Source organism: Phodopus roborovskii, unplaced genomic scaffold (assembly GCF_943737965.1).
Source record: "Phodopus roborovskii unplaced genomic scaffold, PHOROB, whole genome shotgun sequence".
NCBI classification, from domain to species: Eukaryota; Metazoa; Chordata; class Mammalia; order Rodentia; family Cricetidae; genus Phodopus; species Phodopus roborovskii.
The window spans coordinates 7,094-79,182 of NW_026125486.1; the positions used below are offsets into that span (position 1 = coordinate 7,094).

The 72,089-nt window shown below is 42.4% G+C and overlaps 2 protein-coding genes and 2 pseudogenes across 2 annotated transcripts; 1 reads left to right on the forward strand and 3 right to left on the reverse strand.

Moving 5' to 3' along the window:
- Nucleotides 1-6,231, forward strand: part of LOC127215596 (platelet glycoprotein VI-like) — a 6,668-nt pseudogene extending 437 nt beyond the window's left edge.
- A 16,681-nt stretch (nucleotides 6,232-22,912) lies between these two features.
- Nucleotides 22,913-31,004, reverse strand: LOC127215594 (natural cytotoxicity triggering receptor 1-like). Its single transcript, XM_051175999.1, is given in 8 exon segments — nucleotides 22,913-23,248; nucleotides 23,368-23,466; nucleotides 26,242-26,292; nucleotides 26,493-26,771; nucleotides 30,351-30,508; nucleotides 30,510-30,633; nucleotides 30,829-30,864; nucleotides 30,942-31,004. Coding segments are annotated over 8 exon segments (1,032 nt in total). The 5' UTR covers nucleotides 30,976-31,004; the 3' UTR covers nucleotides 22,913-22,997.
- A 5,929-nt stretch (nucleotides 31,005-36,933) lies between these two features.
- Nucleotides 36,934-51,298, reverse strand: LOC127215593 (immunoglobulin alpha Fc receptor). The gene is made up of 5 exons (XM_051175998.1): nucleotides 51,197-51,298; nucleotides 50,396-50,428; nucleotides 44,687-44,968; nucleotides 39,744-40,031; nucleotides 36,934-37,335 (listed from the first exon to the last, which is right to left on the reverse strand). Exons 1-5 carry the CDS (start codon nucleotides 51,228-51,230, stop codon nucleotides 37,172-37,174), a joined length of 801 nt encoding a protein of 266 aa, XP_051031955.1. The 5' UTR covers nucleotides 51,231-51,298; the 3' UTR covers nucleotides 36,934-37,171.
- Nucleotides 51,299-56,045: 4,747 nt separating this feature from the next.
- LOC127215595 (killer cell immunoglobulin-like receptor 3DL1) overlaps nucleotides 56,046-72,089 on the reverse strand; it is a 25,838-nt pseudogene continuing 9,794 nt past the window's right edge.

Genomic DNA, 72,089 nt, shown 5'->3' on the forward strand with positions numbered 1-72,089 from the left:
TAGGAAAGCTGGGGCTTGTAGAGTCTGGAGGAGGGGATTCTTCCACCCTCATCACATCCTGTGCCTTTGTTCCAGGCATCTAGCTTCCCTGTGGCCACACAACTCAGGACCGGGCTATTGGGCCATGTCTCCAGCCCTACACCTCTTTTTGTCTTGGTGAGTCCTAAGGGTTGACCTGGGAAGTACTTTGAAACAGTCTCTGCGTGCAAAGGATCGAAAAATGTCTTGTCAGTCAGACAAGAATGGGAGTCTGTGAGGTTCCATTTGTTGGAAGAGAAACAGAGAAGAGATGATACAATTGGTTTCATTGTTTTTGGTTTGCTTTGCTTGGCCAGGGCGGACTTGAACAGGTGTTCTGGGGTTGGCCACACTCCGCCCTCTATACCAGGAACACCAGGGGCGGCTTTCTTTCCTCTCCTTCTCTCTCTCCACTTAAAACACTAATCATTTACTTATGTTTGTTCAGGTGTGTGTGTGTGTGTGTGTGTACATAGACACACGTGACTCTACACCATGGAGATCAGAGGGCATCTTATTTCTTGCACATGTTAGTCTTGGGAACCAAACCAAGGGAGTCAATTTTTGTGGCAAGCATTCTGACTTATGGAATCACTCACTGGCCCTCCTTTCCTCCCTCCTCTACATATCTTTCTTCATCTTGCCTTTTAAACATTTGCAACACCTTGTCTTCTTTCTTCCTTTGCGTCTCCCTCCTTCTCCTCCCTTCTTTCTCTTTCCCCTTTCCCTCTTCATCTCGCCCATTTCCCAGGTGGGTTTGATAGCATTTGGATGAGTTCTCAAACCTAGTCTGCCTGTATGTACTTTGATGGCAGAGCACATGAGAATCTTTGCCAAATGATCTCAGCGGAGCAGGTGTTCCTCTTGTCCCCTCTTCACTAGGCTGGTACTCTCGCCGTTGTTTCCTTATTTTATCAGAAGAATTCCATGGCCTAAAGAGGAAGAGCAGGCAGGGGACTGTTCACTACTGGGGATAAGAGGCATCCTCTGAATACAAGCAACCTGCCACTCACTCTTTAGCACACGCATGTAACACTTATTATAGGTTAGACATTAATTAGTCTGTGGCTCCTCCCCTCTTTGTTTTAAAACATTTATAACTCATTTACTGCCCCCATAGCTGAATGAGGCAGGGACCGTATTAGCCGCTATAGGTAAATTAATGAAAACCTGGAGGGTTAAGTACCTTAGCGCGTAGCAGGGATTCAAATAGAAACCAGGGAGTTTTGCCGCTATCTCTACAGCTATTTTTCCAGCATGGAAGAGTAATTGGATTGTTTGTTCTGTTTGTAAAAATAATTTTTATGTGTTACAAAATTTAAATATCATTCACGCGGCTCTGTTTCTGGGCTGTTCTCTACCCCACGGTGGGTCCTTTTCCTTCCCACTCATGCCACAATCTTACTCCGATTTAGTTTATCTAGAATCTCCACACTTTAAAAATGCTTATCTTCTTCCTTTTTTGTGGTGGGAGGAGGGACATGTATGGGTTTTTTCTCACTGTCATAAAAGGTAAATATACTTATAGTGGAGAGAAACGATGCTTTGATAATTGCCTGCGCATGGAACAACTAGCTCAAGCTAATTAACATGCATTTCATTTTTTGTTTATTTTTTGTTTTTTGCACCCAACCCAGTTTCCCTCCCTCTTCCTCCCCCAGTTCCCCCCCTCCCCCACCCACTCCTCCTCCCTGTTCCTCTTCAGATGTGGGTGGATGGCCATGGATATCAGCCAGCCATGGTATATCAAGTTCACAGTGAGAGTGGGCACCTCCCTCTCTCCTATTAAGGCTGGATAAGCAATCTGGTAGGGGAAAAAGGTCCCCAAAACAGGCTACAGAGTCAGAGAGAGAGAGAGAGAGCACCCCTGATCTCACTGTTAGGATTCTCACAAGAGGACCGCATATATTCTAATTTTTAAAATGGCGAGAACATTAAAAAGTTTCCAGAATAAAATATTATGTGTAGTCATCTCTCAGCACTAAAATACCTGTTACAGAGTTCGCCAAGGCCTCTTGGCTCTTCTCACCCTGCCATCTACCCTCCTCTTCAGCTTATTGCTCCCCCTCTGCAGCTTCGCATCCCTCTATAATCCTCTGTTTCATCCCCGCTCTCTTGGTGTTCTCTTGACTCCCCCTCTTCCATGCCCTCTCTCTTGGTCCACCTCTTTTACCCCCACTTTGCCCATGGCCCAGTTCATTTGGTCTACTACTTACCACTCCTGCTCCGGATGCTTCCATATGGCTTGGGCTTCACATCTACAATAAAAGCCTTCCTCTCAACCATAAGATATGTTGTTATTAACAACGAACAAGCCCACACAGAGGATGTGGCAGACAAACAAGACTTGACAGATTTAAGCCGCACAGAGTCCCACCCCTAGCCAAAAGGCTATTTACAATTGAAACACACCGACAAAGGGAAATCCAGTTTTTCTCCAGTGGAGTGTTACTGGGTATATCACACTCCATACACACTCCATACTCCAGGACAGGTCAATGCTCTTGAGTGGTTGGCCAACACCAAATAAACTTTTTTAATTTTTGTTTTGGCATTATTTTTGTCTAATTGCTTTTTGTTTGTTTGTTTTGACTTTTTTTTGGAAGAAAAGAAAGAACATGAAGTTGAGTAGATAGGGAGGTGAGGAGTATTTTGGAGGAGCTGGGGGAGGGCAAACATGATAAAAATATCCTGTATGAAAAGAATTATTCTAATAAAAAACAAACCATTTAAAATTTTTTTATAAAAAGTTACACCCCCCACTGAAATACTTAAAGACCCAAAGACTATTCAACTCAATGGTTAATTTCTCTCTCTCTCTCTCTCTCTCTCTCTCTCTCTCTCTCTCTGTGTGTGTGTGTTTGGGGGGTTGCAGCTTTTTATAAGTAGACATTCAGAGCAGAAGCTGTGGAACTTCACAGTATATTTTATACTTTCACTATCAAATCTATTTTTATGCTCTTGTCTTAGGTTAGGGTTTCATTGTTGTGAAGCGACACCATAACCATGGAAAGCCCTATAAATGAAAACATTTAATTGGGGCAGCCCACACTTCAGAGGTTTAACCCATTATCGTCACGGCTGGAAGCATAGTGGTGTGCAGGCAGACATGGTGCTGGAGAAGGAGCTACGAGTTCTACACTGGATCCTCAGGCAGTGGAGAGAGAATACCAAACTGGTTGTGGTTTGAGCATCTGAGATCCCACAGCCCACTACAGCGATGCACTTCCTCCAACAAGGCCACACCTACTCCAACAAGGCCACACATATGTTTATATATATGTATATATATATGTATATGTATGTTTACACATCAACATATATTACTGACTTAAGGTCACATACGAGGGAAGAGATGCAATTTTTTTTCTTGCTAAGATTGTATATGCCTTGCATTCTAAGTCATCCATTAAAAATCATTAGCGACGTTTAGTTCCTTGACGATATGGTACAGGCAGAATTTCTTTCGTCTTCCATGACATTCTTTCCACCCCCAAAGAAATTAGACACGTATTAAGTGTAGGCGGAAATTTCTGTCCTGCCCCATCCTGCAGTTGTTTAGTCCCAAGGAAACTCGAAGAGACTTACATTAATTATAAACTGTTTGGTCGATGGCTCAGGCTTCTTACTGGCTAGCTCTCTTTGGATTATTAACCCATTTCTATTAATCTATGCGTCTCCACTTGGTCTTGACTTATTGGTGATGTCTGGCTCTCCCTGACTCACCTACTACTACCTTTCTATGTCCTGTTTGGATTTGCTGCCTGGCTAAATCCTGCCTGTCTATTGGCCTACACAACTTTGCTCATCAACCAATAAGAGAAACGTATATTCATAGCACACAGAGGGACATCCCCCATCAATTAAGCAGGCCCACCTCCCCATGGTGGTATTCCCTATCATCCCACATGAGCACTGGCCTGTTTTCTGCATCCTGAAACTATGGCTTTGCCTTTTTTTGGACATTTCACATGACACCATGCAGTATTTCCTCAGCTTTCAAAAAAAAAAAAAAAAAAAAATGAGTTATTTGAGAATTTTGTGTGATATATTTAGGTCACATCCAGTTCCCCATAATCCACTACTTTTCACTTTTTTCACAACTTTGTGTGTGTGTGTGTGTGTGTGTGTGTTTAAATTTTAAACCTGTCAAGTAATTTGCGCTGCCCCTATATTCTTGGGTGTGATCTTCCACTGGATGATGGCCAAGTCACAGCAGGGGAACACCCTTAAAGAAATGAACTCTCTCCTCTAGTAGCTATCACAAACTAGTAGCTCCCTGTTGGGACTTCACACTCACCATCCCTCTCCGGGCTTGGATTTATTTGGTTTTGAGAGTTGGCCTTTTCCATTTGAATGATGTGCAGCAGTGTCTCCTGAAATAAGTAAAACAATTATGGTCTGGGTATGTAGGTCAGTTGAGTGACTTGCCTAGCATCGGTGAAGCCCTGGGTTCTGTCCCCAGTATCACATAAAACCAGGTGTGGTGATGTGTGTATGCGTGCAATCCCAACACTCACCAGGTGGAGGCGGTGGAATTGTAAATTCCAGGTCAACTCCGTTCCGGAGCAACTCTGAGGTCGGCCTGGGTTGCATAAATCAATGCAAATGAAGATAATTAAAACCAACACAAATGTAATATAATTGTTACGCAAACTAAGTGTGTGTGTAGGTGGTCGCTCAAGGGAGTCTCTAGCCTCTGGTTCTTTCCCCGGGGCTGTGTGTACTGCAAGTGATCCTAGCTCGGAGTGGTGAGTACATCTCTCTAGTATCCCCAAGCCTCCTGAGGGTTCAGCTAGGGAGAAATCGGAGGACGTGTCAGGACTCCCAAAGGGACCGGTTTTCATTGGAGCTAACCTAGGGGCTGTGATTCCCTCCCAAGGCCCATTCCCTAAGCCTTCACTCAGGGCTCAGCCCAGTTCCCTGGTGCCCTTGGAGCAGCCAGTCACTCTTCGGTGCCAGGGGCCTCCGGCCGGTGGATCTATATCGCCTGGAGAAACTCAATCCGAGGAGTATGAGATCAGATTTCCTCTTCATCCCGACCATGAAAACAAGTATGCTGGGCGCTGCCGCTGTTCCTATCAGATGGGGAGCCACTGGTCTCCTGCAGCGACCAGCTGGAGTTAATCGCCACAGGTAGCTTGGCGGCGGGGGGGGGGAGGATAGAGTGTTGTTGGTCTTGGCCGGGCTGCCTGGATTCCCTGGTGCTAGAGTTGGAATGGGACAGTGGTCTTGCTTACTAAATATAGGGTGATGTCTCCAGGGCAGTCACTAATCGAAAGGCAAATAACATTTTCATGCGATTCCCAAAATTTTTTTTTCTTGGAGAATTTCATGCTTGCAAACAACGAAATATAATCCTATCCACTGCCTGTCTCCAACCTCCAACTCTGCGCCATTTCTCCCTAACGCATCCCTTCCCAACTCATATTTTCCTCTTACAATAAAACTAAGTCTGCTCAGAGCTGCCCGTCTGTGCAACGGAATGGGACTATCTCTGGAAAAGAATTTCCTTCCTTAACACTGTCTTTTGCTAACAACTCTCCTCTCCAATATTAAACTGGCTTGATCTTGTATAGGTAAACCTATCTGCTGTGAGATCATGTTTGCAGAGCAGTGTCATGCTCTGAAGACGGCATTTTGTAAACCTTCCTCCATGCTTTTATTATTATTTTTTTCTGCTCCCCTTTTCCTCTCTGTTTCTTGAGCCTTGGTGGCTGCTAAGGAGGCTGTAGGCCCTGAGTTAGATGGTTGTGTTTCTAAGAGTCTTAAGTAAGCCCAGGAGATGACCTATGGATCCATCTCCCCAGTGTGGTTCCTGTCTTTAACACGGTTTTCTTTCTTTCCAGGTGTTTACGATAAACAGCCCCTCCCTCTCAGCTCATCCAAGTTCAGTGGTTCCTCCCGGTGGGGACGTGACCCTGAAGTGCCGGACCCGAAATGGTTTTGATCAATTTGTTCTATACAAAGAAGGGGATACCGAGTCTCATAGAAGCCTGAGAGGTGGTACCGAGCTGATACTGAGCCTTATAAGAATCCTGAGAGATGGTCCGGGCTGATTTCCCCATCTCCACAGTGGCTGCCACTCCCAGTGGGATCTACAGGTGTTACAGTTTTTCCAGCTCATCTCCGTACCTATGGTCAGCTCCAAGTGACTCCCTGGTGCTTGTGGTTACAGATAAGTGGGTCCCATACAACTTTGGAGGGGTATGAGTGTCCTACAGCCCTCCTGTAACAAATCACCGCAGACTCTTGCTGCCTCACTGTAACACAAACCTATTACCTATTACATTGTGAAGGTCTCAAGTCTGAGAGTCTCACCTTTATAAGACAAAGCTGTCAATTGTGCTATTCCCACATCGCTAAAGCGCCAGAGAAGCGCAGATTGAAAAAAAAATATTCGAGATTCCCAACTCACTCCAGTCACAAGGGTGGTCATGAATAAAAACAAGCAAACAAAATAACAAATACTTGATAATGTGAACAAAAGTGGACCATTATCAAGCTAGCCCTAAGGAATGTAAAAAAAAACGGTCCAACCACTATGGAAATCCAATATAGGCCTTTAGCAAACTAAAAAAATATATAACTCAGCTCTGTGTATCATAGAGACACTTGCTTCCCCATCACTTAATTGCAACAGTGTTTTCAACAGTGAAGATATATAATCCCAACCTACATGTCCATCAACAGAGGATCGATAAAAACTCAGAGTTCTTAAAAGGGAACGTTTTTTAAAGCCATAAAGTCAAATATTGCATCTCCTCTCATTTGTGGGTCATAGATTTTACTCTAGATACATAAACTCTCATATGGCACATAACAGCAAGCTGAAGCAAAACTATCTAGGGCAGCAGTTCTCAACCATTGGGTCATGATCCCTTTGGCGCCCTGAATGACCCTTTCACAAGGGTCACCTGAAACCATCATAAAACACAGACACTTGCACTGCAATTCATGGCAGTAGTGAAATTACAGTCATGAGGTAGCAGTGAAAATAACTTTATGGTTGGGGGTCGCCACAAAAAGAACCACAGCATCAGGAGCCACTAGTCTAGGGGAAGCAAGGGGACGAGTAGAAGGGATGAGACATTGGAGGGAAGAAGGCATGGAAGCTGTTCAAATATACATATTATCTGTACATTATATATATAAACACACATGTATACGAATATACACGTTTTTCAATATATATACACACACATACACACTACAAGGTCTTACATAATTTAGCTGATAAAATAAAAAAACCAACAAGACAACAACAAAAGTTACAAAGGCCCGTGGTATTTAAAAAAAACAAATGAAATAAAACAAAATGCATGTTGGCGACATTTTAGCAACAAAATATCTTTTTTTGTTTGTATATATATATATATATATATATATATATATATATATATTGGGCACGTTCTGGGTCTATCAGCTTTAAGTTGATTTGGACCAACAGGCCATTCTTCAGTGGCAAAGTCCTAGAGAGAGGACCAGATGATAGAGAGGATTGAAGATAGAGAAGATAGAAAGTCTGGGATTGGGAATCTGCGCATGCTGTAGCCTATGTTAAGCAAAGTCACTAAGAAGTACATCTTACATACTGTTTTCAGTTGAGCAAAATTAAAAGTCAGCAGAGATTTTTTTCATGCAATGAGAGGAAGTCAGCAGTGGCTAATCAAGTGGTGCTGCACAAAGGGAGCATGCTATCTCAGCAGTATTTAGAGTGACCACACAGTTCCCTGATACTGAAACCTTGACCCTTATGAGGGCCCTGTCCCACTAGTTCTGAGCAAGGTCCCTGGACTCAGGTCCCTTTGTCCTTTCATCAGGGCCTCCGAGAAAGCCCCAGACCCATACTCATTGTTGCCAGGCAACTAAGGTTGCCTGGAAAAAAAAACCTCAAGGAGGAAGGATTTGTTTTTGTTTACAGTTTCACAGGCTTGGATTCATGGTGGTCTGCTTCTGTGTTCCTGGGATCCAGTAAGGCAGAAGAACTTCAAGGAAGAAAACATGTAGATGAGCAGATCATTGAACATATGGCAGCCACGGGAGTGAATGATCAAAGGAAGGGACTCTCCAAAGGCAGGCCCTCATTGATGCACTTCCTACAATCCATACTGCACCCTCCATGCTCCTCCCACCACCCAATAGAATGTTCAGAATTTTAAATCCACAGTGGGTTAATCCACCGATACGGTCGGATGCTTTTTGGTGTAATAGTTTCTGGAAGTGTTCTCATAGACACACCTAAATTTATGTTTCTAGTTTCTTAGGCATCTCTTAATCCAGATAAGTTGACTGTCAAGAGGTATCACACACTTATTGTAAAAATAGAATAGTATAGGTACCTCGACAGTAAAAAGGCTTTTCCTCTTTGATTTTTCCAAGCCACAACTAATTATTAGATTTTATTCTTTAGCAGTGTTGTCTATGACTCTATGGAAACAACACAGCCTGAATGAAAATGATTAGTTCCAGAAAACGAGATATAAACATATCAAAGACTATGAGACAGATGCCATGTTTCTAGACATGACACGGAAGATGGACCCATGAAATCTCAATAATATGGTTGCCTAAAAACAAGACATGCATAATGGTAGCCCTGATTGACAATGACAGCTGTGTCCAAATCTCCATGAGGCCCCACCTCTTGATGAAGAGCTATAGGTGAATTTATGGCTGCTCAGAGAGGGAGAATTTGTCTTCCCTGGAGACGAAGCCACCTGAGATGCTATTCAGTACAAGGACAGCCTGAAATACATGTGCATATAGGCAACATTAAATGCATTCATGGTTATGTGTTACACACACACACACACAAACACACACATACACACAAATATGAAAAAGTGGTCATGAATTTGACGTGGAGTAGGGGTGAGTTGGAGAGGAAAAGTGTGGGGTGGTAGAAATGGTGTAAACAGAGAACTTATATATGAAATTTTCAAAAAATTATTTTGTGTTCATGAATTATTGGGTGTTGTTTGCATTTGCTTTGGTTTTACAGTACCTTATTTTTCTCCTTATTTTAAAATTTTATTTTTTTTCAATTCATGGTCTTATGTATCCCAGGCTGGTTTGAACTTCTTACATAGTGGAGGATAACCGTGAACTTCTGAGTTCTCGGACTCAGGCTTGAGCCACCACGCCTGGTTTTGTGGTGCTGGGGATGCGGCATGGGGCTTTGTGCACACCCAAAAGCTACCCCAACTGGGTTGCATCATCAGTCTTTATTTTTCAACTGTCAGTTTTGATATTTCCATAGAATAGAATATATTTTAAAGAATTGGTATAGATTATAAGTATGATTTAAAATGGTGACCTGAACGTCTCTCTGGTAGAGCACATACTCAGCATGCACAAGGTGCTCAGGTTCACTCCCAAGTACCAAAAACAATGAATGAGTGGGCCAGATGCATGAATAAATGAATTAAAGGAGAAAAGGACTATCATATTCCTGTTCTATTCTAACACTCAGAATACTGCATACTGTTTTCAATAGTTACCTCCCCTCCCATTGCTCACTGCCCCTCACCCGGGATTCCCTGGTGCATTTCCAACACTTGTCTCCACATATAATTCCTGGGGACAAGTGCCAGTCAAGTGACAAATGACAAGTGGGGGTGTAGTCCATGCAAGACAAAGGTAAGGAAGCAGCTTAGAATGTACCAGGAAACTTGCCAAACATGCTTTCCAACCTGTCAGAAATGGAAGCTTCTTCATACTCAGAATTCCCAGTTAACAGACTCACAGGGTACCAACTTCCCTTCTTTCCTGATTTCTCAGGACCCACTGCCACTCCCAGTCAGAGTTGCCAGCTCCCATAATAGGTGAGTTCAGTAGTTCCTGGTGACTGGGGAATGAAGCTCTACCATGAAGGTGCCCCTCAAATGTAGTCCCCCCATCCTCAAGAGGTATATACGCACAGGCTTTTAACAATATTTGACTTTATTTAATTAACACTTTTCATTTATTTTATATATCGACCACATTTTCCCTCCCTCCTCTCCCTCTTTCTCCTCCTCTACTCCCCTCCATGCCCTCTTCCTCTATCTTCATTCACAGAGGGCCAGGCCTCCCCCATTGGCAGACAAAGCATGGCACATCAAGTTAAAATAGACTGAGCTCCTCCCCCCTGAATAAAGGTTGGGCAAGATAATTCAGCCTGGGGAACAGGTGCCCAAAACTGGCTAATCGACAGAGACGGGCTGTGATCCTACTTCTAGGGAGCCTTACAAACAGACCAAACTACACAACTGTTATAGTCCCCCTTAAGAAAGGGAGGAGGGATTGTACAAGCCAGGGGGTCAAGGTCATGATGGAGGAACCTACAGAGACAGCTGACCTGAGCTCATGGGCTCTGGACCATCAGGGAGCCTGCATGGGGCCAACCTAGGCCTTCTGCATACTCACAGGCTTGATGGGTTCAGGAAACATTTTGGTAAAAATAATAGGCAGTCTTAGGCAAAGAACAATGGACTTAGAACAGAAGAAACCTCCTGAAGAAGAGGCTAATAGCTGGTTCTCTTATGATACCAATTTAAAACTGACATACAATTCACATACCATGTGTCCACTAAGATGGTTATAACTTATACAAACACCAACCAACCAACCAACCCAACCAACCAACCAACCAACCAACCAACCAACCAACCAACCAACCAACCAGTCAAGTGTTGGAAAGATTACTGGGGAGGGGGTTGTCAAATAAAACATATGACTTTAAAACTAGACTTGTAGTCTTTCAGAAGTTGAACAGAATTATCCCATGACTTACTAATTCTGAAATTCTTGGAGCTGGTACTAATAAAAATTGAAGGCTTAAAAGAAAATTGAAAACTTACTGTCTTAGTTACTTTTTTTCGTTGCCATGATAAGACACTATGACCAAGGTAACCTATAGAAGAAAGAGTTTACTCAGCCTTAAAGTTCCAGAGGGTGAGTCTGAGGCCATCATGGTAGGGAAGTATGGCACCAGAAGGCAGGCATGGCTCTGTAGCTGTAACCGAGCATTTGCATTTTGATCTACAAGCATGTGGCGCAGAGAGAGAGAGAGAGAGAGAGAGAGAGAGAGAGAGAGAGAGAGAGAGAGAGAGAGAGAGAGAGAGAGGTGACTGGTGTGGGCTTTTGGAAACCTCAAAGCCTACCCCCCGAGTTGATAAACCTCCTCTAATGAGGCCACACCAGCTAAACTTTCCCCAAAGTTTCATCAGCTGGGCAAAGACATTCAGATCGATGAGCCCATGGAAGGGGCACGTTCTCATTCAAGCCGCCACACTTAAGTTTCCACACAGCTCTGCCGCTTGGATGCTTGTGACAGCATTATTCCCCAGCCCCAAAGAGAAAACAACTTACCAGTTGAGAAATGGTTCAATTCTTTGAAGCCACTGGGCACTAAGTTTGGGGCTGCTTGAATTTGGTAATCTCAGCAGTTGGGCAATGTGTGACCGATGAAGGAACTTTAGAGAACTCCAGAAGGGTTCAGGAGGGTGGGAGGCCATTTGGGGATGAACTGCTTTTTATCCTGTGTCGTATAATAGAGTTTCTGTTTGTGACCCTTAGAACTCCTCCAGGGACCTTCCAACTTACTTTCAACCAAGATACCTACAACTGGTAAGTAGGCATTTAAGCTCAATAGAAAAGAGGCATGAGGGGTGACATCCCCAGCCCTATACTGTTCTTGCTTCTCCCCCTGCCCAGTACCCTCCCTCACTCCTTGCCCCGCCTCCTCCTGTGGGACCTCTTCCTTTCACAACTAGCCTTCGCCTGCTTTCAGTCAGGGGAGGTGTTGGGCGAAACATACTCCCGCCTGTCCACACCTTTATCCTCCCTCCTTCCCAACTTTCCCTTTGGTTGTATTTTTCCAGACAGGTTCTTGCTTGAAGCCCAGATTGGCCTCAGCCCCTGATCCCCAGCCTCATCTTCTTCACAGGCATGTGCCATCAAACTCAGATCCAGTCACTTTCTTGATGTATTTCATATTAAGTTGTAGGATCAAAAAAAAAAAAAAAAAAAAAAAAAAAAAAAAGTGATGAGGATGGGTTTCTGTTTCCTATCAGCAGAGTCTATAGACACTTTCTCCAGTCAGAATTTCATGTAGATCGGCTAGCCCCAGTCCTACTATACGGGAGCTGATGACCTTGGACTTCTGTTCTTGCTTCTTACTGGGATTAAGGCATGTGCCATCATACTCTGTTTATGTAGTGCTGGGCATCAAACTCAACACTGATACATGCGAGGCAAAGTGCTTAACTAGCCAAGCTATCTTTCTGACCCCATTTATGTTTTTATTTATTTTTTTTTGTGGCAGGGTCCCACTCATGTAATCCTAGCTGGATTCAAAGTTGCTATGTGGACCAGGGGTGGCCCCAGATTCACAAACGTCCATTGGCCTCTGCTTCTCAAGTGCTGGGATTAAAGATGGATACTACCACACCATACTCACATTTATAGTTCATATATACATTAGATATATGTACACACACACACAAGATGATTTTATACAATATTTCATTTTTATTTAAAATCTGTATATACAGTAGGTTTTATAAAATTAATTTTTATTTAAATTAAACACAATCTTATTTTACATATCAATCACACTTCTTTCTCCCTCCCGGTTCTCCCATTTCCCCCACATCCCACCACCCAGTCGTTCCTCGGGGAGGGTGAGACTTCCCATGGGGAATTATTAAAGTCTCACTCGGGTAGGTGTTGTTCATACTATTTCCCCCCCCTAGTTACTCCCAAATCACCAGATTAATCCTATAGGATGGCGTGGATTTTTTTTTCATTGTGACATTGTGTCAGTGCTTATAAATATCAAATGTTGTGTTTCACATTTGCATTTCCAGATTATCAAGGCTTAATCTGTACTATTGCATTATAATATCAATTCCAGATGATAGATGATAAAATCAACTCACAGCTGTTGAGAGACTTCCCAGAGGTCCTTTGTAACAAGTGACGTACAGGAAAGTCAGATCTGGGCAGCCTGTCTCTGTGGTTTGTGTCCTTGTTAAATGTCATGCGCTTCTGCCCCACAAGCAGATGAGAATGCACGCTTGTCTCCATTTGTTGACACTTGGCCCTTGTTTCATTCTTAGAGAAGGCTATGAACACCACTGCCTCTCTAGAGGGGGGGGTCAAGTCCTCCAATTGGTAAGTGGTCCTATTCTTTTCCTTTATACCCCATCTCTTCATTCAGAGCAGACTCTTTTCCCTGTACATGGAAGATATAGTTCTGTTATCTTGGGACCTGGTGCATAAAACATCAAGAGGACTAGAATGTTAGCATACAGAATTAAGAAGTGTTCAAGAAGATTAAATGGGAAGGTTGAAAATTTCCCAATAGTCAAATAAGGACATTTCCTCTCTCCACCACTCTCTTACAGTTATGTTCTCTCATAACCCAGCAATATAATAGGAATTGCTTGTATCCGAGGAGGGATTGTACTGGGATTCTAGGAAAGGATCTATGAGAGCATTGCTGGATAGAGAGTTGGGTTTACTCAGTTCTGACCCTTGGTGAGGATGGAAGGACCCTTTGGGAAGATGATGAATGTCTTATCTGATAATAAAATATCAACCAGGGCCTGGAAATGAGCCTTTTTAGCATTTGTTTTCAACTTTCTTCCTTTGTTTAGGTTTTTCCCACCAGCACTATGCCAGAGGGAATCTGGTTCGAATATGTCTTGGTGCCATGATTATAATATTCCTGGTGGGGCTTCTGGCAGAGGATTGGCATAGTCGGAAGAAACACCTGCCACAAAGGATCAGAGCTGTGCAAAGACCACTTCCACCCCTCCCACGGGCCTAGAAATAACATGGCTTGTAGGATAATGGTTGACCAGATGTCCATCACAATTAGAGCCCCAGACATGGATATACTCAATAATGGGGATTTTTTTATATAAAGAATGTGTTAGAGACTAATATGAGGGCTGAGCCAACAAGGTAGGATGGAGATCCGTATGCCTTCTTGATGTTTGATCAAGCAGTTGAGTCAGTGTCTACTTTGCTGAAAGAACTCCACATGAGATGGAAAAATCTTGGGGAAATCTATCTCTTTTTTTGTTACTTTGCATGTTGTAGATACCATACTACACCTGTGTAATGGCATTTCTTCAATCTTATCTAACATGGGTTCTAGATTGATTTAACACAGCTGACCTGTTCTATCCTTTACATATCCAATGTTCTCTGGGTAGTCTGTGTTCCCTATAGTAGCAGTAGTCAATAGTCAATAGATTTAGCCTTATCCTAACCTCATCTTGAGTCACAGTTGGATAAATATTTTTACTTTTAGACTGGGAAACCGGTTCTCTAGAAAGTAGGTTAGGGAGTTACTTTTCATGAATATATAATAATCTATATGATCAATACAGTCCTTTTCTTTTATTTACAGCAGATATATTTCAAGAATCCAAATGGATGCTGAGAAGTATCATAGTATTTTTTCCTACATATATTATTACATTTTGAGGCCATTAAAATAAGAGGCATCCAACCAGAATCTCTGTGAAAGTTGGTCTGCTAAACAAGGTGGCTGTTATATCCTTGTGAGCATTCAGGCAGTGTATACACATCCAAAAAGGTTGATTCACATCCTGGGATGTGATAGTGTAGATGGCATGAGAGTTTATACTGCTACATACAACTTACATGCTATACTTTGTTCATTTCTGGAATTTTACAATTTAATATTTTCAACCTAAGATTGATCACATGTGATAGAAACCATATGAAGCAAAACCACACATAGCATATATATACACTTGTACTTGAAAAATTTTATTCCACTCACTGCCAATCCCTCCCAATATGGTCAGGAGATCTTGTTCCTTTCTCCTTCTGTGAGGGACCTTGTATGAATCTCTTAGGTTCTTCCTTGTATCCTAGTTTCTCTGGTGGTGTGAACTATAGGCTGGTGACACTTTGCTCTGTGTCTAAAATCCATATATGAGTGAGTACATACCATGTTCTTCTTTTTGTGACTGTGTTATCTCATTCAGGATGGTTTCTTCAAGTTACATCCATTTGCCTGTGAATTTCAAGATTCCATTGTTTTTTTTTCCTACTGAGTAGTATTCCATTGTGTAGATGTGCCACATCTTCTTTATCCATTCTTCAGTTGAGGGGCATCTAGGTTACTTCCAGGTTCTTGCTATTACAAATAATGCTGCTATGAACATAGTTGAACAGATGTCTTTGTTGCATGGATGTGGGTCATTTGGGTATTTGCCTGAGAGTGGAATTGCGGGGTCCTGTGGTAAACTGATTCCCATTTTCCTGAGGAACTGCCACACTGATTTCCAAAATGGAGTGGAGAGGGAGTTAGGTCAAAGGGGAAGGGGAGGAGAGGAGAACATGTGGGACCAGGAAGATTGAGTCGGGGACAAATAGAGGAGAGAAAAAAAAAAAAAAGAGAGAGATACCATAATAGAGGGAGCCATTATAAGTTTGAAGAGAAAACTGACTCTAGAGAATGTCCAGAGACCTACAAGGATGACCCAAACTAACAATCTAAGCAACAGTGGAGAGGCTACCTTAAATGCCCTTCCCTGATAATGAGATTGATAACTAACTTATATGCCATCATAAAGCCCTCATCTAGTAGCTGATGGAAACAGAAGCAGACACCCACAGCTAAACACTGAGCCAAACTCCTGGAATTCAGTTTCGGGAGAGGGGGAGGGAGTGATAAGAAAAAGGTGACAAGACCAGGCCAGAAACCCACAGAGACAGCTGACCTGAACAAGGGGGAGTAATGGACCCCCCCCCCCCAGACTGATAGCTGGGAAACCAGCATTGTACTGACTCAGACTCCCTGAACATGGGTCTCAGCTAGAAGGCCTGTGTAGTCTAAGGGACCCCTGACAGTGGAACCAAGATGTTTCCTTGGTGCATGAAAGGACTCTGGGAGCACATTCCCCATGGAGGGACACTTCTTTGCCTAGAGGCAGGAGGGAGGGCCTAGACCCTACTCTAAATGACTTGACTTGACAGACTTTGATGATCCCTCCTGGAAGGCACCACCTTCCCCCGTGGGAGTGGGTGGGGAATGAGATGGGAGGGGGGTTGGGGGTCATGGGAGGGAGGGAAGGAGAGGGAACTGGGATCAATATGTAGGCAAATAAGAAGAAAAAATAATACTTATATAGAGAAAAAATTATATTCCAACTTCACAAAATCCAAATAACTGTTTATGATAACAAGTTACTACAGATGTTATAATACAATAAAACTCTGAGTAATCTTGAAGGAAACCACCAGTGATATAGGCATTTCGAGATTAACAGTCAAGATGCCAACCCACAACACTAATTCAGCCACTCAGTCTGTGGGCCCCGTCTCCAAAAATAAAAGAATCATCAAAGAAAGTGGGGAGGAGTTGAGAGAGATTGTTATCAGCTCAGGATACCCCAAACCCAAGTTCTCAGCACAGAAAGTTTTATTTGCTCCTCAGGGACAGAGGGCAGGGAATAAGAGACCAAGACGGAGACAAGGGGGGGGAAGGGGGCAAGGGAGCAGGGGGGGGGGGGAGGCATATTTACCCTAGAGGAATAAAGACTGCCTCTGGACAGATAGGACACAGACATGGCTCATACACCAAGGGTGGTTTATAGACCCCACATTAGGACAAAGTGTTTAATTTTTAAAATTAATTAGTTTTTTACATTCCAATCCCAGTTTCCCCTCCCCCCTCTCCTCCTGCTCCCTCCACTCCTCTTTTCTTCTATCTGCTCCTTAGAGAGGGTGCGGCCTCCCCTAGGAAGTCTACTAAGTCTGTCCCATCATCTCTTTGAGGCAGGACCAAGGCACCCATCGACCCCCACACCCCTGTGTCTAGGTTGGGCAAGGTATCTCTCCATATAGGATGGGCTCCAATAAGTCAGTTTGTGCAATTAGTGTTAGATCTTGGACCCACTTCCAGTGGCCTCATACACTGTCCCAGTCACACCATTGTCACCTATATTAAGGGGATCTAGTTCAGTCTTATGCAGGTTCCCCATTTGTCAGACCCGAGTCATTGATCTCTCATTGGCTTGAGCCAGCTGATTCTGTGTGCTTCACCATCATGGTCTTGACTCCTTTGTGAATATTATCGCTCCTCCCTCACTTTGATTGTACGCCAGGAGCTTGGCCCAATTGTTAGTTGTGGATTTCTCCATCTGTTTCTGTTTCCAAGCTTCTCTAGGGTTGTGGATTGTAGGCTGGGTATCTTTGCTTTATGTCTGATATTCATTTATGAGTGAGTACATATTATATTTGTCTTTCTGGTTTTGGGTTACCTCAATCAGAATGTTTTTTTCTCTAGTTCTGTTCACTTCCTGAGAATTTTAGGATATCATTATTTCTTACCACTGTGTAGTATTTCATTGTGTAAATATACCACCTTTTCTTTATCCATTCTAGGTGAGGGGCATCTAGGTTGTTTTCAATATTTGGCTATTGTGAATAATGTTGACATGAATATAGTTGAACAAATGTCCTTGTGGTGTGAGTGTGCCCTCGTTCAGGTATATGCCCAACAGTGCTATTACAGGGTCTTGAGGTAGGTTGATTCCCATTTTTCTGAGAAATCGTCATACTTATTTCCACTACAGCTGTACAAGTCTGCACTCCCACATGCCTTAAATGTCTTATGGGTCACTTTTATACTATGGTACAAGATAGAATTGCATGTTGACATTATACATTTTATTTTAATATATGGTACATGCATGCATACATGCCCATTCGTGTGTGTTGGTGGACTACACTCTTGTGTCTGCATACAGAGGTCAGAGGTTGCCATAGGGATGTCTTTCTCAATCAATTGTTTACTATTCTGCCCCCACCCTAGTTTATTTTATTGTTTTGTGTACATGTATGTATGTGCACCTCATATGTGCCTGGTGCCTGTGGGAGCTCAGAATTGGGCATTAGATTCCTGGAACTGAAGTTACAGATGATTGTGAGTACCATGTGGGTGCTGAAAACAAAAACCTGAGTTCCGTGCAAGAGCATCAAGTGCCTTTAGCTGTCCGTCCATCCCCCCACTATCTTGCTCTTTGAGTCAGGATTCTCTCACTGATGCCCTGGAGATCAACATTTTGGTTTAAGTGGAAAGTGGCTGGCCAGCAATCTTCCTGGATCTTCCTGACTCCATCCCCAAGTACTAGCGCTATAAACCTGTATGCCATAGGGCTTTTATGTGTGTATTGGAGATTCAAACATTAGGACTAAAGTCCTAATGTTGGCATAGCAAGGGTTTTACACACTACGTTAAATCCCCTACCCCAGCATACTGGGTCTTGTTAGCCTATGCTAGCCTCAAACTTGCTATGTATCTAGGGATGGCTTTGAATTTCTGATCTTCCTACCTCCGTCTTCTACATTTGCTACCATACCCAGGCAGAGCTCCTGGAGGCCATATACTTAAGAGTATGTGGGCAGCACAAACTGTAGTTGATTGTTTAAAAGAAGGGCATAATTTGAGTGTGTAAGGAAGGGCAGATGGACCTGGGAGAAGTTTGGGTGAGAGGGTAGGATGCAACCAAAATATAAGAAATTCTCTAGAAGTAAAGAAAATGAGAACAGTAAGTAAAAACAAAGGAATAAGGTTGAGAGCAACTGAAGACAATAGGCACTGACCTATGGCTTCTGCAACCACACCTCTGTACACATGGACATGTGGGTTTACTTATGCCAGAGCACACCCCTTTCTAGGTAGAAGGCATATACTTCAGGGATAAAACGAGTCGCATGATAAATTCATGACCAAGTGACATGGCACTGTGCATTCTATACTTTAATTCTACTAGCAGCATGATGGATTTACTTGTAGCAGAACCGCCTCTAGCACGTGGGGTACTCTTCACACTGCTATGTTAAGATGCCTCTGATGTCATCTGAGAGGGACTTTCCTTATGTGATCACCATCCTATGTGTCCCACCACTGACCAAAGTGTTACACAGCATGTGATGTTCCATGGTATGAGCGACAGAGGCACACAAGGTCATCCCTAAAGGCATTTAACAAGCCTTGTGGAGGAACTTCCTGGAATCTGGAGTGAGTAACCACAGAACAGGATGGTTTGAGGGTGCATATACTTACCTCCAAGTCCATTGACTTGTTCACATTAAATATGCACCTTTCATTATTTTATTCATTTCCCCTCAGCTCTGCTGAGAAGCAATTATCAAAAAGGTAATATTCATGTTGGATAATGTGGTTGAATATACATATAAACTGAAATGTTACAACCAAATTGCTGAACACACCCATGACCTCGAAGTAGTTTTGTGGTAAGAATATTCCAGGTATATTTTAAGTATCTTTTGAAAATGGAAATTTGATTTCCCATGAAATATATTCTTATCATGGTTTCTCCTCTCCCAACTCCTCCCGGATTCTTCCTACCTCCCAACCTACCCAAATCCATACCCTTCCTTTCTCTCTCTCATTAGAAAAGAAGCCAGCACTTTCAAAATGAAATAAAAGATGAAGATTAATGTAAAATAAAACTGAAACCAGAATAGGAAGAAACAAACAAAGCCAAATAAAATGTATAAGAGACACATAGATGCAGAGACAGGCACATTAGGAACACAGAAATCTCATTAAAAAAACACAAACCAGAAACCATAGTCTATAAGCAAAAGACCTGCAAGTAAAAACAAAACAAACTAAAAGCAAACTAAAACCTACCAAAGTATCTGGAGTTTACTTTGTGTTGACCGTCTACTACTAGACATGGGGCCTGACCTTAAGTGAGGTTTTTATACCCAACGAGACTCTTTTGGCGACAACTAATTTTTTCCATTGTGAGCAGTTAAAATTTTGTGATAAGAACCTTTAAAATACATTTTAACGATCACATTGAAAGAGAAGTTCCATATAGTAATTGTAATTACTACACAATACAATGGGCCCCAGGACGTTCTCACCCTAAATAACTGGAATTTTGTACCCCATAGACCATCAACTTAATGATCTTCTCTAGGCGTACGGGAGGAGGTCCTTCTTTGCCTTTTGACTAGGTTCCTAACTTTGTTCTCTGTCCCTGTCCCTTGTCCTGGAATGCCAAATGCCTTTGCTGCCAAAATACTACAGAAAAACAAAGGTGGCTATGCAAGGGTGTGTGAGTGTGGTACTGGGTACAGCAAAGGGTATCTGTGTGCGCCATGCAGAGGTTCCTGGTTCAGACTTGAGTTGGTGTGAAAATTCACTGAGACTTCCAGGCTGTAAGGACACCCCCATTTCTCCTCTCCTGTGTTAATTGGCGGTTGAAAGGCTGTGGGGAAGAAGGTCAGCTCCCGGTGTTGGCCTCCTGAGGAATCCTTCTGGGGTGGTTGGGTAAATTACACCTGTTACCTAGGCCATGCTTAGTGCTGGCTGCTGTGCCCAGGTGAGTCAAATGCATGCAAGTTAAGTGGAAAGTTACCCTTGCTTAAATGAGTCTCAGTGTTTAAGGAGGCCTGATTTGGAAATGCATTGAATGACAGAGAGGATAACACATGCATCCAGGACACAAACGTAAATCTTATGCAACAGTGACTGGCACATATCATCACAGATTTAATCCTGAGGCTGAACTATAATACCTTAAGATATTACATCACCTCTATAAACAAAGTGTGATTGATGCCATTTGTTAAAGGGGGATGCTTAGCCAGGCATGGTGGATCTTGTCTGTAAGCCCAGTACTCAAGAGGCCGAGTCAGGAGGATTGCGTTGAGGATTCGACTACAGCAAGACCCAAAAATAGGGGGTGAGGAAGGAAACAGGAGAGGTGTCTCTCAGGACAAAACCACGGCGTTTCCAAACTCAACCCACTGCTTAGCCTGACAGCTGGTAGGCTCAGGTATTGCAGTTTTGTTATCTGTGTGCTCCAAATGCCCCAGAGAACAGAAAGATCCCCCTGGCACCACACTCTTGCTATGCTCAACACCACACCTATTTCTGAGTCTCTGAAACACAGAATATTCTGGACCTGGGTTCCAGTGAAGGAAAAGCTGTTGCAAGTCACGGAAGGAGTTGTTGGGGATGTCTCCTCCAAGTCCACTACAACGTTTGCACAGAGAAGTTCTGAGCACTGGGGGATGAGATTTAGGTGGCTGAAGCGCCTGCCCAGCCAGAGTACTGAGCTTGGCAGAGGGTGTCAGGATTGAAACACTTAATAGACCACCACGAAGAGTGAAGAAGTTGCTGCCATTTATTACAGAGTAATGGGCTTATATACTCAAGCCAGGGAATGGGCTAAGCATAGGAGGAAATCATGCACCACCCACACCTTGGGTCAAGGCATGGACACTGCACACCTGAAAGTTAGGAGAACAACTTTGTTTGATCAACCTTGAGAGCATGGGAGTTCTACAGCTGGGTAGGGAGGAAGAGAGCTGTAAGGGACAAATACTTACATTTCCCAATAGTCGGCCAAGTGCTTGCCTAGCATGCACAAAATGCTTGAGTACAGGCACAAGCTTGTAATGTCAGCATGCTAGAGCTAGAGGCAGGGGGGTCAGTTCAAAGACATCCTTAGCTATAGAGCAAGTTGAAGGCCAGGCTTGGCTACATGAGAACCTGCTTCAAAGAATCAAAATTGAGTTCAAACCCCATGTCTAATAAGTTTTTCCTGGAAAGGCATCCAAATAGTCATGTAAGGGGGAGGAGGAAGCCACAGAGACACTCCCCAGAAGAGGTAAATAGTCAATGGACTGTGGCTCATCTCTCCAAAGCCAGCGTCTACGCAGGCTCCCTGCATAGGTGTGGGGGAAACACTCTTATAAGGTTGCCTTCCCAACGGAGCTCCGTGATTGGCCCCCTGGGAATCAGTTCTGTCCCTGAGGAATTTCTATCTAGGAAAGGATAGGCAGAGACTGACCTCTACTCCAGCTGTTGCGGTTCCTAGCCACACCAGTTGTTTGCAATTTTGATTGCAGTTAGACTTGTCCATGCCAGGGTGGGTGTCATTTCACAGTGCTAATGTCCCAAGAGTCTGTTTTATGTGGCTGTCAAACATTAAAGAGTCATGAAAGCCAAAGGGGACTTGAGAGGGGGAAAGACAAGAGATAGTAATGGGAGAAACAAATTACAAGTAATTGTGTTTGCTCTCATAGGAATCTAGATTTATTTGTTTTAACATATGCATCTACAATCTTAGCATGTATGACTCTGTTTTGGTTTTTAGCTTGGCTTGTTGGAATCCATGATGAGTTTTAGGATTTTTTTTTAGCTATAAAGCTGTTGGTCAGTTACTTATCAGCTATCTCTGTTTTAAATATTAACCCATTTCTATTAATCTAAGTATTTCCACGTGGTCTTATCTTACAGGAGAGAGGCCCCAGGTTCTTCTCTCTCCATCCTCCATCTTGAATCTCCTCCCTACTCCTTCTGGAATCCTTATTTGCTACAGGGTTCCTGCTTCATGGAAGAGTCTGCCAGACAGTCTACAGGACACAGAGAAAAATGACTAACAAACTTCCAGGGCAGGTGGACAGTTTAAACTTTCCTGCTTTGCTGAGGAGTCTGCCAGACACACTATGGCCTATAGGCTGAAGATGGAACATTACAGAAGAACTTCAGGTGACTGACCAGGCGAGTTGTCTCTGTCATTTCTAGAGTTTATATATTATCCTTCTGTGGTCTTTGAAGGAGCTGAAGACAGAAAGTTATGGTTATAGTTTTCCTTAGTTAGGATTAAAGATAAGTTACATATAGGGCGTTAGACTCACAAAGAAGAATAGATGATAGAATATTTTCTTTAAATCTTGCTAAATGTTAATGGAAAGACAAGAGTGGTTAAAAGTATAGCTTGGGGTAAATAAGCATTAAAGTACTTAAAGCTTAACAGAGACATCAAGAATCTGTCTACAGTAGAAACTGTAGGCTTCATCTCTCCATGCCCTTTAGAATGCTTTGCTAAACTTGGTGACACTACCCCTTTATTCCTGCAATGACCACTTCCTTCCTCCAGGGGGCAGAATAGAGCTCATATGGCCCCAGGTCCAGGAATTGCCTTCAGTCCCCCCATAGAAATCGCATCCTTTTGTTCCTCTTCAAGAGAGCATTGCAGACTCAGTCTTCTTCTGCATTCCCAACTTGCTGATCTGTTGTTCCCCTCTTTATCCCTCTTCCTACTGAGCCAGTCTTCAGCCAAAAGACATATTAGAGCCGTCAGGACTATGCATGCCAGACCAATCCGAATGAGATTTTGGGTTGTATGATCCCAGAGGGCAGAGCCTGGAGTCAGAAGACAGAGTGGCTGCTGACAGAGGCTACACCCACCCCTCTTTCTCTTTGACATTCCTGCTTTACCCATCACCTTTCCCCAGAGTCTGTGCTTCTCGATGTTCACTTACCCTTCTGTAATCCTGATTCTTTGGTAGGAAGGTTGTCCTCCCAGTAAACTGAGGATAAGGAAAAGACGAAGGGATGAATGAACAGGTGCTGGATTCTTCCTTTGAAACAGTTCTTTTTCCCTATGCCCCATGGCATCCTATGGCTTTCCAACATTGGTTCCCACCCAGAATTCCAAGTCCTAGGGGCTTCATATTGGCAATAGAGCAGACTAGTAAAGAGATGGATGTACTCAAGTGTGTGGATTCACCCATTGTACTAATAGAGATGTCTTCATGGCAGACAGTAACTCTGGGAAGCCTTATGCTCCTCACTCATCCAATATAATTTCCTTCTCACATGAAGACAAATCCACAAACAGCATTTCCTTCACTGTCTGGAGCAAGCTGCCCCCATCCCCATCATCACTTCTGTGATGCTCTGTTTTAAATGTCAATTTGCCATGATGTAGAATTCTCTGAAAAGGGAGTTCCAGTGGGAAATTATTTAGATCAGTTTGGCCTGTGGGCATGTCTGTGTGGGATTGCTTTAATTACTATTTGATGTATGAAGATCCAGTCTATTATGGATGTCGCTGATGGGGGATGCCCTTCTGTATGTATGGTTATCTTATTGGTTGAAGAATAAAACACTGTTTGGCTAATAAAGGCAGGAAGATAGGCGGGACTAGGAGACAAGGAGAATTCTGGGAAAGGTAGGCAGAGAGGTAACTCAAAGAGATGCCGTGTAGCAGAGGAAGGAGTAACAGGTATGGATCCTTCTCTGGTAAGATAAGGTCATGTGGAAATATCTAGATTAATAGAAGTGGGTTATTAGGAAGACCTAGCCATTGGCCAACAGTTTTATAACTAATATAGCATTTGTGTGCTTATTTGGGGCTCAAGGGAAGCCTGGTCTGGTGGGACAAAAATCTCCAGCAACATGTCACCATTCCCTGGGCAGGGGTGTATGAATGTAGAACAGGAGGACACTTGACAAGAGCAGAAATAAGTAGCATGGATGTATTTGTTTTTCTCTGTGCTTGGCTGTGGATGTAATGTAACTAGCTGCCTGAGTTCTTGCCATGACTTCCTCTAAGAGATGACCAAATCAACCTTTTCATTTTCCATTTGCTTTTAGGCAGGGTGTCTTATCACAGCATCAGAAATTTAATTCTCACTGGAGAATTACTGTAATGGAGGCCTGTAGTTGCTCAAGGTGGAATGCTTTACCGTGAATGAGCTTTATCACACTCCTCTTCCCAAGGATTAGGGATTATTGTGGAAGGGGTGTGGTGGAAAGACTTCAAGAGCCAGAGGTGGGGGATGACTGCAGTGAACTAGCTTCTTCTGACCACAACAGGGGATGTGCACATACAAACTCATGAGTATGATGTTACCATTCGTAAGACCTGTACAAGCTCAAGCTAGATCAAATCCCAACCTGGAGAGAGGAGGTATGTGTGAAGCCCCATCCCTGGATGAGGAACCGTTGGCATTTGATGGCTGCTGGTGGAGGAAGAATAGATTCTTTTATGTTTTGTTCCCTTGTAGATTGACCATACTCTTGTGGAAGGTTACACAACCAAGAGATATGGAGAGCACAAATTGTGTTTAATGAGTTTTTTTTTTTTTCTAAAGAAGCCACAAAAATTGTGTGATGGGGGATGTCATTCTGTAAATATGTTTCTCTTATTGGTTAATGAACAAAGCCTTGTTGGCCAATAGGAGAGCAAGATAGGCGGGACTAGGAGACAAGGAAGATTCGGGGATAGGTAGTAGTATTCAATATGTAGGACCAAGAGAACAGAACTCCAGATCCTCTCTCCAGTAAGCAAAGACCATGTAGAAATACTCAGATGGATAGAAATGGGTTAATATTTAAGACAGCACTAGCCAATAAGATGCTAGTAACAGGTCAACAGCTTTATATCTAATACATTGTCTCTGTGTGTTATTTGGGGCTGTCATGGCTCTGGGACCAGGTTGGTGGGAAGACAACCAGAAACAATTGTGTAGTGAGGGTTTGAATATGATCAAAACATTGTATGAAATTCTCAAAGAATTAATACAAATTTGAAAACTGAAGTTAAACTAGCCCACACAGCTGTTTTCACCCCAGTGGCCTCACTACAGTTCCATATCATTCAGTTCACCTTCCTTCCTGAAGCTGTGTTTACATGTCTATGGATCTCTTTCCATCTGTACCTCCAAGTATTTGCCCAGTTGTTGTTGTTGTTTTAATCTCAGATGCTTCCCACTCTGGGAAACCATCTTTCATATTTCTGCCTTCCCTCCTGACCAATTTAATGCATTATCTTTTCCTACATCAATGCTTCCCCTTTATGCTATAGATAAAACATTTATCCTTTTTGACTTGACTGTTGGTTTGTTTTTTATTGCTGGGATATAAGCTTCTCTCTAAAGGTAAGGGTGTTTGGCTGACCGACTCTGCAACAGCTGCTAGAAGGTACTGTGGATTAAAGGAATGTTATGAGTAAATAACACATTTTTAGTGTCATTTGATCTTTCCTATGGTGTGTGTGTGTGTGTGTGTGTGTGTGTGTGTGTGTGCACTCATGCATATAGGTTATATGCATATAGGTATGCATATAGGTCAGAGGTCAACATTGGATGCCTTTTTGCAAATCCTCTCCATCTTAATTTTTGAGACAGAGTCTTTTACTAAACCTTGAAATCATTGATTCAACTGGACTGGCTTGCCATTGAGCACCAGGGTTTCCCTCTCCCTCTCTCTCCCTAGCACCAGGATTACAGGCATAGGTTACCATGCCTGGATTTTATGGGTGCTGTGGTTCTGACTTGGGTCCTCAGTGTAAGTGCTTTACCAGTAGCTAATTGCCCAGCTCCCTTCTGGTGGGTTTGGAAGTGACTCACCAAGAGAAGAAGTAGGGTCTGTGGATACAAGGCCGGTGTTCCCCTCATCTCCTAGAAATAGAAAACAATTTTAAAAAGGATTTTAGGTCTCCTCCTGTATCCTTTATTCCTTCACCTGTCTCTGCCCCTCTGGTATTCCTGAGTGGCTAGTTGGATCTCAAGAAGCGGAGAACTCTTTGCTATCTTTTGAAAATCACTGTCAAGGGTATCCTCTGGAACTGTGCTTAAGATACAGGTGAGAATATCCTTACCTGGGATGAGTAGTGTCACAGGCTCACTGGGGAAAGACCATGCATGGTGGTTGTAAGAGCCAAAACATCTGTATGTCCCTCTGTGGGCTCTGGTCATAGGGCCCATGGGGAACTCTGCTTTCTTGTTCCCATGTCCTTGCTGGACATGGTTGGGTTCTCCCTCCTTGAGAAGAAAGAACTTGCTTGTCCCACCTTCCAGAAGGCAGGAGAAGGTCACATTCTCCCCCAAGGTTACATCAGGCCCTGGATGAACGCTGAGGTTGGGCGTGTCATACATACCTGTGGGAGAAGCAGGGCTGATAAATACAGAACATTGTCACATCCCCAATTCCTCAGTCTTCTTCTCTTCCTCTGTGACCAGACATCACTCTTTGGAATCTGGGCTCCTTATGCGTGCTTGTCACAGATAGATCCATTTTCCTTCACGACTAAGGAATTTGGGCCTAGCTTCTGCATCTCTACCTATGGCTCCGAGCTTGGTCCTCAGGACCCAAACCACTACTGTCACTTAGAAGGCTGAATATGTTTTGTTCCTACCTGGAATATCAGAAACCCAGGGACAGGATAGACTTTTACATTTTAAAAATTAGTATTTATTCTTTCCAAACTACCAAATTCCCAAATATTGTGTATAAATGTTTGTTTTCATTTAATTGGACTTTGTTATATAAAATTAAATAAAAAATACTCTATATGCATAAAAAAATTAGTATTTATTTTTGAGATTATAATATGATCATACCATCTCCCTGTCCCTGCTCTCTCTCCAAAACATCCTTGCTCACTTTCAGATTTGTGGTATACTTTTTAAATTAATTGTTGTTACATATCTGTATATAAATACATATAAACACACACACACACACACACACACACATTCCTAAATACATGAGTACAACCTGTTCAGTCTGTATACTATTACTTGTTTGTATGTTTTCGGAGTGGACCATTGCACACGGGCTAACAGATTGGTGTGCTCTTTGCTGGCTAAGACTTTCTCCTGGTGTCGTCATTCCTTAGGTTGGCTTTAGTGTAGGGTAGAGGCCTCCTGGGCTTTCTCCTGCCCTAAAGATATCTCTTTTCCTTGGAGGAGGGAGCTGGGAAGGTGGCTCAGTTGGTAAAGCCCTGAGTTTGATCCTTGGGTCTGGGTTTGATCTGTAGTATACACACAGAAATCAGGCATGGTGGTGTATGACTGTGATGCCACTGCCAGACAGGCAGGGATAGGGGAGATTTGTTGGTCACCCGACCTAGTGCATGTACGTGGTGAGTTCCAGATCCCAACAAGATAACTCAGGTGAACAGCTCCTGGAAAATGACACCTGAGATTGTCCTCTGGCTTTCACATGCACACACACGCATGCACTCACATGCACAGGCACACACACACACACACACACGCACACACACATGCGCACACATGCACACAAGCACACATGTGCGTGCACACACACATGCACACACACACCCCTCTTCACACATGAACTTGCACATACTTGTTCAGAGTCATTAAACATATGACACTGCTACAAACCATTAGTAGCCTTCACTTCTAGAATGTTTTCTTCTCAAAACCAGAAACCTTTAAACTATTAAATAATGCCCTTTCTGCCTTCCCAAGATCTGGCAACTATCCTTCTACATTTTTTTTTTGTCTCTATGAATTGCACTATTCCAGGTAACTCAATTAAGTGCAATCAGACATTATTTGTCCTTCTGTGACCGGTTAGTCTCCATTTTCTTAACATCCTCAGGGTTACAGCTAAACACTAAGCTGAATTCCTGGGAATCCAGTTGTAGAAGGAGGAGTGATAAGAAAAGGGGGTCAAGACCAGGCTACAGAAACCTACAGAGACAGCTGACCTGAACAAGGAGGGCTCATGAACCCCCAGACTGATAGCTGGGAAACCAGCATTGGATCAACTCAGACCCCCTGAACTTGGGTCTCAGTCAGAAGGCCTGGGCAGTCTAAGGGACCTGTGACAGTGGAGCCAGGATGTATCCCTGGTGCAGGAAAGGACTTTGGGAGCACATTCCCCATGGAGGGATACTCCCTTAGCCTAGAGACAGGAGGGAGGACCTAGTCCCTACTCCAAATGACTTGACAGATTTTGATGATCCCTCCTGGAAGGCATCACCCTACCTGTGGAGTGGGGGGGGGGGAATGGGATATGAGGGTGGTGGTGGGAGGGAGGAAGGAAGAGGGAAATGGGATCGACATGTAAAATAAAAATAAATTAAAAAAAATAAAAATAAAAAATGCCCTTCCGGGATAGTGAGATCAACAACTAACTTATCCACCATCATGGAGCTCTCATCTAGTACCTGTTGGAAACAGAAGCAAACACCCACAACTAAACACTGAGCTGAACTAGAATCCAGATGCAGAGAGGGAGGACAAGACCAGCCTGCAGAAACACACAGAGAGAGCTGACCTGAACAAGGAGGAGCTAACGGCCCCCAGACTGATAGCTAGGAATCCAGCATTGGACTGACTCAGGCACCCCTGAATATGGGTCTCAGCCAGAAGGACTGAGCAGTCTAAGGGACCTCAGACAGTGGAGCCAGGATGTATCCCTGGTGCACTAAAAGGACCTTGTGAACATATCCCCCGTGGAGGGATAACTGCCTTAATCTAGAGACAGGAGAGAAGTCCTAGTCCCTACTTCAAATGACTTGACAGATCTACATGACCCCACCTGGATGGCATTGCACATGTGGAATTGGGGTGGGGGATGGGAGGGGAGGGTGGTCAGGGTGCATGTGAGGGGGCAGAAAGGGGGTAAAAGGGGAGGGGAGGGAATGAAGGAGGGAGGGAGAGGGAACTGGGGTTGATATGTAAAATAAAAAATAAATAAATAAAAAAAAAAGAAAAATATATAAAGAAAACCTTCACCAGTAAATAAAAAAAAAATCCCTCAGGGTTCAGCTGCATCATAATGTGTGCCAGAAATTTCTTCCTTTGCAAGACAGAGTAATATCCCACTGTATGGATATACCACATTTTGTTCATCCAGTTATTCACTAAGAGACGCTATTGTTATTACTTCCTTTCAGCTACTGGTTTATTTATTTCGTTTCTCTATTTTTCCCTCGGTGTGATTGTGTGTGGTATGTGTTGTGTGTGTTCCTATGCGTATTTAAGTGTGTGTACCTGTAGCCCATGTGTGGAGGCTGGAGGTGGGTGCCCTGTTCTATCCCTCTTCATCTTATTCCCTTGAGACAGAGTCTCACCCAACCCACAGCGAGGCTGGTGTCTATGAAGCCCTGAAATCGGGTTGGCATTCCCTGCCCAGTTCTAGACTCACATGACTTTTTAATATGGTTTCTGGGGATTGAATTCAGGTTATCATGCTTGAGAACAGCAAGCTCTCTTATTCACGAGCCATCTAACCAGCCACCTTTTGACTATCATGACTAATGCCAGTGTGCGAGGGATCTGTGTTGTTACAAGGCCTCCAGGTGTTTTTCAAGCGTGATTACATTTGAGAACCATGCACGTGGCTATGTTTTCAGATGAAACTCCATCAGGGGCCAACCTCTTGCTACCCAGCTTAGATTCTCTTGCCCACCAGTCCTTAGTCATACCCCCAGCACACAGTGACCCATTACAGAAACATCTTTCAGAGGTCTTGATCTAAGACACATTAATGTGCAGGGAGAGAGAGCTGATTCTGAAGTTTTACCCTTATAGGATGTGGCTATGATTGGACAACATCCCCTGATTTCCAGCCAAGATAAGCAGTGTGGTGCTTAAAGAGTTTTTTTTTTTTTTTTTTTAATTTTGGTATTTGCAAACACTGGCACTCCCCTGATTCATACCAAGGCGACGCTACATCTAAAAACCAAGACACTCACCAGTAACTACCAGCACCAGGAGTTCGCTGTGTTCCGACAGAAGCTCCCCGCTCTGATAGAAGCAGTAGTATCTCCCTGCAGTGTTTGAGGTCATTTGTGGGATGAAGAACTTAGCTTTACTCACTGATGTACGTGGCTTTGGTTTCTCCAAGGCAAAAGCTTCCTTCAAAGTACAGTTGGTACGCTGAAGCACTCTGAGGCCCCTGGCACCAGATGTTCACGGGGGTTCCCTTTGTGACCCTGCTACTAGGTTTGGCCCAGATGATGGGTTTCGGGAGAGTCTCTGACAAACAAACCAGAAGCACAAGTCCCAGGTGAGCCATTACCTGACTCCACTGCCCGCCCGCAGTCACCAGCTCGAGGCCATCCCAGTGAAGCAGAATGCCTGCCGCTCGCTGGCTATCTCTGGGTGTTCTCAGATGGGCCTCTGAGATAAACCCCTAAGAATGACCCTGAGCCTCTCAAGGCAGGACTTCACGTTTTCCTGTGTTGATCCTCTGGCTCAGACATAGCTCTGGGAAACAACAATAACACTATAAGGTCTCCCCGAATCCTGCTCTTGATGCCATCCCCCTTTTATGAAGGACTTACCCATGCAGAGTAGGGCAGCGAGGATTGACAGCATGCCACTGGCAAGGCCAAAGCTCTACAGCGTCTGTGGACTGAGTCCAGTGGGTGACTACGATGCATAGGATGTGGTGGGCGAGCCCCGACACCAATCACTATGGGACTTTTGCACATTTCTTTTCTTTTAAACAGAAAGATTCACAGCTTTTCCCCCTCAACACTGACCTCGGGCTTCAGAGGAAGATGTGGTTCACACAACACGTTTAACCATTTTGAGTCTGAAATCCATTTCTGGGCCAACCTATAAATTCATTCAGAGATGGCATGGGGGAGATGTATACATTTTCATAAATATCCCCCAATGTTTGTTTCCTTTTTTTCTATACAGAAATATAATGCAAATGGTCTATTTGTAGTCTCAGTCCAATTAAAGATTAAAAGCTGGCTTTGGAGTTGGAGCATGGCTTTCTCCTTCTCTAAATCCAGGCATGCTTGTTAAAGTAAAATATAAAAATCTCTGGTGTCGGAACAGCCATCTTATGTAGAACAGAAGAAAAACAAATATTAGGACTGTGGTATCGCTACTAATCTCATAATTTTGTCATGATATTGATGGTCATATAGAGTACTAACTGATTCTAGAAGAAGGGTCTCATCTTCTTTCATGTACATGATTTCAGGTCTGAGACTTTCAGTGTTCTACAGTGAACCACAGCCATGCCTAACAACGCCTTTGGCAATTTCACCAGGACTATCACAACACCATTATGCTGAACAATGCTAACTAAAGATCAGCTTTGGAGTACAAACTGCTCATAACAATTTCGAGGTGACTTGCTGAGATGACCCAGCCTAACAGACACTGCTCAGAACAATTTCAAGGTGGCTAGTTATCCAGCCTCATAGACTACATTAGTCAGGATTTGAAACAAGTACTTGCTCATTATGCAGAGATGGAACAACAAATGCTCCCCTAAAAATGTCATCACCCCCAAACAGCAGGAAGTAACTCTAAGAACAGGATACCCTCATTTTTAAGAGGTGGGGTGGATGGTTTTTGGTCACTCATTGGTTATAGATATTTGTCATTGTTTAGGGGGATTGGTTACAAAATGTTGTTGCTTATGATCAGGAAGAAAATTGAGTAAAGGTGTTCCAGTTTTTGTTTAAAAAAAAAAAAAAGGAATCTAGATATGATAGTTTAGATAAAAAGGGTAGATTATTGAATCTACTCTGAAAAAGAATAAAGGGAGGCTATAGATATGATAAGATGAAAAGGTAGATTACTGAATCTACTCTTAAAAAGCAACTAATAGTTTTAAATATTTTACATAATCCTGGATTTTTACATATTGTATACAAATGTTGTATACCGATACGAATTTAAGATTGATTTTGCTAAAACATACTGTACATACATTTCCGTATTTTTCAAGGCATTGTATCTATACAGCTCATTTAACAATGCAATACAAACTTCTAGCCCTTGAAAAGTTATCATCAACTATATAGCACTATAAGGAAATGTAGTTTAGTAATTAGTCTACTATTACAATCAATTAGGTATGCTTACAGGGCCAAACAGATATCTTAGAAAGACAGGTCATCTTCAAACACTTCAGAGATCTACAGAATATGGCATTTAACATGTTTTAATGACTTAGGTTCTTTTTTGTGACAGTGAGACATGTCTGCTCCTGGCGGCACAAATATACGTTGGAGATGATGGGCATCAAAGGAACTCCACATGAAGTTTGCTTGTTTCCTTTCTTTGTGACTAAGGTAAGCCACTGGGCAAGAAAGTGCCCTTGACTCAACTGCTGACACTATGCTGTCCAAATTGGACAAACAGGACACCAAAAAGAGTGAATGCAAACCTTGCCGAGACAAGGCGGTCCAGTCCTTCAGATTACCATGGTTCACAGAAATGTCTGAAAGATATGCTAGGCCTATAGGCCAAAGATGCATACCCCAATGTTGTAGATCAATCTTGGCTGACCGTGTAGGCATCCAGCTGTCGCTTGTTCACACTTCCTGTTTACTCAGTTAATATTATTTCCTTCTTGGTTCTCTGAGGGAGTTGAAGGCTAAATAGTGTAGTTATAGTTTTCCCTGTTTATCAGAATCAGTAAAGAATCTCACTATAGATGTATTAAGTGTAATATGTGTAAAAGATATAAAAGACAATTTGATAATGCAAATTAGAATAGAAAGTAAATTAAATACAAGACTTTGGAGTCATCAAGAAAGAATAGATATGGAATATTTTCTCTGAATTTGTTTAATGCTAACGGACCAGACATTGTTGATGTACTTATTGCCTGCATATATTTTATGCATTATTGTACTTATTGTATATAACTTTCCTATATTAGTTATAACTTTAAAAATTTTAGACATAAAGGGGGATATGTAGTAAAATCTTGTTTGTACAAATAAAGTCTGTCTGGGGGGTCAGAGAATGGGGCTTGCCACTAGCTAACCATAGAGGTCTGGAGGTCTGTATAGATAGACAGGAAGTGAGGTAGCTGGGCAGAAACAGGATATAAGTAGGGAGAAACTGGAACTCACTCTCTTGTCTGCTGAGATGCTTATGAGGTAAGGTATGGCAGTGGTTTGCTCCTTCTCTCTGATTTTCAGCATTTTCTTCTATATCTGACTCTCACTTTTTATTACTTAGACCAATTAAGAAGGACTGGAGGTTTCCTAACATGTGGATTTTAACCTTTGTATTTCTGTGTGCAACATGCATGCGTTTGGATTTGATCATTGATTTAATAAGAAAGGAACACTAATTCAATATTAAAACATTGACTATCTTATTCCAGGAAAATACTATTATTGTATTTTTTTTCATGTATGTGTGTGGTGTGCATATGCATGTTTATGTATGCCTGTATGTGTTGGACAAGTGTTCATGTGGGGTTCTGAAGTTGATGTCATGAATCATCTTTGATTGGTCACTCTTACACCTTACTCACAGAGAGGCAGGGTCTCTCAATAAAACTCAGAGCTCACCAATTTGTTGAATCTTTTCAGACAACTTGTTCTGGAGAATCCCTTGTTTCTGCATTCCAAGGCTGGAATTACAAGTGGGCTTCCAAGCCCGTCTGACATTTAATATGGGTTTTAGGGAGCTGGGGTCAGGTCTTCACACTAACATTGCAGGCATTTTAATCATTGAGCTATATCTCCAACCCTTACTAGGTGTGTGTGTGTGTGTGTGTGTGTGTGTGTGTGTGTGTCTGTCTGTCTGTCTGTCTGTCTGTGTCTCTCTCTCTCTCTCTGTGCAAGCACATATCAACCTATTTTTGGATACAATGTCTCTCAAGAGCCAGGACCTTGCCAAGTTCAGGATCTTGCTAAGTAGGTTAGGTTGGCTGACCCCTAAATTCTAGGTATCCATGTCTTACCTCCTCATCACAGTCATTATAAGAGTGTGTTACCACACTTGGCTTTTATGTTTTTAAGATTTCAGTGTGTGGATGTGTGCACATGAGTTTAGTAAATTTAGCTGCCAGAAGAGGACATAAGAGTCCCTGGAGCTGGAATGGTAGGTGGTTGTGATCATTCTGACATGGGTGCTCTTAACTGCTGAGCCATCTATCTGCCCAGCTTTTGCCTGGCTTTAATTTCTATGTGGCTTTTGTGGATTTCACTGACATCCTCATACTTGTAAGGTAAGCATTTTACTGACTTATTGGTTAGATTGTTTGCTCTTTCTCCTCTGTTAATGTTGGGGTTTGCTGCTTTACTATATTGGATATCATGGATTTCTTCCCGTCTTGTTTATCTCTTCCTCTCATGAACATTATTATTTTCTGTATCCTTGCAACCAAGAGTATCATTCTTCCTCCTATGTGCATGATGCTAATGCCATCACCTTCTATGTGGCTCGCTTGTGGTCATGACCAGCCTTAGTTTGTGTTTATCTTGAAATGTCCTTACTTCCTTTTCAATTTTATGGCACAACTTTGCTGGGTGTAAGCATTAGCTGAGTGAATTGCTTTCATGTCTTGAAATACAACATCCCAATTTTGTTCTGCCTTTTAGGGTTTCTGAGGGAAATGGCGTTATTTTGATACATGTGCTTTTATAAGTGAGCTGGTGTCTTTCCTTTATTTTTTTTTTAATATTCTTTCTTTATTTTGTATTTTTGATATCTTGACTGTATTATGTCATGCAACGTTCTACTCTGATCATGTCTATTTGGAGTTCAAGATAACTCTTGGATTTTGGATGTCTAGTCTAGGTCTTTCTCTAGACTTGGGAAAGTTTCTGCTATAATTTGATTGTATAGATTATCTAGACCTTTAATATTTTTGTCAACATCCTTGTCACCTGGTGGACTCTTGGGTTTTGTGTTATAATCACTGTCCCAGCTTCACTTTTGCTGCGGTGATAAGTTACCCTGGGGGGGGGGTTGCCGTGATAAGTTACCCTGGGGAGGAGGGAACCACCTAGGGGAGAGATGGCTTATTTGGCTAACAGCTCCACATTAAATTCCATTACTGCTGGAGTATCAAGGCAGGAATTCACACCCTATTTTCTCAAACTTGTAATTTATTATATTTTTGGTTGTGGGCCTAACCTTGAATGGCTATTTCTCCAGTCCTCATAATTCCTGTAATGGTATAAATGTTCGAATAATTTATTTTGGATTTTAGCCAGTTTTATTAGCATGTAGTTCCACCGGATGCTCTCCTCTCTGAGTCCTGCCAGCAAGAGAGCGTTCCCAGGCTCCTCCTCAGACCTCCTTCCACAGGTCACTTCCGCCCCTGGCTCCACCCCCAATGGGCGTGGTCAGTGCCACAGAAGGAGACAAAGTGAATATCCCACTACACACATGGAATTCTCAAACAGTAAAAACAAAAATATAAAAAAGAAGTATAAACATTCTCCATGGAGGGATACTCCCTTAACCTAGAGCAAGAGGGAGGTCCTAGTCTCTACTTCAAATGACTTGACAGATTTTGTTGACCCCCTCCTGGAAGGCATCACCCTCCCTGTGGAGTGGGGGGGGGGAAGGGAGGGCAGGAGAGGGAACTTGGATCAATATGTAAAATAAGAAAAAAATAAACATATATATCTGTGATTAAAAAAAAAAAAGAATAAAGAAGAAATCTGAGAAAGAAAAGAGGTCCAAGCCTGCTGGAGCCTGAAGGGGCAGGAAGTTTGTGGCATTGGTGCCTAAAGAAAGAAAGACTCGTGGTTTCAGTTACTCAGGAGAGTGTTGGTCTTTCCTGTTCTAATCTAATATTTGTCTAACCCCAAAGAAGCCTAGTGTAAAAGAGAAAGATCTAATCTAAGAAGCATTGTAAATAAAGGCCAAACTATATACCAAATGGGATAGCAAATACAATGACAAAGAGGAATAAGGAACTTTTGTCTTAATTTTCAGGATTCTCCTGACCCCACTTACTCAGAGCAGCATACAAAGCCATAATCACACATCATCAATCTATACTCACATGTTGCTTCCAACATAGAACCAAACCAGGCCCCCTGAACACGTGTGTCAGCTATGAGGACTGGGCAGTCTATGGGGCCTCTGGCAGTGGAACCAGGATGTATCCCTGGTGCACGAATGAACTTTAGGAGCCCATTCCCCATGGAGGTATACTCCCTTAACCTAGAGTCATGGGGGAGGGCTTAGGCCCTACCACAAATGACTTAATAGATTTTGATAATCTCTCATGGAAGGCCTCACCCTCCCTGGGGAGTGGATGGGAGGATGGGATGTGGGGGATGGTGGGGGTATGGGAGGGAGGGGAAACTGGAATTGATATGTAAAATAAGAAAAAATATTAAATAATAATAATAATGAAACATAATCTGAATACTAACCAATAGAGAAGAAATAGCTCAGTTCCACCTAGGGTCTGATAATTCCATATACTAGTTAATTTTATTTTTGTCTTGAAAGAAAGGAACGCAAGGCTAATTCTGATGTTTTCAGAGAGAGTAGTTTATTATGGCAGGAAAGTCTGTAATAGGAACAGCTCCACAGGGAGTGCAGAGTGGCAGGGAGCTAGATGGGACCCTGAAGTGAGTATAACCTTCGAAGGGTAGCCTCCTGGGGACAATATATGTCACATCTCTCCAAACAGCACCGTCTTCTGGGGAGTGAATGCTCAAACACACAAGCCTGTGACCGGCACTTTTCACTCACACCTTACATTCTGCAGGTGGACCCAAGCTTCTAACGGCTTTTCCTTTTTGTAAGATGCATCCCCACCTGTATCTTCCAGTGTTTATCCACTCCATCCCGGTGCAGCCAATTCCCAGCAGTCTTCCTTGTGTGGCACCCTGTGGCCGTTCCAATATTCAGCTAGTATCACCAAGACGACCACAAGGATCAACCCTGCCATACCCATCCGGATAGAATTCTCCATCACATAGTCTTGCTTCTTGGAGTCTAGAGACGTAAGGGAAAGAAACAGGCAAGTGTTGGCCATGGTCCATTCAATACCAATCCTACATCCTTGATGTAGGAGGGACTCATGCTCCTGTCTCTGTGCCAAAATGTGATCCTAGCCCTTTTAAAATGAGCACATACATTTACAGGTGCCACGCTTTTAGGGTGTGTAAGATAGAGGGAGGCCAAAGGTGAGAAATTGTGTTTTTCAAGAAAGGAGTTGATTATGGGGAGTTTGTCCTCCTTTGTCTTTCTCACCTTTGACCACTCAACTTTATTTCTTCAACACCTCTCTATGTCGGAAGCTCTGAACTTTTCTCTTTGTGCTTTCCTCACTCTACATAACAACTATGTGGCAAAATAGACACACAGTCACCACTACCTGGGAGATTTAAGGTAAATTTAGCTAAATGTTATCTCAAAATGACCCTTGCGATGGAGCCAATTGCTTTATGCTCTGCCCCTCAACTTCCTTCCAACTTCTCATCTCCAATTATATAGGCAATGGTGATCAGTGAACTACTTATTTTTTTCATGTGTTAGACTGTCTTTATCTTTATAAACCTGTTCTCCCCATGATTGCAATGTAATATGAAAGTTTATAATGTTCAGAAAAATTAAATGCTTACTACTTCCCTGGAAAAGAGGGGTTTATTTAGCATGCATGAGTTAGTGAGACTCTATCTCAGAAAAGCAAAAGGATTCTATTACCTAGATTTTTTTTTCCTTTTATCATTATCATGATGATTAGTTTGGTTGAGTTCGTTAGTCCTTTTACTTAGAGCAAGCAGATCCTGTATCTTGTTTTAGAAACCACCTCCCATGTCAGGGTCAAGATTACTCTCTTCTGTGGTCTCCAATAGAAGGATATCTTTTGCAGTTAGGCGTCCAGTCCATTGGGAGTGTGCTCTTGTTTAATTCTCCTGTACCGAGACCCAGTTGTCTCCATACTACTAATGGAAAAAAAACCTATCTAGCTTTACAACATCGAAATGCACAGCTATCACACTGCATAGCTGATAGCATGAGAGGGATAATGACACTTTTTTTCAGAAGATGGGTATGAGATATGGAAAGAGGTCAACCCACTCAGGTGGCAGCAACTAATTTTCTCTGCCTGAATTCTCTCCTCCTTTCTTTTCCCTCCTTCAGGTATAGTGTCATATGTCAGCCACATGGTAAATGAGTCCTATGATTCAGTCTTTATAGGGAGTCACTCCCAGTGGATTCCGAAAGTGAGTTTAAGGACTGCTAGTCACTAAGACTACAAATAAAAAAAGATGCACTAGAGTAGACTGTGTTTGGATCTTCCATTTCAACATGGATCCCTCATAAGTGATTCTGAATGTTGGGCCTTTCCTTTATAAATAGATCAGGGAGCTGGAGAGGTGATCCAGTAGTTAACACCATTTGCTGCAAAGATACCCAGCCTACAATCCACAACCCCAAAGAAGCTAGAACCCTCTTCCAGAAACAGATGGAAGCAGATGCAGAAATCTACAACTAACCAATGGGCTGAGCTCCTGGAGTACAATCAAAGAGAGGGAGGAGAGATAATGTGAACAAAGGGGTCAAGACCATGATGGGGAAACCCACAGAATCAGCTGACCCAAGCTAGTGAGAGATCACTGACTCAGACCTGACAAATGGGGAACCTTCATAAGACTGAACTAGATTCCCTTAATATATAGGCGACAGTAGTGTGGCTGGGACAATATATAAGGCCACTGGAAGTGGGTCCAAGACCTATCACTAATTGCAAAAACTGACTTATTGGAGCCCATCCTATATGGAGAGATACCTTGCCCAGCCTAGACACAGGGGTGTGTGTGTGTCGGGGGGGTGGGGAGGTGTCTTGGTTCTGCCTCAATGAGATGATGGGACAGACTTAGTAGACTTCCTAGGGGAGGCCTTACCCTCTCCAATGAGTAGATGGGAATTGGAGGGGAGTGGGAGGAGAGGAAGGAGGGGGAACTTGGATTGGAGTGTAAAAAATAAATTAATGAAAACTGCTGACTTGGAGAGGTCCCAAGTTCAGTTTCCTGCATTCACATTGGGTCATTCAGAATCATCTGTAAATTCAGTTCCAGGGAATCTGTCACCCTCCTCTGGCCCCTACCAGCACCATGCACGCACGCACGCACGCACGCACACACACACACACACACACACACACACACAGAGAGAGAGAGAGAGAGAGAGAGAGAGAGATAAAATAAATCTTTAAAAATAGATCACGGGTTTCTGAAGGGTGTTCTGGAAGACTTCAGAGAATAATGTGAAAGATTAGTGTGGAGTAAGCGAGAAACCCCTTTCTCTCCACGCTCCTCAGGACAGCGCGTTTCTATTGCCATACTCATCTTACATTTCCACCCAGAGGACAAAGAGCTGGGCTGTGACGCATCTACCTGTGACACTGAGCTCCAGGGCATCACTGGGGGCCGACCACACGTACGGGCTTCTGCTGTGCCATCCATAGCACCGGTAGCTACCGGCAAAGTCAGGGTGCACAGGCCCGAGGATGAAGTTGCCTTGATATCCTTCATGCTGCTGCTGTGGCCAGGACGTGTCTCCCTCCTTGGCCAGTGAAAATCTGTTGAACAGGTTGTGTGCTGACCTACACTGGAAGGAGATGTTTTCTCCTGGTTTCAGCACGTGGCTTTGATCTGCGGAGAGGATGGGTTTGTCGTACACGCCTGAAAGAGAAGACAGTGAGCTATTAACAAAGTTTTGTTCAAAATTATTATCAGGGTCTGGGTGTGGGGGCAATGAATGGGTCTGCTCTTCCAGAGTCACAACTGTTTTTAAATCCAGGATTTGATGCCCCCTTCTGGCTTCCAAGAGAACTACACCCACATGGTGCACAAGCAAAAATTCGTATGTGGAAAATAATAATGATTAAGAAAGATTCAGTTGATGTGTTGGTGAGATGGCTCAGCAGTTAAGAGCACTGGCTGCTCTTTCAGAGATCCTGAGTTTGATTTCCAGAACCCACATGGTGGCTCACAACCATCTGTAATTATGGTCTGAAGTCTGAGTTTCTATTCCGCAGGGTCTCACAGCTGATTAGCCCCATAAAGCATACAGAGGCATATTAATTATAAACTGTTTGGCTAATGGCTTAGGCTTCTTATTGGCTAGCTCTCTCTTAATTATTAAATTATGATGTGTATCTGTTAGACTATGTATTGCCACGAGGCTGTGGCTTACCCATAAGCTGGCATGTTACTCCTTCGGCGGCTACATGGTGTCTCTCTGGCAGCTCCTCTCTGCCTCCCTCTCTCCTGAATGCTCCTCATCTGGTAGCCTCGCCTGCCTGGCTACTGGTCAATCAGTGTTTTATTCATCAACCAATAAGAGAAACATATATACAGAAGAACATCTCCCATCGGTCGTCCCATGGGATCTGATTCCCTCTTCTAACTTGCAGATATATGTTCAGATAAAACACTCATAGGCATAAATAAATAAATCTTTTAAGGAGAAAAAAACATTCGGTTAGTAAATTGACTAAAAGGTGCTCTCTTTTACTTGCCCCCTGAACATGGGTATCAGTTAGAAGGCCTGGGCAATCTAAGGGACCTCTGACAGTGGAACCAGGATGTATCCCTGGTGCACAAAAGGACTTTGGGAGCACATTCCCCATGGAGGGATACTCCCTTAACCTAGAGACAGGAGAGAAGGCTTAGGCCCTACTCCAAATGACTTGACAGATTTTATTGATCCCTCCTGGAAGGCCTCATCCTCCCTGTGGAGTGTGTGTGTGGGGAATGGGATGGGAGGGGGGCCAGGGGGCATGGGAGGGAGGGAGAGGGAACTGGGATCAATATGTATAATAATAATAATAATAAAAGAAAAGGAAAGAAACCACTTGCAGCCAGGCATTATGGTTTGCGAATGTAATCTCATCATTTGGTAGGTGAGGTAGGAAAGTTACAAGTGAAGGTACTGAGTGAGACTCTGTCTCAACAAGTAAAAAAGTTATGGAATCAACTCTATGTCTGTCTGGGGCATGTGGTGTACAATGGGGTTGTTTCCAACCACAAAGACAAAAGTATGTCATTGGTAGGAAAATGGGTACACCTCGGGATTATTGTATTAAGTATATTAAAACAGATTCAGAAAAAGAATCACATTTTTTCTCTCATTTGTGGGTCATAGACTTTTATATAGATACATAAATTAATGTATGACTATAATATATGATAAGAGAGGCAATGCTAAATACACCAGCCCCCCAAAAACCCAATAAGAATGAAAGCAAATTTATCATTTGTTATGGGGATTGAATCCAGTGCCTCATGTGTAAGAAGCAACACCATCCTACTTTTTATGTATTGACTTTTTAAAAAAAGTTTAAAGATTTAAAAAAAAATTTAAACATAATTTTTATTGATTCTTTGCGAAATTCCCATCATGCATTATAATCCCACTCATTTCCCAGGCTCCCCATATTTCTCTTCTCCCTTACAGCTTCCTCTAAAAGAAAATGAAAGTATTAGTTAACAAACAACCATAAAAAAGAACTCCAAAACACTCCATTCCTCTGTCTTCCATGCCTCTCCATCACCTCTTTATTCATGTTAGTTGCACTGGGAGCTGTGGTGTGTCAGGACCCCTTTGTCCAAAGAACTTTACTTGCAATTGTTCATTGTAATATGTTGTTGGTCTGGCTCAAGGCCTCTGGCTTCTGGTAGAGCACCAACACTGACCACTCACTGTAACTCCTCTTAGGTATTCTGTGGCTCCCTGGAGTGATGGAGATCCTGCAGCTCTTATTTCACAGGACCAGTCCCTTCATGTGCCCCAGTAGGTCATGGACAGGGTAGATGTTGGGGTGGGCCAACTCAAAGCCACAAGTGGTGGCTCAGACCCCTGGCATGTATATAGCCTTTATGGTAATAGGAGCCACAGACATCAACACAGACCCTGGCTGAGGCAGACCATAGCCTCAGATATGGCTCTCTGCAGCAGCTCAGGCTTGAATGTGACCATGGCACAGGACACTGAGATTAGGATGGTCCCGGTCGCAGCATGGTTCTCAGACACCAACATGGTCTCAGGTGGTGACCCAGATGCTGGGGCATCTTCACGGTCTTCAGTGGTCACAGGAGCCATGCACATCTATTCCAGCTGCTGTAGGGCTGTAGACCCAGATGTGGCCCTTGGTAGAAGCCCGACCAGATATCACCATGGCTTTGGGTGGCAGTTTAGCGGCTTCCTTACCGCCTTTGCTCTTCCAGCTCTTCTTCTCTTACGGCACGTGAACTGCTCTGCACCTCTTTCTCCCCCATAAAGTTGCCTTGAGCTACTGAGGGGGTGGCGAGCTATGGGTGTGTTCCACCTGCTCAGGTTGAGCAGGGCTGAGTGGGCTTGGGGGCCAATTTCTTTTTTATTTTAAATGTACTTAGGTTTTGAGATGGGGTCTTGAAATGTAACTCAGGTTGGCTTTGAACTCATGATCCTTCTGTCTCAGCTTCTTGAGTGCTGGGATCACTGGTGTATACCAACACACTCAGCTTTTCCTCCCCGCTCTACCCCTCTCCTCCTCTCCCTCTTCTTTCCCCTCCCCTCCCATTTCCACTCCTCTCTTCTCTTCTGTGATCTTCTCCTCTATCCTTTCCTTCCTTTTCCTCTCTCTGTTTCTTTCAGCTCACTCTCATGTAGCCAGGGCCAATCCCAAATTATGTGTGAAGCAATGGATGGCCTACAACTTCTATTTCTCCTGCTTTCACATATGGGATTATTGGATTCCTAATGTGGCTTATTCACATGTGGCTCATTTTTAAAACTACAGAGGCTTTGTGTGCTTATCATCTATACCATGATGTGCATCTATCATGTACACCATGATGTTGGATACATGCACATATTGTATAATGACTAGTTGGAGTGTCACCTCACACAATTATTATTTTTTTATGTAGAAAGAACAGTTGAAATACAACATGCACTGATGGGAGGTGTCATTCTGTAAATATGTTTCTCTTGTTGGTTAATGAATAAAGCACTGTTGGCCAATAGGAAAGCAAGATAGGTGGGACTAAGAGACAAGGAGGATTCCGGAAGGAGTAGGGAGGAGCTTCAAGATGGCGGATGGAGAGAGAACACCAGCCCCTCTATCCAGTAAGATAAGACCATGTGGAAATAATTAGATTAATAGAAATGGGTTAATATTTAAGACAGATCTGGCCAATAAGGAATTAGTAACAGCCCAACAGCTTTATATCTAATACAGCATCTCTGTGCATTATTTGGGACTGGTGGGACCAGACTGGCGGGGGAAAACAACTCATAACAATGCACCACCCCTGGTTTTCTTATAATGACCCTATGAGAACAGGGTCAGACAATTTCTAAGAATGGGAAGTCCCAGAAATTATTTGCCTGTACTTTTTCAAGACCACAAAGTCTATCAAAACCAAGAGAGAACTAAATGCAACATGAGATCTTACAAGGGGTCCTAGAGTAGATAAAGGCCATTAGTTGGCAATGAAGGAACCCTGAATATGCTTTAGATATCAGCCAAGAGAATTCTTGGTCTTTTCAGTCTTCAACATCTCAGTTTTTTGTTTTTTTTGTGAACCTAAAGCTATCCTAACAATGTGGGAGGTGGTGAGGATCTGGGGAGAACTGAGAGAGGAAAAGGAATATGATAAGAAATGTTATGTGAAAACAATTAAAAAATATAAAAATATCAACACCATTGAATGCGGAGACTCACAGCTGCCCAAGACACAGAGATTAATTATAGTTGTTGACCCAGACATACCAAAGACATTTATATCATCCTTGTCTAAGACCTAGTCAACACTGCCCATAGGTGAACAGGAAGTATATAAAAGTCAGAAGACAGGGCGAGGACCAGTAAATGCCATTCTCTAGACTTGACAGAACCTCCACAATTATTAACATACGGCTGTAATTACCTGCATTGGGCCCACATGAGAGCAACCCTGTCAGTGATAAGTCAAGGAAGTAGGGGAGTTGGGCGACGAGGGAGTGATCAAGGGGTCCTATCCTTTGTGATGGAATTACTGGCTATTGATAGACTCTGGGAGAAGGGGGGAATTGATCCCTTTAGTTGTGTACCTACTGCTGAGCCCACCAGGCTCCAGAGGACACATTTATACCCTTAGTAATAGGAATTACCCTTATAATCTCAGTGGGTCATGAAACAAAACAAATAGAAGTGGTCAGTATGCAGTTGTGTACATTGTATGAAATTATCTACTAATGAATGTAATTAACAAAAAAAAAATGAAAACAACAACCCCCCACCCTCACAAAGTCTGCTAAAATGAAGACAAAATAAGTAGCGGAAGGCCAGGCTCCCAAGGCGTCTCCTTACCTGTCACCACCAGTTCCAGGGGTTTGCTCTTTTCTGACCAGTGGTACTTCTTCCTATACTGACACTGATAACATCCTGCCGTGGTTGTGTTCATGTGGTTGATGATGAATTCGGCTTCTCTCTGAAATCCCATTCTATACTCTATAACTATGGGTGTGGAGTTTTTCATCAAGGACAGCTGATACAGGAAGGCTTCGGGCGTTCCCTGGCAGATGATCCTCACAGACCCATTCCAGGGAACCACAGTACTTGTGGCAGCGGATATTATGGGAGTGGGAAATTCTGAAAGGAAGCAGAGCCCAAGCTCAGATGGCTTGAAGAAGCTGTTGTATTCCATCTGCGTTGGGGGGCATGAGTTAGACTGCAAAGGACCTGTAACCATTTCATTTAAAAACAGTATGGTGGGTGTCTGGAGATAAATCTCAGCTGATAAAGTGTTTGACTCGCAAGCTCTTTTTTTTAAAATAAACAATTATTTAATTTTGTTTTATGTGCATTGGTGTTTTACCTGCATGCATGTCTGTGTGAGGGTGTCAGGTCTTGGAATTACAGACAGTTGTGAACTGCCATGTTGGTGCTTGGAATCAAACCTGGATCCTCTGGAAGAGTAGCCAGTGCTCTTACTGGGCTCTCACTGGGCCTTCTGTCCAACCTCCTTGACTTGCAAGAATGAGAACCTAGCTTTGCCTCTCCAGAACTGCATAAATAACCAGGAGTGGTGGCGTGCACTTATAACTCCACTGTGGAGTCAGACACAAGCAGATTTTTGGGCTTCTGGGCCAGTCAACCTATACTAATCAGTGACCCCAGGCCAATGAGAGACCCTGCTTCAAGGAACCACACTGAATGCAGAGAATCATGGTTGCCTGTAGTGCTGAGAATTTTTGAAGGCTGCATTGTACAGCCCTCAATGTGGGCACTGAAACCACCTCCTCTAAGGCTCAGGGAACAGAATTGGAAAGTAAGAGGTGGAAGTTAGGGAGAGGAGCTGTGAAATGTGATCCTGGGGGAATGACATGGCCAGGGCAAACATATTTCACAGTAGCAGCAGCGTCTGTCAGTAATGAGCCTGCACAAGACTGGTGTTGCCAATAGCTAATGATAGACGTGAGAAGAACCCACATGGCCTCACCCATCCTTGCTGAATTATTGATTACTGATTGATTCTGAGGAAGGGGTGGGCATTATCTTCAGCTGTGTCCCATTAGTGGACCCATCCGTCCCCAATGAATACCTCCAAACCCATGGTTGCACCGAAGGCCCAGATTAAATTCAGTGGGTCACAAAACAAAAGGAAAGGCATGGCCATGTGAGAGAGACTTGTAGGAAATGAGTGGAGGGTAAGGGGGGGTGTCAACGATAAGAACTCACTACGTACATGAATGAATTTGCCAAAGAACAAATTTAAAGATTTAAAAAGATGAACAAGGTGAAGAAAAGTCAACAAGGAGTATGTCATCTGAAGGGGAAAAACAGTAATGTCCTGCTCCTGCTATATGTACATATATGTACATGCTTGTCTGAACATACATGAACACTCTTTCGAATATAATAGTTGTTGGCTGGGTGTTGGTGGTGCATGCCTTTAATCCCAGCATGCAGGAGGCAGAGGCAGGTGGATCTCTGTGAGTTTGAGGCCATCCTGGAAAGGCTCCAAATCAATACAGAGAAACCTTGTCTCAAAAAACCAAAGATAAAAAAAAGGAAGTAGTTGTTTTGGAGTATATTTCATACATTGAAAAATTTACCGTTGGAAACAGGGTTTTACTATGTACTTTCAAGCCCACAATCCTTCTGCCTCCCAAGAATTGGGGTTATGTATATGCACCATCATGCCAGTCTTGCTTTTTAATGACTGTCAGGGTTAATTTAGTTGTATTGATTACTTTCATCACGCTGTACAATCACCACATTTTACAGTGGTTTCACAACCTCAAATAGAATTCCTGTAACCGTGAAGCAGTAACTCTCCCTTTAGTCAGCATCTGGACCTCAAATCCATTTCCTGTCTCTAAGTACCCAAATAAACAGAATTGTAAAAGAGGTGTGTGTGTGTGTGTGTGTGTGTGTGTGTGTGTATTTTACACATGCGTGCATACCTACATATCTGATAGAGGGATGAAGAATACTGTAGAACAGAGTCAGGCAACGTGGAACTGGAGTGGGCAGATCCTGATGCTGTATCCAGGACCTCTCAGGGGAGACAGAACATGCTAGCTGTCTTCCTGGCTTTCCTCATTAGTATTGACTTCTGCTCTTGAAGACTTCATTCTCAGATTTTAACTGTTACGTGGAATAGTCAACGGGCACTGAAAACCCTCAGGCGCCCTTTACCATGACATATCTGTTCTGTGGGAGAGGCTCAGTTTGTGGAACATTCCCTCTCACACAGGAAGTCCTGGGTTTGACTTTTGGTATCACAAAGCCAAACTGAAACAATACAAATACTGTATGCTCATCATTATATGTGGGTGTTTAGAAAGGTGATTTTTTTAAAATATTTATTTATTATGTATACAGTGTTCTGTCTACATGCTTTCCCTGCAGGCCAGAAGATCTCATTACAGATGGCTGTGAGCCACCATGTGGTTGCTGGGAATTGAACTCAGGACCTTTGGAAGAGAGCAGGCAGTGCTCTTAACCACTGAGCCATCTCTCCAGCCCCCTAGAAAGGTGATTTTTAAAATACCTTTTCATTTTTAAATATGTATATAATACATTTTGGTTATTTTCATCACCTCATCCCCCTCTATTCTTGCTCTGTGGCTGAATCCACTCTTGACAAGAAACCCCTTTGTACTTTGATGCCTTCTTTTGACCCACCAGTTTCAATCAGTGTTTTTTGGACATGTGTGAGAGGTTATTTAATGACATATGAGTAACTAGTGAAGAAAATGACACCTTTTTCCCAGAACCTATTAACTGCTATAGACCCACGATGAGGTTTATGACTGCATCCATGATTTCATATAGTTAAAACGGCTGAGTTATTTTATAGGTGGTCCTAACACTCAATCAGTCATTCATTTAGAAGACATTGATGGAGTACTTAACATATACCTAGCATCATAGTTTGCCCTGTAGGTAAATGGTTAAATAAACAATAGTTGTTGAAGTCAATAAATTTGACTTGAATGTTGAACGGTGGTCACTAGAGGCTCGGAAGTATAAGGGAATGAGAACAGGAAGAAGTTGAATTTGAATAATGGGCAGTTCAATAAATGAGATATTCTCTACAGAGCAGCTAGGTAATTACAGTTTTCAATAATTATTCATGTTGTGCATAAACAGGTGAGAAGAATTTATAAGTCTCCAAACACTATATAATACTAAGGTAAAAGGCAAGGACAGATATCTAATTTGTCCTGTGACTTCCACATGCATGCTGTGGTAGTTTTATATATGGACATGGAAATATTAATCTGTCTTGACCAGCACATGTGGTGTGAATGCATCTGTGTGCCACATCACATTGCACCCTACAGATGTATGCAGTTAAGATGCCAAGTACACCCATGTAGCTCTGTGATCGATCGGCAGTGTCAAGTTATAGAAAAGGAGATTGGGTGTGGGAATTCAGAAAGGGAAGTGGAGGAGGTGTGTGTAGGTAGGGTGGAGCACTGCAGAGAGAAGGAAGGGGGCATTACAGGAAAGGCTGAGAACTAGTGAGTGCAAAATGTGAAAGGTAAGCTCAGTGAAGCTGAGCATGAGTGAAGAGACAGACTCTCTGGAGAAGTAGATATAAACCAGGAAAGAAGGTGGGAGGGAACTTAGAACATTGCACCTAAGACTGATCTGAGAAGGGAGATACCTAGAATTGTAACTTTTTTTTTTTTTTTGGTTTTCTGAGGAAGGGTTTCTTTGTAGTTTTGGAGCCTGTCCTGGCACTTGCTCTGTAGACCAGGCTGGCCTTGAACTCGCAGAGATCCGCCTATCTCTGTCTCCCGAGTGCTGGGATTAAAGGCGTGCGCCAACAATGTAATTGTATTTTAAGCATACATTACTCAGTCTTTAGAAAGGTGCTGGAATTATTCATAATTGTCAGAACACAGAAACAACCTAGATGCCCCTCATCTGAAGAACGGATAAAGAAAATGTACATTTACACAATGGAGTATCACTCAGCAGTAAGAAAAACAACAAAAGTCATGAAATTTGTAGGCAAATGTATGGAACTAGAATAAATCATCCCGAGTGGGGTAACCCAGACTCAGAAAGACAAACAAGGTATGTGCTCACTCATAAATGGAGATTAGATGTAAAGCAAAGGATAACCAGGCTACAATTCACAACTCTAGAGAAGCTAGGTAAAGCGATGACCCTACACGGGACATACATGGAGGGCCCCAGGAAGGGGCAGTGATTAAGATCCCATGGGTAAACTGGGAGGGAAGTAGAGGGAAAGGGAAGGAAAGGGGATCATGAGGGGTTGAGATGGCCGAGTAGGGGGAGATAAGGAGAAGGAGAACAATGAAAGAGATATCTTGATGGAGGGAGCCATTATGGGGTTAGGGAGAAACCTGGTGCTAGGGAAATTCCCAGGAACCCTCAAGGATGACTCCAGGTAAGACTCCTAGCAAGAGTAGAGAGGATGCCTGAACTGGCCTTCCCCTGTAATCAGGTTGGTGACCACCCTGTCATCATAGAACCTGCATTCAGTAATGGATGCAGTGATCCACAGCCTAGCACTGGACCAAGCTCCTGGAGTTAAGTTGAAGAGAGGGATGAGGGATCAAATGAGCAAGAGGGGTCAAGATCACGATGGGGCAACGCACAGAGACAGCTGAACTGAACTAGTAGGAGCTCCCGGAGCCTAGACTGACAGCTGGGGAAACTTCATAGGGTCAAACTAAGCCCTCTGGATGTGGGTGCCAGATGTGTGGCTTGATCTATTTGTGGAACCCCTGGCAGTGGGAACAGGACTTACACCAGATGCATGAACTGGCTTTTTGGAGCCCATTTCCTTGCTCAGCCTTGATACAGGGGGAAGAAGCCTGGCCCTGCCTTAATTTGGTATGCCAGACTTGGTTGGTTCCCCAAGGGAGGCCTTTACCCCTTTCTAAGGATGGGATGGGGATGGGGTCAGGGGGAGATGGGAGGCATGGGTAGGGGAGGAAGGGGAAACTGGGGTTGGTATTTAAAATAAAAACTTAAAAAAGTATGCTGGAGAGAGAAGGCATGGTAGATGAGGGTTTCACAAGAACTAGGAGGCCAAATCAAGAGTTAGAGTTGCAGGACAAGCAGAATTTAGCACTATTAGCACTTGCTTTAGCTTAAGTAGATGCTTCTCTCAGTACTACTTAGGACCCAACACTGTGGTATAGTACATTAGTGTACAATAGAGCAAGGATAGACTGACTTCCTCTAAATAACTGAAGTAAAAAAAAAAAAAGACTTGATTTTGGAGCAAAAAGGGAACCAACACTCAGGAGGATGTTAAGCAAAGACAACTCATGACTTCCTCTTACGAATATTCGGTAAAACACAGGTCTTTGTTAGCACATGTAGCTAGCTAGCAGAGGCCAAGGCTGTAGCTCCAGGGTCTGGGGTCTCCTTAAAGAGATAACACAGTGATAAATAGCAGACAGTATAATGGGGCTAGAAGGGGAATTACCCTGGGCTTCAGAGTATCTTTCCATTACTCTACTCCATAGCTGCTGTGACTAGTGTCTAAGGTGTGGTGAAGGACACGACTTAGGGGACACTTACCTTCTTGTGCCCAAATGGACTGTCCCAGGAAGACTGTTGGAAGAGAACCATTGAGGAAATTTAACCTTCTAGTATCCAACCTCTGGTACAGGTCTCTCTGCATAATGAGTTATGGAGTAAATCTCTCTCTCTCTCTCTCTCTCTCTATCTATCTCTATCTCTTCTACTCTGTGTGTTTGTGTGCTCTCTGTGGGTGTATGTGTGCCTATCTATTTATCTACCTACCCCTATTATTATCTACATAACTGTTATCAATACTAATTTTTTAGTTATCTATCATCTATTACCTTTCTATTATATATGCATGCATGCATGTATGCATCTATGTGTTGATCATCTCTACCTACTCATATAGCTATCATCTATTAATTATCTTTTATCTATTATTTGCAATCTATCAATCAATCTTCCGGTTAGTTTCAGTCATTTACTTATCACCCTTTTTTCTATAGACCATCTAGTTTTGTCTGTGGTGTATCATTTCTTCGATCTAACTCTGGCTTTCACATGTATGTTTGCATATCTGTAAGACTATTTTTCCCCCCAAAATAACCAGTCTTGAGGGTTGCCCTTACATTTTCAGTCCCCCCATCTCTCTCTCCTCTCATGATGCTCAGCAGTCATCATGAAACCCCTATCTATTGTCTATGGGCTGTGGGCAAGACCCAGAGACAGAATGCTAAGGAGATTAGTCTATCCTCGGCTGCCACTTAACACCACCTAGCCTTCATGCCAAGAGAGGGTCTAGCTTTTATGGGAGTCCTGTCTTTCTTGCTAACCCATTTTCATTTCAGGACTCACCGAAACACAGGAAGGTGAAGTCCTGTGGAGCCATGTTGCTGATATGACCTCAGTCCAGTTAGCTTCCTGTCTGTGCGCATTTGCAGACAACAGACATTTGTGAAACAGTAGGACCCACAGGATTTCTAAACCTTCCGCTCCATGGGCAAAACAGTTCCTTTTTGAAAAGTTCTCAGTTCATCATGGGTGGACTCTTAGAAGAGACCAAGAACCCTGCTGTCTAAATTTCACACACAACACAATGTCTAGTAATGCTCAAATTCCATACTTTTCACCTGATCGTTAATTTTAATTTTTTTCCTGGCAGGGTTTATTACGCAATCTTGGCTTCTTTGTCAAAAATCAGGTATCCATAGGTGTATGGATTAATGTCAGGGTCTTCTACTCAGTTTCATTGATTATTGTGCCTGTTTTATGCCCAAAACAAGCTGTTTTTATTTCTATAGCTCTATAGTATAGCTTGATGGCAAGGGTGATGATGCCTCTGGAAGTTCCTTTACTATACAGGATTGTTTTGACTATCCTGGCTTTTTTGTTTATACATGTGAAATTGAGCATTTTTCTTTTGAGTTCTGTGAAGAATTGTGCACTGAATCTGTAAGACTGCCATTTTTACTGTGTTTATCCTACCTCTTCAAGAGGATGGGAGAGCTTCCCATTTTTTATACATTCTTCAATTTCTTCCTTCAGAGATTTAAAATCTTGTCATTCATGTCTTTAACTTGTTTGGTTAAAGTTACACCAAGATATTTTATGTTATCTGTGGCTATTGTAAAGGGTAATGTTTCCTTAGTTTTTTTTTAACCCATTTATCATTTGTGTATAGGATGGCAACTTATTATTATTATTATTATTATTATTATTATTATTATTTTGCATTAATCTTGTATCCTGCCACATTGCTGAAGGTGTTTATTAGCTGCAGGAGTTTCCTGGTAGAATTTTTGTTTCACTTATGTAAACTATCATATCATCTGCAAACAGCAAAAATTTGATTTCTTCCTTTCCAATGTATATTCCCTTGATCTCCTTTTGTTATCTTACAGCTCTGGCAGATATGGTGAGAGTCAGAGCCTTGTCTTGTTCCTGATTTTGGCGGAATTGCTTTGGGGTCTCTCCATTTAGTTTGATGTTGACTGGTTGCTTGCTGTATATTGCCTTTATTATGTGTAGGAATGTTCCTTTAAGGCCTTTATCATGATTTTGTCAAGGGCTGTTTTAGCTTCTAATGTGATGATCATGTGATTTTTCTTTCAGTTTGTTTATATGGTGGATTATGTTGACAGATTTTCATATGTTATACTATCCCTGCATCTGTGGGATGATGCCTACTTGATCATGGTGGATAATTTTTTTTTTTTGGTGTGTTCTTGGGTTCAGTTTGCCAGTATTTTATTGAGTATTTTTGCACCAATATTCATGAGAGAGATCCGTCTGTGATTCTCTTTCTTGTTGCATCTTTGTATGGTTTGGGTGTCAGGTGACTGTAGCCTCATAAAGAGTTTGCCCTCTTCTGGACTGCAGGCATACATGCAGACAGAGCACTATGCATATTAGATATGTATCACTATTATTATTAGTTTTGGTCTTTTCATGGTATCCCAGGTTTCTTGGAGGTTTGTATTAAGAATTTGATGGATTGGGCATCCTTCATCATATCTTCCCCACCTTATATTCCATCTCTTGTATTCTGTTGGCTATGCTTGCATCTCTGGTTCATGTTTACTTACCTGGATTTTCCTTTTCCAGAATTCCCTTAGTTTGTGCTTTCTTTTGATGGGAGATGCCATTCTGTAAATACGTTTCTCTTATTGGTTAACGAATAAAGCACCGTTGGCCAATAGGAAAGCAAGATAGGTGGGGCTAGGAAACAAGGAGGATTCAGGAAGTAGAAGGGAGGAGATTCAAGATGGAGGATGGAGAGAACACCAGCCCCTCTCTCCAGTAAGATAAGACCACATGGAAATACTTAGATTATTAGAAATGGGTTAATAATTAAGACAAAGCTAGCCGATAATAAACAAGAAACTGGCCAACAGCATTTATATCAAATACAGCGTCTCTGTGTATTATTTGGGGCTGGTGCAGAGTGGTCCCAGGCCGGCAGGGAAAAATTACTCATAACATTATTTTTCGTCTTTATTTCAATTCTCAAGTCTTGAACTGTTTCTTCACCCGTTTGATTGGTTTTTTTTTTCTTTGCTTTCTTTAAGGGGTTTATTGATTTCTTCTAATTTTTTTGTTTGTCTTTTTCTCCACTTTTTAAGGGAAATTTTCATTTCCTCTTCATCTTCATAAAGTTATTTTCATGGTCGTTTTCTTCTGCTTCATCTGTGTTGTCATGTTTCAGCCTTGCTGTTGCAGAACCACTAGGTTCTAGTGGCACAATATTGCTCTTTGTGTTATTTGCTGTATTCTTACACTCTCTTCTACCCATTTGGGCTTGGGGTAATTACAGATACTGGCATCGATTCTTCCTCCAATTGGTGCAGGTCGTGTCTACATCTCAGGGGCCCACTTTTCCTCCAATCAGTGCCGGTAGCTCCTGCGTCTTCGGGTAGCCTCTGATGCCACCTGGACTGCTGGTAGAGTGGCCAGGCTACTGTTGTAGCCTGTTGGGGCTCTTTCTCCAATCACTGCAGGTGGAGGTTGTGCTTTCAGGGGCCTCTGATGAGGCTGGAGATGGTGGTAGAGTGAGTGGCTTCTTCATCCAGTTGGTGCGGGTGTGGGATGACTCTGGGGACCTCTCTTGCAGCTGGAGATGGTGGTAGAGCGGCCTGGCTGCAGGAGATATGCTTGTTGACTGGCTGCTGGGGCTGGGATGTGTGGGGAAGGGGTGTAAGGAGTTACCCTGGGCCCAGGGCCTAGAGACTGGGGCTGCCCACTCTGGAGAACAGCCAATCCCCATTCCTGCAGTCAGTGTAGGTAGGGGCTGTGCCTCTGGGGCCCTTTGATGTAGCTGCTGTGGTGGTGGAGCAGCCTGGTTGCAGGAGACTTCCCTGCTGACCAGATTCTGGGACTGGGATGGGCAGGGGAGTTTTATTTGATTTTTTATTAGTGCAGAGTTTTTGTTTTTTTCATGCAGGCCTAAATGCATCTCTTTCTTTTCTGCATTCTCGGAAGAGAACTTGGAATATGGAGACTTCAAATAAGATTACATCTGCAGGATACTCACAGTCCCTATAATCTTAACTCTTGGGAGGCTGAGGCAGGAAGACCACAAGTTGGAGGATACCTAGTATAACCCTGTTTCAAAAGAGCAAACAGTCGCATACACAAACCAGGATGCCTCTTACAGTCCATTCAGGAAAATGCAAATGAGTACATATGGGTAGTGTTATAGTTTGCTTTCGGTCAACTTGACACAAGATGCAATCATTTGAGAAGTGGGACTCTGAAATTACAAAATTTCATCCATGTGATTCCTATGGGCAAGTTTGTTGGGCATTTTCTTGATTCATGGTTGATGTGCGAAGGCCGAGACCTCTGTGAGTGGTGCCAGTTCTTGGCAGGTCATTCTGAAGTGTATAAGAATGCCAGATACACAAGGGATAAGGAACTATACAGTGTGTGGTGAATCCCCATGGCATCTGCTTCAGGTCCAGCCTCCAGTTTCTTGCCTTTGCTTCCCTCTGGATTTTGTCCTATAATTACTTAAGATACATAATTCAAATAAACCCTTTCCCCCACTTAGCTTTTGCTCATGGACTTTTATCCACAGTTCAGTGATTGTGTGAATCTTTCTAGGGAGGCATTAGCAAACATCTGATGATCCCAGGAAGGGCACCGATGACAGGTCAAAAAATGATTCACCAAGGTCTATTTCATTGAATTAATGAGTTTATTGGGATTAATTACAGGATCATGATTAGTGGATAAGTATTGGAGCATGGGTGACTCAAGGTGTCTATACCCCCAAATCCATGCCAGCATGGGTGGTGACCTTGTTTTTCTGGAGTGGAGCAGAGCAGAGAAGCAGTGGGCATCTCTGAGGGGAAACTCCCTTGAGGTGGAGCAGTAACAACTTTCGCCAGAGCAGGAGCAAACTGACATTTCCATGGGGGTTCCTCCATTAGCAGAGTGAATAAGAGAAATAACAGCCTTTGCCAGAGCGGATAAGCAATGGACATCTGTGCTGGAAAACTCCTTCAGTGGAGTGCAGCAGGGCTGATTGGTAAAGGCTTTCTCAGAAATGAGCAGGTTGCCACATTCCTGCAGGGAAATCATCCTCCACCAGAGCACAGCTGTGTGTATAGCCTTGCTCCGGAGAGTCAGAATACCTTCTCTTCACAGATATGTGTGTAGCCTGGCTCCAGACAGAATACCTTTCTCTACACATCTGTAGGTAACCAGGATACGTTACCTTCACAACTATTGGTATAGCTTGAATTCGGACAGCATACCTGGCTCCCAAAAGTCAGGCATAGACGTTCAGGATATCTTCCCTTTATAGCTGTAGGTGCAGCCTGGCTCTCAACAGTCAAAACACCTTTCCCTTCAGAGATGTAACACTTGCAGTTACAGCTTCAAATACGCTTATAATTTATACCTAGTGAGGTTGTAGAGGTCTGCCAGAGAAAAATGAAATAGAGGCCAGTGTATTAAGCAATAGAGTTTGATTTCTATTGAGTTTGGAGTGAGGACCATAACATTTGCAAGTAAGGGAAAGCCGCTTTGAGAACCATATTATAATAATGGAGTGTGGTCCCAAATTTAGAGACTTGTGTCTTCAGATTTCATTGCATCTCTCAGTCTTCACTGGAGAAAGGGCTGTTGCTATCCTCAGAAGACTTCCTCAAATCTTTCCCTGAGAACTCATGGTGCAAAGAAGACATTTCACCTCAACTTATCATTTCCTGATTTCCATGTACACACTGAGATCTGTGGAACATTTCTTGGGAATCTGGGAAATGGGAGTGGTCAGTTTTTGTTTGAAGTTCCTCTTCTCAATTTCTAAGTATGTTACTTCTTGCACGTCTTCTCTTTCAGGGTCCTGGAAGGAGGTAAATGTTAAGTGATGTTGTATGCACATAATCTTGCAGAGAATAAAGGAATATTTGACGGTATGGAAGAGGGCAGACTCAGGAGGACCTACCTGTCTGTTCAGGGTTGTTCTCACCTTTGGATCTTGATCTATTTTGGCTGCATTTTTAGGGGACAGAAATAAACAAACACACACAATAAAGTGCTTCTTCACTCACAGTTCAAATCCAAAGTACTAGTGAGGAATACGATAAAACCCGAGTTTGCGCACCTTTAGCAAATTAGATGCATTTCTGCTGCCCTATGTTCACAGCCCTGTCCTGCACATGCTATATCCTAGTAATTCTTTCTCCCTTGCTTCCTTCCTCCATCCCTCCCCTACCCTATCTCTTATAAAACCTCCTCCTAGATATTAGTGCATGCTTTGGATGTTAAATATGCAGAAGACACATTGCGGAATTAGTCAGTGGTCTGAGAGGTGAAGAGAAAAGCAAGGGCTCTCTTGCCTCTCTAGAAATCTCTACCTCGGCTTTCCCTGTTGGCCCAAGTACACTTTTGTAAGTGAAGAACACACACCTGAATTCCTCCGGTCTTGCATTCTCACACTATGCAGATGACGCTCACTGGCTTGTTCCCGAGACTTACTCTTTTTGGCAGAGAAACAAGAGCAAAGGAGGACGATGAGGAACACAGGGATCATGGCCACTGACAGCCCAATCACAACATTCTGGTTCTTGTGGTTATCTGGAGGAAGATGGGATGCCAGAAGAGGTACATCATGGGGTACTAATTTTGATAGATTGCATAAGATTTGTTGCTTGGAGGATAATTGATATAACATTTCTTTTAAGTCAAGAGTCTACATGGAGAACCTATTAATAATATTTTGCTCAATGGAAATAGTGACTCCTCATGACTTATGGTTGTATCCATATTTTAATGCATTTCTCAACTCTCAGCAGAGGAGTCTATATATGTGATAGATGGTGATTAATACAAATGCTCACAATGGGGCAAGTTGTGGAGAACAAAAGACTGTAGAAGTCTTGGCCCTAAATGAGATGTTTACATCTCATATCCTTTTCCAAACGTTCAACATCGTTAAAGAGATGGAAGAAGAGATTGCAAAAAAGAAAGCTGTGGATAACTATAAAGAAACTGTCTTCTGTACACCAAGGAAGTTGAGTGTACGAACTTCACAAGAGGTTGTAATAGCATGCCCAAGAACAGTACAAGACCAAGCTAGACAAATTCTCAGCATGGAGAGTGGAGATGGACATGAAGTCACACCCCTAGTCAAGTGGCTATGGACAATTGATAACTGTTTGGAGAACGGGTATCAGTTTTAGGATCATCGTTACTCATGAGCTGACCGTGCTTAAGTATAAGTTCACATGTCCAAGAGTATATGGACATTCTACCAGAGGGCAGAAAAACTGCAGAACACATGTTCACTATCCCAATCTGAGCTTGATACCAGTGCTCAGTTAATTTGCTTAACAACTTGCAAATGTACAACACCCACAAGCCAAACAACAAATTCCCCCAAAGGGAGAAAATAAATTCAAGTCTATTCCATTACATATATATATATATATATGATCTTTCCTTCTGTTAGCTTGTTTCCTTTTTCACGCCCTAATACCCTCTCTCCAAGAGGAACATAACGAGAATGAACACTTCATTTTTTCCTGGGAAGGAAGTGAAATTTACTCTCCTTTTCACTTGTAGGAGGTCTTGGGTATAGTTCCCATACTTCTACAAATCTTCTGATGTTTCAGAGTTTAAGAATCAAAGACGAGAGATGATTATATTAAAACAACTGAGCTGTGAGGGAGCTGAGCCAAAACACGAGCCCAAGAGTTTTTGTCTCCAAGTTTCCACAATGGAGAAAGAGGAATCAATTACTCACAAGTCTTGGACTTCGGTTCTGTGCACGAAGTACAGTTTCTTGATGAGTTTACTAAGAAGGGGAGAGGAAAGGGAGAAAGTTAATAAAAAGCCTATCTACCTTCCCTGTAGGGAGAGTCCTTTGAATTTGGACAATAAGCAGAACACACTCTACCTCTTAGTGCTGATGACTGAGAGTCATAGGATGCTATTAGGTGGTTTGCTTTGAGGTCTAGATTTCTAGTTGTGATGAGTCAATAGGGATACTGTGATGAGATCTATGTGAGGGAGAGATCAGGAGGGCTGCTCCATCTCTGAGATGACCAAACTGCAAGCTTATACCTAATGTGTCTGTCCTGATCTGTTTCTTTTTAATTTAATTTAGAAATGGTCTCATTTTATATATCAACCCCAGTTCCCTCTCCCTACTATCCTCCCAAGCCCCCCAATACCCCCCATCCCACTCTCCAGCCACTCCCTAGGGAGAGTAAGGCCTTCCATGGGGAATCATCAAAGTCTGTCACATCATTTGGGGTAGGGCCTAGGCCCTTCCCCATGGATCTAGACTGAGAGATTTATTCCTAGTACACGAATGGACTTTGAGAGCCCATTCCCCTATGGAGGGACACTCTCTCAGCCTAGTTACATGGGGAAGGGCCCCATAGGCTGCCCAGGCCTCCTAACTGTCACCCACAATCAGGAGGCCTGGTTTGGTCCTATGCTGGTTCCCAGCTGTCAGACTGGATTCCATGAGCTCCCCACTTGCTCAGCTGACTTGCTTCTTTTTATTTATTACATTCTCAAACTCAATGTCTTTCCTAAAAGAAGTTCTTAAGTGAAATTAAATTATCTCTTTCTCCCTTTCATCTCTCCAGACCCTCCCAGGTAAACGTTCTCCAAGCTTTTTCACACACTCCCTGAAGTTGTTGGCCTCTTTTGCTTTGAGTAATATTGTTAAGCGCGCATGTGTGCGTTCACACCCACACTTCCCCACTCCCAACACACAACAAAATGACTCCTAGAAACCCTTCTCTGTAGTTGCCTAAGGTACATTTTCTCTATCATCAGCAGGATGGCTCTCAGACATGGCTTTAGGATCTCATTAGTTACAATGCATGAGACATATCTGGGGCCTTCTTACCCGTGACAGAAAGGTAGAGGGGTCACTTGGGGAAGACCACACGTGGAGGGAGTTCCTGAAAAAGCCATAGCATCTATAGTTCCCTTTATGGATTACAGGACCAAGAAAGAAATTGGCCTGGAATGCCCCATTGTGACTCTGCACAGCAGGCTGCCCATGTCCATGAGGTACCCCTTCTCTGGACAGATGGAACATGTCAAATGGACAGTCTGAGATGCAGGCCAAGGTCATGTTCTCTTCTGACATCACTACAGGGCCCATCAGGGCTGCCAGGGAAGGTTTCTTGTATAAACCTGGAAGAAATGAGACAGAGACGGTTAGGGGGCATTTATCAGTGTTCATTATCTCCTAAGTGTTCTCTCTCCATGCTTACATTTCTGTGAGCTCTCTCTTTCTGCCCCATCTTTACCTTTCCTTCTTCTACCTTCCCATCTCTTCCCCTCTCTCTCTTTTCTGGGTCTCTGACTATAATCCTGTAACCATACATCCTACCCCAGGATTTGTTTTTTGATAGTTTCTGGCTCTCTATGCCTTGGTTCATTCCACCTGCCTGTTTATGTTTGTTTTTATTAACATATATTAAATTTATGTAGCAGTAGAATTCATTATGAAATATAAACTTGTAAATATAATGTACTTTTTTATAGTTGTTTTCATCAAAATTGAACTTAAAATGTAATTACATAATTTTATGGCCTCATTTTCTTTAAGTATTGTTATGTGTATATTTATGTGTGTACTCTTGAGCATATTATGCTGTTATTCTCTCTTGTCCATCAACTTCCACTGATTTCATTCCTTTTCCTAATTTTTCTTCTTTATACTTTCGTTTCTTCCAAATGTTTTGTCAATCCGTGGGTTTTTAAAATTAGCATACAAAGTAAAGGACTTTATTATGACATCCTCATCCAGATCATTTTGTTCAAGGTAATTTTTTTATGGTATTTATTGAAAGCTAACACAGGAATCCATGAAGAAGGGAAATTAAGAACCAGGGAAATGATGTGCAGAACAGGGCATTGGATGTGTCTGAACCCCTCCCACTGTATTGCCTTTTCTGGGCCTTACTCCCCACTTCATTTCATTTTTCATGGCACATGTGCATGCAAATGTGCGTGCACGCACGCACGCACACACACACACACACACACACACACACACACACACACACACCGTCTCTTCCAACGCCCCCTCCTGGTTAATCTCCTTCTCCCTCATGATTAGTTTCCAATTCAATGACTTATAACTCCATCCTATGTATATTAAAAATCTATTATCTTCATTCTAATATTCATTTTCTAACTCGTCTGTCCTTATACATATCTGTGCTAATGAACGTCTCTGTTCAAAGTACAGACTGTCCCACGAATGTGTTTGTTTCCCCTCGAACACGGGCCATGATTGTCCACCCCACTTGTTCCTCTTCGCGTGTGTACCGCTCAAGTGTAATCTATCACCCATCTCTCTATCTTTGCTTTGAACACCCAACATTTGCCGTCATTTCTCCATCTCTACTTTCGAAGCTTCTGCTCAAGCTTAGGACTTTTTACAGGCTTTCTCTTCCCACGCATGCCATGTTTACTATTTCCTTAGCCCTCTCTGTCTTCGAGTCTCTCTCACGGTCTCCCTGTCTGTCTTACTATTTGTATATTTTTCCATGTTTTGCATTATTTTTGTCTGCCAATCCCAGGGGGAACCAGTGTAGGATTGTTTTCTTCCATCCTAGAATGTCTGAATAACTTTGGGACATGGACTGACACGTTTGGAAATGTAGAGAACAGACAGTGATTGCTGGTCCACTCAATGACCCAGGGCTATGCTATTCTTTGATAAATAATTGGTCAAGCACAAGAATGGAAGAACTATCAAACTAGACATAAATTCTGTGGGTGCCATCTGCACCAAGGCCTCAGGACTCACGAAGAACCAGCCCCACTCAGCAGATAAACTCAGGTCAGACACATGATGTAAATATGTCTCTGGCAGATGTGTTTTAGAGGTAGAAACAAATGAAATAATGAACTGTTTTGGAATTGAAAATTAGTAGAATGACATCATTGTCTCCGATTCACATCAAGCTCATTGAGTTGCCCTTTTCTCCTTCTTTACCTCTAGTTATGACTTTATTTATTTTTTATTTTATATGTTGATCCAAGTTCCCTTTCCCTCTCTCCTTCCCTCCCTCTCTCCTTCCCTCGTACCCTTTCTGCCCCCTCACATGCACCCTTACCTCCCTCCCCTCCATCCCCCCACCCCAATTCCACATGTGGGGCAATACCATCCAGGTGGGGTCATGTAGACCTGTCAGGTCATTTGAAGTAGGGACTAGGACTTCTCTCCTGTCTCTAGATTAAGGCAGTTATCCCTCCACGGGGGATGTGTTCCCAAGGTCCTTTTGTGCACCAGGGATACATCCTGGTTCCACTGTCTGAGGTCCCTTAGTCTGCTCAGTCCTTCTGGCTGAGACCCATAGTTATGACTTTTTTTGACCTCCCTGTATCTGTGATTTATTGTAACCACTGGTCTGTCTTTGTGTCTCTATTTTTCATCGTCTATGTCAGTAACTCATAAACGAAGGCTTCCTTTCTTTGTTTCCCACAGTCATCTTTCCCATGACTTCCCAGCATTTCCAGCCTATAGAATAACTGCTCTGCATCACAGGGAGGATGATGAGCAGGTAACACCCTCTTACCTGTGATCACTATGTCAACAGGGTCACTGGATTCGGACCACTCATATGGCGTGTGATTGTAAGAGCCACTAACATTCGTAGGTCCCAGCATGGTCAGGTGTCACAGGTCTTATTGAGAAGTTGGCATGGGACCACCCAAAATGAGATTCTGCAAAATGCTGGAAAGATTCCTTGATTATTCCCCTTTCTCTGTGAAGTCAGAATGAAGGTGTCGAACATAATCTCTGAATGACACTCCAGGCTCAGCTTCTCTCCTGGTTTACCAGGGGGAGTATGTGGGACCACAAGGAAAGGCTTCCTGTAGATTCCTAGAAATAAAGAGATTGCAATTATGAACCTGACTCCAATCTATGCATCCCTGAAAATCTATGCTTTTCCCCTTAACCTGTCCTTCCTGTCAGCCTGTCCTTCCTGTCAGTGTCCTTGTCTGTGTTTATATCAACTGTGTCACAGACCCCCTTTGTCTTTCTCTGACTTTCCCCTATTTACTTGGCTCTGGCAGCAACACAATATTTTACCATTGATTTGTCGGGAGAATGTTTCTGCTGAGTCTGTCTACCATAGCCTCTATTGTCCGTTTTTAAGTTTGGGGAATGCAGGCAGTATAGCAGCTTTATGCCAGGATCCTTCATGCATCATTTTAATGCTATTTTAGAATAAATATAATTCTTGGAATGATAATGAATGAGAAGTGAAGGTAGGTGTCAGTGAAACTCTTCTGGCCTTTTCCAGGGATCAATACTCTGTGAGGCATTCCTGATCTGGCATCATGAACTCTGTTTCCTGCCAACATGAATCACTATCATCCTGACTTTACTGCTCTCTGCTCATCCCTTCCATGGTTCTTACATTGCCTTTGACATGGATTTCTGTATTAGTCTCTAATCATCACCATGACAAATTATCACAAATATGGTTCTTAAAAGGGACACAAGTGTGCGGAAATCAGAATTCTGAAGCGAGCCTAACTAGTAGAAATCAGTTATATGCAGTGATAGGTTACTTAGCAAATCCCTAGGGAAGGGTGCTTTTTGCCTTTCAGCCTCTAGAGGCCTTAAGCATTCCTTGGAATTTGGACCCTTTCTCCATCGTCAGAATTAGCAATAGGGTGTATCCCTCATAACACATTGTTCGTACACTAATGAATTTTTCATTATTTTGCTATATGAATCCTTGTGATTCTGCAGACCCCGATAATTCAGAACATTCTCTCATCCTGATGTCAGCCTGTTAATGCCCTAATTCAACCTTCAATTACCACTCCTTAACACTCATGAATCCTTAGCAATGGAAAGGGCATGCCCATGGGCTTATGATATGCCCATCATAGTATCTGATTCCCTGCTGAGACTGACTAAAACTTGTTCTGAAAATTCTAATGTGAGGTGATTTGGAGGAATGAAGCGACGCTTCAAACATGATTTCTGACCTGAAATTATGATTTTCAAAGGGTCACTGTGTGATGAGAGTTCACTAGTGCATCCATGGTTGTAATTATAGCATCTGTAGGTTCCTCCGTGTGCTGATGTCACAGGGCCCAGAGAATGCTCTTCCAGAATATGTTTTCATAGACCTGAGGAATAGGGTCTCCAAGTTCTTTGTACAGCTTGAACATGCCAGACTGTATATGAGAATCACATAGAAGATTCACACGCTATCCCAATACAACAACAGGGCGCCAGGCAGACAGTGAAGGCTTGTTGGCTTCCTGAAGAAATCATACAGAAAAATCTTTAATGATCTCCCTGCATTCCTGAGAGTTGAGCTTCCAATTTTCAGTTCCTCAGGTAGCTTCAATACAACAATTTTCTCTGAATTGAAACATCCATTTCAATTCAAGAATCTAAAAAGCTCAGGGCACTCAGTATGTAAACAAACATAATTACTAGAAAGCTGAAACTCACAAGATTCCTGCTCTATAGAAACAGTACGCCACCGGGCCTTCTGAATTCCAAAGGAGATATCTGAGGCATTTTTGCTGCCTCACAGGTAGTACAGAGTGTTCTATGGGGCTTTTATGACAATTAACCACACTCAGTTCTGATATCAGCAATGCTTTTGAGTCATCCCTTGTTTGTGTAAATAATCCCTCATCCATATTGCTATTAGTAATCTCAGATTCACAAATTCACCTATTTAGACTTTGAGGCTATCATTGTTTGGTCTGTTGTTTCCTTTATGAGGAGAACAGATTTGCATGTGCTTTGTCTTCCCAAAGAAAGTCTCAAACACATACAATAAATCATTTTCATGTAATGGGTGTCCGCCACCTACCTCATACATCTTTGTGTGCTAAGATATGTTAACTGAGAATTTGAGTAAGTATTAAATAACAAAGTACATTTGGTCATGAAAAAATTGTAATCTAAAAAGAAATTATGTAAGATGAGTGCAAGAAAAGAGTCATTTGCGAGATGACAGATGGGAATAGTGTCCACTCAGGTAGCAGAACAAAACATTCTTCATTCACACTCACTGACTCAAGAAATAAAACACCCAGGTTAGAATTACACTGTGAATATCCCAGACCTCAGGGTTGAGGGTGAGCTGGCCCACCGGACCAAAATATAAACAAATGACATCCAAACAGGAGGAGCAACCATTTGAACTACTCTGTCCCTTATGTACTCTTGTACAGAACTTCATTCACAGGTTCATTTGATTCGTCTTCTACACTAAGTGTGAGAAGTTATGGGCAGACATACAGTTTCTCCACCATTTCAAGGCCCCTTGTATATGAAACATTGAGAGTATAGAGTTTTTCTGCCACTTAGGTCACTTGGAGATAAGAAGCATTTGGACTCTTGGCTGCCCAACCATGAATCTTGGCCATTGCTTTGTATCCAAATGGTGGATGTTCCTGAGGAAAGAGGCAATAGCAAAACATTGCAGTGAAGATCATATGGATTCCAGCCCGTGTGGGCACCTTGCAACACTGCCCAAACAGAGGAGATCATGGACCCCGGCAGGAAACTGTCCCTGATGTGGAGTGTGACTGGTGATATTATTGACCCAGGGAGTCAAGATAGCTATGGCATCTGATCTCAAAAACAGGAGAAATCATCAACAAGACCATTTCATCCGGGCTGTAACCAATTTTCCCAACTTCATTCTCCGGTTGCGCCGAATGGTGAAGGTATTTACAACCGAAACTTTCTGCATGTGGCAGAGGCGGTGGGAACTAAAATCTAGCAGAGAACAACGGTGAGGCTCTGGTAGTAAACACAGGGGAAAGGAAGGACTATGATTTCCATGACAAACAATTCATAGCGTCTTTTTTAATGAAGTGACAGGATTGTGAGAAACCATGAACAAATATTTGGAGCTAGGAAGCACGGCTGATAGAGAGTATGTGGTGTTTTTCTTTACGGTTCTGGGTTATCTCACTTGGTATAATGTTTTCTAGTTCCATTTATTTTTCTCAACATTTCGTGGTCTCATTGTTATTTACCACTGCGGAGCATCTCAAGTGTACACGCCACACATTTTTGTTGTCCATTCATCAGCTGAAGGACATTCAGGTTGTTTTCTTGTCTAGCTGTTGAAAATATACCTGCTGAAAAAAATAGCGGTGGTAGCATCCATGGCATAGGATATCATGTTTTATGGACACATGCCAATGGGTAAAAATGGCACAAATACAGTATGCAGAGGGCCATACAGCAGTGACAACTAGGATTTAATAAATCGACTCACTAGAAGTCATCGGAGAGTCCCTGCTTAGCAACGCTGACTCATCAATTGTTCTTGGGGACCCCCACTTGGCACAGCCATGGGGATTTTGACAGTGAATGGTTTTCTGTGTGTTACTTTCTCACCATGGCTCCCTGATAATAACGGTTGTGGGGTTCTTTCCACAACCCATTGGTGGTGTGTTTTACACTTACTGGCACATGTATAGCTGTAGATGATGTAGAGGATGATTCTACCTAAGTTATAGAATACTGATGAACAGAAATAATCAGGAATATTTTCATAACTCGGTCTGACATAGAAGAATTCTCAGCTACAAAGACAGTCTTTTACACATCTAGCCAAGACCTCAGCAGATCCCAAGTTGCCTGGTTGCCCCTAGAGAGAAATACACAGGTCATTCTCCCAGGTATTGTTTACTGATTAGTCTGAACATACTCCTTACAACTCCATTCAAGCTCACTAATTGTTATTGTTAAGTCTTGGTTTCCAATGTCATTTTCTGTCTGGGAATGCTCACCAACATAGAGGCACATGTAAAGGTCAATGTGACATTCCTAGCCCGAGAGATACTACATGACTTAATTTTGTTTTGAGTTTGGGTAGGTCCTTGTTAAACCACCTATAATTGTCCAGAGTGAGGAGGGGAGAAAGGAGAGACAGCAGAAAAGAGCAGGGACAGAAGGAGAGAGAGAGAGAGAGAGAGAGAGAGAGAGGGAGGGAGGGAGGGAGAGGGCAATGTAGTGGGAGGCGAGAGAATGTCAGAGACAACAGGGAAATAGTGGAGAGGCAGAGAGAAAGATGCGGTTAGTAAGGAAAAAGTTGTTGAATAGAGGATCAGGAGGAGAGCCAAAGAGACTGTCACAAGAAAATTATTTTCTAGATGAAATAAAGAGAAAGTTGCCATCAGAAAGTGTCTGTGCTTCTTTCCTATTTTAATCAGATAAAAAGATCTAACTATTAGATAAGATCTTTCCCCCAAGCTATTATCACATTCATGAATTTTCTTTGCATACCCTAGTGCTGCCGGGGCTGAACCCTCATAGTTATGAATCATAGTACTCATGAGTGAAGGTCTCAAGAAATTAATTTTAAAAGAAGACTGTTTTATAAAAAGAAAAAGAAATGATCTAAGTATAGGAAAAAGACTGTCTAATTAGTCTATGAAATTTAGAAATGAATCGGTGAATAACAAACATTTGGCAATATCCATATTAAGTAAAGAATACAACTACTGAAATGGAAAATGTGTGGGTGAGCTTGCTGTCTAATCAGATAAAGGCTTCTGCTGCTGTACCCGACTCTCTGGATTCCATCGCTAGGACCCACATGGTTAAAGTAAAATACTGATGCAGAAGGTTGTTCACTGACCTACAAACTTGTGCCATATTACATGCACACACACACACACACACACACACACACACACACACACACACACAGCACCTGTGTATACATGCTCACAGATGTGCCTCAAATAAATGCAAAATTTCAAAATGTTAATGGAATATTTCAATAGTATGCTTGGGTCAAGAAGATAATGAGTAAGCTTACATCAGGCACTATATAATCTGATGGGTAAATACAGAAAATGTGTAAATGTACAATAATAAGCACTGATAGGAGTTTTGGATACCATCCTGGTACCAAGTTATCAGTCACACAAATTCAAGAAAGGACAAAGGATTTTAGAGGTTTTCTTGGGTGTGTGGTGATGGGTGGGGCTAGGATACATTTAGGCTAGGGAATGAACATAATTAAAATATATCATAAAATTGTCAAATAATTAATAAAATATCAACAAAGGATGCAACTAACAAAGCTAATCAACAGAAAAAAAAAACCTGAGAAGAAAGTGTAGAACACTGTTGAAACATGGTCAGGTCCAAGAAGGTCAAATGCCACAAAGAAATTCAGCCCAAATAGTCATGGTCACAGAGTATATTATTATCATAGGATATCCTGAAATCAGAATGATAAGAGAAGCAAAGCACACACGAGGGATATTCCATACAACTAGTGGCAGGCTTCTGAGCAAAGATCTACAGGACTTAGTAGATCAAGAGGATGTATTCAATAAAGTAAGTGGTTTAAAAAAAAAAGGCAGACTATAAATGTCAGCAACACTGTCCTTCAGAAATGGTGATAATGAAAATTTCAGAAAAACAGTAGCAGATAGTAGAGTTCACCATAAGCATAGAAAATGGCACAGAGGTCTTCAAGCTGAAATAAAAGGTTGCTAATGAGTCACATGAAAACATCTTTATGTAGAAAAAGTAAAAGTTGTTCACTAAAGTTACAACAGCGTCCTGGTGCCACACAAATTCCATCTGTGGTATAGATGTTTGAAGGCAAAAATAATAATGTCAATGGTTTGTCAAGTGACATACAAATTAAAAAAACCCCACAAATTATCTCATATACAACATGAAAAATAGAAGGCCCAGAGATGTATTAGGGCTCAAGCTTCAAGCTGAATATCAGAAAAGCAAAGCAGCCAGCCACTAGCTCTCACCTCTACCTCAGGCTGAAAGGGTTGATCCTGTCTCTATGAGCTCTTGCCAAGCTGCAGACTATAACCTCTCCTCCATGTGTCTGAAGAATGGAAAGTCTGTGTGAGACTGCTTCTGTCTTATATACTTCCTTAATGTTGGCATTAAGGTGTGAGCAATAGTTATCTTTTAGACTGATTCAGTCTTGTGTAGATAGATCTCTCTGGCCTTGGACTCATAGTTACCTTCCCATCTTTTAATTCTGAGTCCTTGGATTAAAGGTGTGTACCACCTCCTAGCTTCTGGATGCTGGGATTAAGGTGAATGCCTGGCTCCTATGGCCTGTGGCTGACTTTGCTTTAATAAAGCATAAACACAAATCTTACCACATTACAAAATCTGAAAATTGTGGGGGTGGTCAGATGAGATTATAGCAAAGGGGAATATTTTTTTTAATTTAAAAATATTGATTATCCTCAAGGTGTTATGGCCCCACTCTTAATCATAGTGCTTGGGTGGCAGAGGCAGTCAGATATCTGTGTCCACTGGCAGCCTGGTCTATACGCGAGTTCTAGGCTAGTCAGAGCTACACAGAGAAAACCTGTCTTGAAAGGCCAAAAAATGTTTATCTGATGAGGTTGGTGCCTAACTCAGCAGGGACAGTGTCTCGATGGTCTGGAGAAAAGGAGAGGCGGTTCTCAGGTCCTAACTTTGCAGTTCGGAAGGCTCACCAATGAGTCACTCACAGAAACCACCAGCCAACACCCACAATGTCTGCTCTCTTGTTAAAATGCAGCCTATCTATTGGGATGGGTAGTTACTCCAGGTTTTAAGGATGGACTCACCTGCTTGTACCAATGTCCTCAGGACTGGGAAGAAGCCTGGAAAGAAAAATTCATGATGGGTGATCTATCTCCTTCCAATAGACTGGCCATCTGGTCTCCCCATCCCCATAATGCTTCTGTACAGTAGAATCAGAGATCACTTAAGTTAAGGTGAACTCTTGCATCAAAACCCACGACACAAACCAATGTTTCTGCTGTGGATGTATCCAGCCTCCTTAGACGATCTATCCACCTGTATTCCACACCCTTCATTCCAAGCAGGACTCACCAGTGCACACAAGGTTTAGGAGCACAGATAGCATGGTGCTGCTGCTTCAGCTGCCAAGAGATAGAATCAGAATGTCTCTTACAGGATGTCCTGAGAGGCTCGAAGCATCTACCTGACCACAGCAGAGAAGCTGAGAATCAGAGCACTTCCGTCCTCCCCCGTGTTTGTTGACCATTTTCCACACAGGACTTCTCTGTAGCCATGGCTGCACTTTGTAGGTAGGCTAGGCTGGCTTTAGATGTAATGGTCTACCTTAGAGTGCCCCCCATATGCTTGGATTAAAGGTGTGTATCCCCATAGGAGCCATTAAATGTGCCCATCCTTTTACTATGGCATCAGAGGACCAAACTTCTTGGAAATTGTTGACAATTGAGTTTGTCATTAACAGAATCAACCATGACTACAGCTACGTTGAATCATAGACCCAACACGTTTTATTCCAAGTATTCAAATTTGATTATGGTGCTAAATATTTGCATATTGTTGCTTTTTTAAAATCTGAGGCTCAATGCATATATTGGTGTTCTGTGCAACATGTCCAATGAGTATTTATAGCTTAATATTCCTGTGTCAGGTTATATTTATTCGGTTTCTTGATTCATCGTGTAGGGTTTTTTTTTCCCCTCTTTTTAGAATGATAAAGTTCCACTTCTTTGCAAAAATGAAAGAAATGAAGAAAGGGTGCTTTTTTCTTTAACTGAAATTTAAGACCCAGCATTAAGATTCTTCAATATTTTTCATTTTGGTTAATGTGTGAATATGTCCATGTCTGAATGAGTGTGTTCTGGTGATGTGTAAGGTCTGAAGTGGGCATTGATTGGATCCCCTGGAGCTGTAGTCACAGACAGTTGTAAGCCTCTGGGCTAGGCATTAAGAACTAACATTGTGTCCTGTGCAATACAGAACACACTCTTAACCACTGTGTGATCTCTCCAGCCCCTGTACACTTAACAATCCTTTACCAAAAATCCCAGACATACATTTATTGTTTTGTATTGTTTCTCTTCATAGTTGAATGATTGACATAGAAATATCTGAGAATGTTTGATAGGTACAATTTGGCAAGCTGCTTTTGCATTTTCAGACATTATTATTTTTGAAGGCTTGTTCCTGACTTTATAGCACTTAGCCTTTAATTCAGTAGGACGTATTAAATACATCGAAGAGAACAAGAACTTGTAAGAAACCGCAAAAAAACAAAAAACAAAACAAAACAAAAAAACCCAAACAAACAAAAAGAAGGGGAACATTTGAAACAGGAGTAACTATTGGCTATTGGCTAGTGGCTACACAAATTCTGGGAGTGTAATATGCAAAGGTAGCATTTATGCTCTTCTATATTTTATTGCATTGTTAGGCTTATTTTCTTACGCGTTACTCTACATTTTAAACTTAAAATTTTATCAAATAAATTATATTTATACCATTTTCTTTGTTTTGTTCCTCTCAACCTCTCCTGTATAGCTCTTTTGTTATCTCAAATACATCTTTACCTTTAATCATCTCTATGTATACACACACACACACACACACACACACACACACACACACTCCTAAATACAAACACGATCTGATTAATTGGTATAATGTTATTTATATGCATCTAATTTTAGCGTTGACCGCACTGCTAGGAGATGCAATCTCGCAGCAAACTTCCTTTTCCTCTTGTTCTTACAGCCCTCTCACTCCTTCTTGCAGGATGCTCTCAGCCTTAGGATCAGATGTTTGTTGTAGATGGATCAGCTGCAGCTGGACATTGCTCAGTTCACTTGTTCTCAGTATTTTTTATTGGTTTCAGTTTTTGTAACGGTGTTTGAGGCTAATTGAAGTTTCTTTTTTTTTGGTGCAAGAACTACATTTATCTGTAGACACAAGGAAAAGCATTTAGTTATTGAAATGCAGTTCCAAATTATACTTAATTAGTAAAGTGGCAGTTGTGGATTTCTCCAAAATCAATGACCTCACTAGCTTTGGATAGTTGGGCAGATTTCCAGAACCAAGCAATATTTCCTTGTATCTGAGAAGACCTTAAGTCCAGCTAGACAGCTAGTATCTACCTCCAAGATATATGTGCCACAATTCCATCCTTGGAATTATTGTGCCATGCAGGACATGAAGAGACTAAACAAGTCCTCAAACATTCATCTTCCTAAATGCTGAAGTATCAGCAATAGCTTCTTGGTAATTCTTGTAGATAAAAGGTCCGGTGTCACACAATGAATAGCTTTAAAATAATTACTGAGATATTGGGGAGATGGCTCAGTGATTGAAACATTATCCACCTATCATCTCCCTCTCTGGCATCTATCATGACTCTCTGCTCACCTATATAACTACTATTTATCAATCGATCACATTTTATCTACCGTCTTCAATCTATCAATAAACCTGCCATTCAGTCATTTATGTATTTGTTATTATCAAACTATGTTTGAATAAAATATATTTATCTATTGTATTTTCTATAGGCCATTGATTTTTACCTGTCTGTCTCCCTTTATCTTTCATTGATTTGTATATGCAAAAGCACCTTTGTACCAAAAATAAGCACAGTATTGAGGAGTTACCTTTAAGTTTTCTGTCCCTCTGTCTCTCCTTTCCAGGGAGTCCAGTAGACACCATGACACTCAGGCAGTAAGCCATTGATTGAATAGGGGCCCCAAGCTTCATAACTCAAGACCCAGTTACAGCCATCTCAGCAGAATTCTAAGGAGATTAGACTATCCTTGGCTAATAACATCATGATGTTTTCATATACAGTACCATGTTTTTTAAAATTTAATTTAATTTTTAAAAATTTATTATTTTTATTTTACATATCTATCCCTAGTTCCCTCTCCTCCTCCCTCCCTCCTTCCCTCCCTTTCACCCTTCCTCCTCTCATGCCTC

Coding starts and splice junctions, on each gene's coding strand:
- LOC127215593 (XM_051175998.1), bottom strand. CDS start 51,230: ATGGCTCCACAGGACTTCACCTTCCTGTGTTTCG. Junction 44,969..50,395: donor GTCCATTTGGGCACAAGAAG/GTAAGTGTCCCC, acceptor GCTTCCTTTCAG/AATTTCCCACTCCCATAATA. Junction 37,336..39,743: donor CCTGGAGCTCAGTGTCACAG/GTAGATGCGTCA, acceptor TTACGTCTCTAG/ACTCCAAGAAGCAAGACTAT.